Source organism: Gossypium hirsutum, chromosome D12 (assembly GCF_007990345.1).
Source record: "Gossypium hirsutum isolate 1008001.06 chromosome D12, Gossypium_hirsutum_v2.1, whole genome shotgun sequence".
Classification (NCBI taxonomy): Eukaryota; Viridiplantae; Streptophyta; class Magnoliopsida; order Malvales; family Malvaceae; genus Gossypium; species Gossypium hirsutum.
Window position 1 is genome coordinate 25,379,320 of NC_053448.1, and position 72,089 is coordinate 25,451,408.

A 72,089-nucleotide genomic window follows, 5' to 3' on the forward strand; every position below is an offset into this window, starting at 1 on the left:
CGTTTGGGTAAATTATGTAACTAGTCGTCCAACTATTAGCGTGTTTCTATTTTTGTTACCAAACTATAATTTTTTTTGTCACTAGCATTATTATTTGTTTTTGTTTTGGTCACCTTTTGTTCAATCATTAACGGAGATAATGCCATGACCTTTTTAAAATGGTATAATTACACACTTAGTCCTCAACTTACACATATTATCAATTTAATCCTAATTCTAAATAATTCAAATGTAACCATCTATATTTTCTACTGTTGATGATGATCAGCTTTCTTTTTGTTTTATGCACGATTGTTATACCTTGTTTAGCGAGCCTCATAGACCTTACAATGTACCTCACGGACCTCACAATGTCCTCATAGAGAGCTTGACATTTGTCTCTCAATGGAACCAACAACACCGCGAACATAGAGTTAGTTTGCAAAGCTTAGTGTTAGTTTGCAAAGCTTAGTGTTAGTTTGTGAACCTTAACTCGACAAATTTCAGAATTAAGCATCTCAATTAAGACCACGTGGAGGCTTGGAGTAATTAATTGCTATCACCCTAAAATGTCTCGTCCTAGGACATAGCATCACCGTCACTGCCTAAACTATCAAATCAGATTCCCATGTCAATAACTTTAGGACACGTATCCAAGGTTGTGCCCCACTATAAAAAGGCCATGCAAATAGCTCATACACATTCACGTAGACACTCCTTCATGACTTCCCGAACTCTCTTAAAACTGAAATCTCTCCCCAACCTTCATTCCAGTCTAATCCATTCAACCACCAACTTCCTCCCTTGTTCACCTTACTAGTTAACAACAACTCACATATTTCCACCCAATGCAAACTCCTCTGATGACAATGAAAGGTGTTGCTACCGCAAAAGCTATTGTTTTATATTTGCTTTGATCTGTGTTTATCTTCTTGGTTGAGTTCCCCATAATTTAAAATGAAGGGTTTTTATTACTTCAAATTTAAAATGCAAGCCAAAATTCAGTCTGGTATTAATTAAACATGAATTTTATGTATATATATCTATATCTATTTCAAATTTAATTTATTTTTACTTCAAACTTAATTTCATTTAACATTTTAACATTTTTTCTTAATCTTAATAAGGAATATCTTTCTTACCTAAACTAGTCTAGTATGAACATTTCACATGATGCTTTATATTATATTACATTTACAAGATTAAACTAAATATATGTTATAAAAAATCAAATTTTAATTGAAATGTAACAAAATAATTATACGATTGAAAGGGGTATTCTAGTAAATATTTCATCATCATCAGCGGCAGCAAATATGGAGGACTCAATTTGTTGAATTATATAGAATTAAGATTAAATTAATAGAATGTGTAAGTGTTGAAGGCTAAATTTATAACTATACTACTTAAAAAAAGGTCAAATCATTATTTTTATTAATAATTTAATAAAGAGCGACCAAAACAGAAATAAATATTAACGTTAGTGAATGAAAACTTTTATAATTCATTAACCAAAACAAGAGTTTCCATCGTAGACAAATTTAAAAAATAATATTTGGAAGTTTCTTCATGGCACCCAAGATTTATCTAAATCCAAAGAAAGCCCCATATTGAAGCGTCAATAGCTTAGTAAGTCGCACATATTTGGGCTTGGAACAATAAGGATGCAAAGAACAACAGTCTAACTTGTCTTTAATGTTTCTATACCTTTCGCTCTTGTCACTTCCACAGGGTACAAATACAACTGTTCAGCTCTGAAGTGACATCCATTAGCAAATGCAGGACATCTTTAGACTTTATAATAAGGTGTCGGTTGACAAGCACAGATTTCCAACAGTTGGAAAGAAGATTCTCAGCTGATTAGCTAAATATGAAACGTATGCCACTAACCATGAAACAAAAATTCATCAGTTCTCGGGATTCAAGTCTTGGACGCTAAAAGATGAGCTTGTGAGTGGTTTTTGACCCTTCATACAGAAAGGACAAGCATGCCTTTCTGTTAATGACATATCATTATCTGTTGAAAGGGAAAGTTGTCTGAATGTGTCGAATTCCATTATGTAAATCTAGGAAGAAACCAGACATAGGAGTGGGTATTTAAGTTTTAACTCGTAAAAGGAGCAAAAGGTAACAAAACAAGGAACGGTGGCGACAATACATCACCACAAAAGAGCAACAGCTAAAATACAATTCTGCTAAAACAATATTTGTCTTTCTCATTGTCCATTTCATACAACATCAATGGCATTTGCCTACGTTTTAGATAAACAACAGAAAGAATTCAGTCCTCACGGTTGAAGCTCAATGCTGCTGGAATATGAACTACATAAACCCTCATTTTCTTCCACTTCTTTAATCGCTTCCAATTCCATTTTGAAGCCTTTCTTATCACATTATTAGGCAGTAAAAAGGGTCAGGTTTTATAGGAAGGAAACACGTTCAACTAAAATGTATTACCAATATCTCGAGTTCCATGGTTTTTAAATTCTTCTAATATTTTTTCAATGTACCCATTGTGCATTTGTTGATTTTTACCAAATTAGCCGATTAAACTAAACTAGTTCAGTTAAAGGTTTTTGAAAATTTTAATTATCAATTAATACAATTTGAAATCGGATAATTAATTGATCACCCAAAATTATTAATAATAATATATTATAGGCCCAATATATTATATAAGCTCAATATATAAAAATTAGTGTACTTATAATTATTCTTATAATGAGTTTAAAAGAATTACGAAAACTAAAAAATATTTGAAAAAAATTAAAATTAAAATTAGAAGTTAGCGAAAAATTAAAAATTTAAACAAAGAAATGTCTAATGTCTGCCTTCTCTGGCACGTCTCTGTCTACTCTCTCTGGCAGGTTTTAGGTTTTCTTGTTTTTATGTCTATTGGTTTAGCGCCGACAGTAAGTCCTTTTGTTTTCTCTTTTAGTTTGTGATTTGGCTTTTAAATCGCATCTGTTTTCAATCATGGAGTCAGAGTTTGCTGGGTTAACGATCAATGAGGAGGAAGAAGAAATTTTACAGTTTCAATTTGAACCAAAAACATTAACAGAGGTTGGGACTTTTCAATTAGTGGGATGTTTTTTAACTGCCAACATTATCCATTTTCCAGCGATGAAAACTACAATGGCAAATCTCTGGCATCCGGTTCAGGGGTACAAATTTGAGATCTAGGAGGGAAAAGGTATTTATTTCAATTTTTATGATGTTATGAATATGGAGAGGGTGCTAAAGGGATCCCTGTGGACTTTCAATAATCATCTGTTGCTATTATACAAGTTGCAGTTGACGTAGGATCCATTAATAGTTCCTTTAACCTATACTCTATTTTGGGTACAGATTCATGATATTCCTGCAGGTTTTTTCTCTGAAAGGCTGGCAATACAATTAGGGGTACTTTTATGGAATATGATGGTTCAAATATGGGAAAGAAAATCGAAATTTTATGAGAATAAGAGTCCAAATTGACATAAGACGCCCACTAAAAAGGAAGAAGCAGATTTTATTTTTTGGTAATTGTTCATATGTCAGATTTAAATAATACCGGTGACTGCCAAGAGGCAAGCCGACCGGTCACAATGAAAATCTTAAGTTGAAACGTCCGGGGTCAATGGAACCCACGAACAGTTCATAGACTTCGACATTGGCTGAGGTTATATAATCCACATATGGTCTTTTTTATGGAGACAAAAATAAATAGGAGGAGAATGGGACGGGTTCGAAGATGTGGTGATCTCGAGTGGATTATGTTTGGCTTGGGCGTGGGGATACTAATGTCAGGATCCAAAGCTATTCAAAAAGTCATATTGATGTGGAAATTGAGGATACAGAGGAAGGTAAAAAATGGAGATTTACTGGTTTTTGTGGTTCTCCCTATTCGAATAAAGAAGAATCATGAAATCTGATGATTTGTGGTGATTTCAATGAAATTTTGTATGGCTTCAAAAAACAAGGAGGCTTACCTCGAGAGGAGGGGAGAATGGAAGCATTTAGAACGGTCTTAGAGGATTGCAACCTAAGGGACATGAGATTTTCTGGAAGATGGTTTACTTGGGAAATCTGCCAGAAACAAATATTCAAGAACGTTTAGATAGGGGAGTGGCTATGGAAGAATGGTTATCTTTATTCCCGGAATTTCAAATTCAACACATATCTCATTCTTTTTCAGATCATTGCCCGTTGTTAATCACCACCAAACAGGAGGATAAGAGAAGAATTAATGGAAGTTTTAAATTTGAAGCATTGTGGGTTTTGGAGGAGAGTTTTACTTCTGAGGTTAAAAGTATCTGAGAGAATGCTGTTGGTGATTTATTGAGTAAGATGGAAAGTCTCAAGAGAGGTCTTAAGAAATGGGTTGACAAGATTCAACATAATAAGAAAGGGAGGAAAGTGGCGCTAACTTCAAACAGGAAAGGGAGGAAAGTATCTGGGGAAATTATGATAATATTTTGGCAAGAATTGAGCAACGCATTTCGATGAGAATAATTCAAAACTGAAGGCTAGATACACCAAAGAAGAGATCCGTGAGGCACTAGAAGAATTAGGCCCAACAAAAGCACTAGTGAAGGATGGATTTCCGGAATTATTCTACAAAAAATGTTGGCCAACTATCAAAGAAGAAGTTACATAATTCTGTCTTAATCTACTGAATGGAGGTATGAATATCAGTTCAATAAACAAAACTAATATAGTGTTAATTCCAAAAATCCCTGATCCTTTGAATATTACCCATTTTAGGCCAATCAGTTTATGTAATGTGCTTTATAAATTGTTGGCTAAAGTTATTGCCAATAGTCTTTGTCTTGTGATAAATAGATGTATTGATTTAGCTCAAAGTGCTTTTGTACCAGGGAGACTGATTAGTGACAATATTTTATTAGCTTGTGAAATTCTTCACACTCTGAAGAATAAAAGGGTAGGGAAAAGAGGACTTATGGCGGTGAAGTTAGATATGAGTAAAGCATATGACAAGGTTGAATGGAGTTTTGTTGAAAAAATAATGAAAAAATTAGGGTTTGATTCAGAGTGGGTTGACATGCTAATGAAATGCGTTACTACAGATCATATTCAGTAGTTTTTAATGGTGTTATTGGAGAAAAAATTTTCCCGTCTAGAGGCCTCAGACAAGGAGACCCTTTGAGCCCATTTCTATTTCTATTCTGTGGAGAGGAACTATCTAGTCTTTTAAGGCTAGCAACAGAAGGAAATTTAATCCGAGGAGCGAAGGCTAGTAGAAGTGGACAGCATATTTCACACTTTTTATTTGCGGATGATTGTATTCTGTTTGGAGAAGCCACTGAAAGAGGAGCAGTATCTTTGAAGAGGATCTTAAAGGAATATGAGCTTTGCTCGGGTCAATGCGTCAATTACAATAAGGACCCGTTCTCCTCTGCTTTTTAAACGGGCTTTTGCAACAAAAAGTGCTTTTCTCTTAAAAGCAAAGAAGAACGGCCATCGTTTCAAAATTTTTTCCACCATCTGAGAAGTGCTTTTTGGCTGATGGAGAAGTTAAAAATTTCTCCATTTCTTCAGCCAAAAGTCCGTTTGGCTGATAATTTCCCATTTTAACCTGCCCTCTCCCCCAAAAAGTTTCTTTTCTCTGGTTCTTTGGAGGAGCTCTATACCTTTTTTTCACATTTTCACTTTCAAAATTTTGGCTTACTGCTTTCGATTAGAATTTTCCCTGAAAATTCTGGATTACTGCTTTGCTTTACTCTACTCAGCGGCTGTGGTTTGGGGATTGGAATCGAGATAAAAGAAATGGAGAAGGGAAACAGGCAAGTAGTTGTTTCAGCATTGCAATTCGCTTGCACCGACGATGTGCCCACCAATCTCGCCACTGCCGAAAGGTTTCTTTTTTTTTACTCCTCCTATTACTTTCCATTTGATTAGATTTTCTGGGTCTTTCATTAATTTCGAATTGTATTATCTGATCAAACCTATATTCTGGATTTGCTTTGCTACTCTTCCACTTTCATCTGTTAAAAAGTCTCTTCATATTGGTTTTGTGGTTTCTTTTAGTTAATTCTTCCTTTAGTCTCTATTTGATTGAGATTTGGAACTGTGGTGTAAATTGTTTGTTTGATTCTTATATGAGAGTGAGCCTATTTACTATGCGGTGAAGAACCGATAAAAGAAAAACAAAGGATATAGAGACTGTTCATGGTTATAAATTGTTTTCAAAATTAATTTGGTTTCATTGGAACTGTTCAAGTTCAAACTTTTGGGCATTTTCTGCAGTTGTTCATTGGAGACACTAAGTACATTGAAGTTTGCACAGCGGGCTAAATTTATTAAGAACAATGTATGAGATCTTTGCTTAGCTACTTTTAATTCAATGCATGGCTTACTCGTCATTCATGTGATTTCCTGAAATCCTCTGTTTCATTTTCTGTTCCCAACGGGAACCGATGCTAGCCTTTGAGCTTGTTTAGACTACATAATCTATACTTGTATACTAATAATAAGAGTTTTGTGTTGTGGAACCCATTTAGTTAAAAAGGTAGAGTGATACCAAGTTTTTTTCATGTATATATATTTAAAAATACAACTTTTTGTTAAAAGAATTTTATTTCTTTTAACCTCTTAATCAGTTAGTCAAATTCTAGTTAATGTATATAGTTTTTAAATTTTGGATGTCATATTTATTGAAAGATTTGAACTAATGTATTGTAGGCAGTGGTAAATGAAGATGCATCTGGAGATGTTGTTGCTATGAGACTGCAAATTCAACAGCTGAAGGTATAATATTGTTAAACTTACGATCATATTTGAAAGTACCTTTAAAGTTATTGTAATACTGTAATAGTAGGCGGTTTGCTTAGTTTCTATTTATCAATATGAGTTTCACTATACTTCTCTGCTGAATCTCCTTTCTATTGAGCAAGCAGTAATTGTATTATGTTTTGCTTTATCTTAACTGAAAAATAAAGGTAGAAATAATAAATGTTAATTTACAAAATTTCAAGCAGCAAGCAGAATCTTCTGTTTTTGTGAGCTGAAGTCATGCCAAAGTTTAAATGATTCATTTTATTTATTTCATTTGCATGGTTCTCATATTCTTTCAGGTTTCTAGTTATCCTTATTATCCAATATTCTGTTTTTCAGAAAGAAGTATCTCATCTACGAGCTTTTGTTAATGGCAAAAGTGAAAATCTGGATAATGATAACTTGGCATCAAGCATTCCAGCATCACCTGGGCCCTTTAAATGGGAATGCCCTCCTGGATCATTCAGTCCACTTTCATCTGATAAAAGGATGTCTCAGGTATGCAGAAATCTTGCTTTGTTGAGGAAACACACAACCTAGAGCTGTTGTTAAACTATTTTCTTTTTCTGCCTATTATGATTTTGTAATCCAGAAAAAAGATTATGAAGTTGCTCTTGTTGGGGCCTTCAAGAGGGAAAGGGAGAAAGAAGCCGCTTTACAAGCACTGACTGCTGAAAACCAGGCAGCTATGCAGTTGGTATGTCCTATGCCTTGAAAGAAGTACCTTTTCTTTATTTTATATGTTTCAGTCTTTGGGGCCGCAAAGTTTAAGTTAACAATAATTTTTGAAAGTTTGGGAGTTAACTTAAGGAATAGGACATGCTTAAAATTTTAATAATATAAATTACAAATGAATTCTGTGAGATTTGTTCTTGGCATCTAACTCTGGAGTATTGCGTAATGTGATAAGTTATTAGAAGTAAAATTTGTCACTTTGTGTTGGACTTTTGATAGGCAAAATAAAGAGAAGAGATCCAAAGTTAATATTTTTTGAGGTTTGGTTCTTAAATCTTAAGGAATATGGCATGCTTAAAATTTTAGTATGTAAAGGGCTTTCGTGAGATTTGAACTCTAAGTATTACGTAAAACTAGAAGTAAATTTTGTTTACTTTGTGCTGTCTTTGTTGGGTTTTTTAAGCTAATGTTATTACCTTGGTGTTTTTTCGTGCATAGTCACTCTCATGATTCATTTTGAGCAACAGTAATGCCTCAATTTATTGTTTATTAGCTTATTGGTTTAAAGGTAATCAATTTATTGTCTTTGCTGGACATTGTTATGATATATGTAATGCTATTTTAGTATAGTTGACTTGTAGGTGTCATTCTTTGAAGAATTTTTTCCGATTTGTACACTTCTTTTAGGAACTGATCTAGAAAACAAGAAGCTTGACCTTGAAATCCGATTTTTTAATGGTACAATTTGTAGATGAAGATATAGAAAATTGTCTTTCCCCTCTGTCTTGATGATTCAGTTTTTGCTGATATTATTGGTTATATTCTTATTTCTTTTAATGCTTGCATGCTCTTGATTACCACTGCTTGCCCGTAGAGTGTTGTATTCTTTGCTTTATATGGTGATGGGGCTGCTAATCAAAGGGCAGTTGTTTGAGGATTTGAACATCTCTGCACTTTGGGATCTGCCTGCAATTTTGGTCTGCGAGAATAATCATTGTGAGCAATTTGAATTGGAATGAAATTTTATTGGTCTATTAAATTTTTGTGGACTTTATTTATTTCATGTAACAAATGGTATGGGGACGGCTGAGTGGAGAGCCGCAAAGAGTCCTGCTTACTACAAACGTGAGGATTATGCTCCTGGTTTGAATGGTAAATTTAGTGCTTGTAGATGCAACTTGGTTTTTAAGTGGATGATTTTGGGTTGCATTTTTCACTTGTTTCCTCATTTAATTAAAGCCTGAATCGCACTGTACCGTATTGGGACATCCTTTTTCATGCGGAGAAAACATTTAAATTACCATTGGTCCTATATTTAGCCTAAAGAAGGGACGAAAGACCTACTCTACCAAGCGATCAAGGCCTTAATTCAAGTTTTCATTTTGCAGATACACCGAAGTTGTAACCGGAATTAGTGGTCTGGTTCAAAATGGAGATGCTTGCTAGTATGGTTGCAGACATTGCTTATACATTTTCAAAATATGTTCAACATCTGAGTGAACTGAAATTTGCTCTTGTACTTTTTTACATCATGGTATGTACTAGTTTTATTACTATAGGTCTGATTTTATTTAAAGATTTTAGCTAAACTTTTAAATAAAATGCAATACACGCTAAACTGTTCAATTAAAACTATATTTGCTTTTATAATTCCAAGTATTTTGTTTTATATTCTCAAACATTTAATCTAAGCGGTGATGAAATAGTTAGTTCGATCCATTGTTATTTGAACTATAATTAACTAAACAATTAGTTAAATTCAACTTTTTTCTGTTAAAATAATTAACCAAATTGAACCAACTTCAATTAATTTTGTTGGCTTTCTATTGAATTGTTGTTTATATAACTTTTTTTTTCATTTGGTCCAAAGTTCATACCATTTTGAAACAATTATTGACAAACATTGCACTAAAATAGTAGTGTGCATTAAATCGGAACAAAAATATGACAAATAATGTGCATTATCATATATTAGAACAAAAACATTATAATATTACAATACATTGACAGAAATTGATAAGTGTTTAATTAATTAAAAATAAAAAAATAATTTTTATAATAATACAATCGTGTCCATATCTAATTACAAATTTTTAATTTTTATATTTAAATATAATTTATATATTCTAATTAAATTTTATAAATAATTAATATTAATTACTTAGAAATATTTAAAATTAATATTATATATTAAAATATTAACTATAAGTTATAATAAATTAATTTTTATATTATTGATAAAATATCATAATATTAACTAATTTAAACATTATTTAAATACATATTTGTTACTTTATAATCTCATATCTAAAATAAACATTTTATTCTTCAAAAATATTTTTTAACAACAATGCCAAACACTCAAATTTTTCAAAAACACTTCTAAAAAACACTTCTCAACAACACTTTTGAAAAACACTTCCCAAAAACAATGAAAAACTAACTCTAAACCCACAATCTTTTTCAGTACCAATACGCAGGAGGAAGAGAAAAGGGTAATTGTTAGGGTGCTTGGTGTTCATAGCTCAAATAACCCAGAAAGGTATTTAGGATTACCGAATTTGGTGGGGAGAGGCAAGAAAGCCGCCTTCTAAAGTCTGAAGGATAGATTAAAGAAAAGCATTGACAATTGGAGTGTTAAGTACCTTTCTCAAGGAGGAGACGTCATTTTTATTAAGGTAGTTTTACAATCCATTCCAACTTATTCCATGTAGTGTTTTTTGCTTTTTTTGCTTCCTAAGTCTCTATGTAACAAGTTGGAAGGTATAATAGCCAAATTCTGGTGGAGGAAAAATCAGGGAAAAAATGGGATTCATTGGTGTGCTTGGAAGGATATTTGCGTTTTAAAAGAAGCAGGAGGTCTTGGATTTAGAAAACTTGATAAATTTAATATCACATTATTAGCTAAACAGGGTTGCCGTCTTATTAATTATCCAGATTCTTTGTTAGCCTGAGTTTTGAAAGCTAAATATTATCCAAATGAAAGTTTTCTAACTGCTCAACTAGGAAATTTACCTTCGCTTACCTGGAAGAGCATCTGGTCGGCAAAAGGAATTCTGGAAGGAGGACTTTGTTGGAGAGTTGGCAAAGGGGACCGTATTTCTGTTTGGAAGGACCTTTGGATTTCGGAAAATGAATAAGACAGATTGCAAAACCAGCATAGAGGTGATAATATTACATTAGTATCAAATTTGATAGATGCAGATAGTAGAACGTGGAAAGAAGATTTAATTATCAATACCTTCAATGCAGATGTCGCTCGAAAAATTTTACAGATTCGTTTGGCAACTTCAGCAAATGAGGACTTCCAAGTTTGGAGAGGAGAACCTTCTGGTAATTTTTCTGTTCGAAGTGCCTACAAAATATTACAGGAGGCCTCTCTAAATCCTATTAATTTACAAACCGAAACTAAAGCTTTCTACAAAAAATTGTGGAATTTACAGATTCCTCCGAAAATAAAAATTATAATATGAGGGATTTCTTGGAATTACATTCCAACTTTTGTTAATCTAAAGATAAAACAAGCAATTGCTGATGCTCGTTGTCCTCGATGCTACCAGGAGGAGGAGGATAGTAATCATGTCTTCCGTGGATGTCCTACAACAACAGAAGTTTGGAGGCTTTTAAAATTCTCTTGGATACTTAACAGTAATCTGGATAGTGTTTGGAACTGGCTAACCTGGGTTTTTAGCCAAGGGACAAATGAACAGTGCTGACTCTTCTGCTGCGGGTTATGGATAATCTAGACAAGCAGAAACAAGTTCATATATGAAAAAAAAATACACAAGCAGGGACATCTCTTTCAAAATTTTAGATTTCATTTCAGAGTTAAGAGGAGTTGAGGAGAAAAAACTTAACTTGGCAGCAAACGGTGGCCCCAAGTTCGAAGAGAGGAGGACGAGTGTGGAGGTCTACTTTGATGCAGCTTTTGACCAACAACTCATAAAATCTGCCTCGGGGTTGGTTGTCCGAAACGAGGGAGGAGAAATATTGGCATCCAAGTCAGTAATCCACACCAGTATAGCAACCTCATTCGCGGCAGAGGCACATGCAGGATTACAAGCCTTAAAGTTAGGAATTTCTATGGGACTTAACGTTCTACAAATAATAGGAGATTCGAGAACGATTATCAAAAACTGTCAAAGTTAAGAATACAACAGATCGACTATCGGAGCAATCATCAGAGACATTCAAGAGACAAAAACTCATTTTCATAATATCGGCTTTTGTTTTATCCCCAGATCAGAAAATATACATGCCCATTCGGTTGCAGCAGAAGCATTAAAAAAGGGAGCAGGCCATTACCTGGTTGGAGATGTTCCTAATATCGTCCGACGAGCAGTGGAGAGGAAACGCCCAAGACATCCAGATTGGGAGAAAAGAGATGACTGTTTGAAGAAGTAGCAGAAGGATAAAAGATTTGTGGAGATCTGCTACCATTAAAGCTGTGTCGGTGAGGGGAAATGAAAAGACTTATGGAGGCCAGCTGTTTCCTGTTCAACTGAGAATTCTAGAAACAGTTCCTTTTATGTTGTTACTATTCTTGAATTTTTCCGGGCCAATTTTTCTGTTATCTTTTTGATTTATGCTGGGCCAACATGTTAATGGCCTGGTTTGTTTTTGTTTCTTTAGTTTAGTTTTAGGCCTGCCAAATTGGACCTTTAAGCCTATTTGGCTCAATTTTAATATACCTCAGTTGAATTTTCAAAAAAAAAAAAACAAAGAAAAATAAAAAAATATTATTAATGTAACGTTTGTTATTATGTTTTTTTTTGTTATTTGTTTTTTCTGATTTCTTTAAAAAATAATTAAAAATAATAATACTTTTTTAATTTTTTTAACTTAATTTTAGAAAAACATATACAAATTTTAATTGATCTAAAAAAAATTAATTCGATTAATGGATTCAACCAAATCAATACTCTTATTTGTCAAATACTTAAAAAAAATTCCTGACAAATAGGTTTGTTGAATAAAGAATAGTGTGTGGATTATTGTTTCCAATGTTAAAGACTGCAAAAACTGACTTTCTTTAAAGGGTGTGAAGATAGTTGATAATAGTTGATGAGTGTCACTCAATGGAGATGCAGCTTTTTGAGTATAAAGAATAAGAAATGGTAATAATAGCTTTGTAAACTGGGATTAAAGTCTAAGGTTCCCCACCTATTTCAAATGAAATCTGCACATACAACAAAATAATTTACAGTATATTATTCGTTATTATGCCCAAATTACAGTATGACAAATCAATTATTAATGTTCTCGACGTGCAAGTTACAATTATGAAGAATTTATGGTCCACGTTAAATATTGGAAATCAAGATAAACACAATTTAAATTATTTGAGTTCATTGATTTTATTTAAGTTGATTTATTTTGTAACTTAATAATACTAAAAATCTCATCGCACACATACATGTGAAAATCATAAATTTAAAGTACATATGCGTGTTTAAATATAACATACAATAAATAATGAAAATTGGAAAATATTGATTTAGAACACATATGTGTAGATAATAAAATTGGTGGAAATAACAAATTGTGCATAGTAAATATTAAAATGTATAAGTAAATCAAAATAAAACATTGGTTGAGTTGTAGATTTAATGTTTTTTCAATGTAATTGACATAGGATTCAAATTTCATAATATACATATTTTTATTTTTTTCTTTAAATAAAAAAGATTTAAGTGTACATAAATAATATAATTTATTTTAAATACAAAAGATCATTTTTTTATAATTTTCAAACTAAGTTGATATCCAGTTAACTCGTGACACAAACTCAATCAAATATTTTATTAACAGTATTGTATTAATTAAAAAACTTTCAATTATTCGACAATAATTAGTTAACATAATTAACTCTAGCAATAATTAAGTTATAATTAAGATGCTTAAAATTTTATTTAAGTAATAACTCAATTTTACATCAATAAAATTAGCACAAACTTTTTAAAAATTAATAAATAAAATTATGACAATTTTTTTATATCAAAATTTTTATTAATAGTTGTAATTTAAATTATAATTATCACATTTTTTCATATATTTTATGTTTATAGTTCTATTCAAGTAATTTCACTATTTTAAAATTAGCATAATTTTTTTAACTAATAATTGTAAATTCAATCATAATTATTTGGATAAGTTTTTGGTACAGTGACAATGCACTTTTTTTTATTCCATAACCAGTTTAAAAAATGACATATGTTTATTTTTCTAATATTTTACTATACTTCTATAGGACATTTCTCTGAAGTCTAACAACTCCACTGATAGTGTACCAAATATTTTTTTTATTTTTAAATGTGCAATTATCACGACTTTTACTAAATTATAACTTAAAATGTACAATTATCACACTTTCTATTTTATTTCAATTTTTTATTTTTAAATGTAAATTTAGTAATATGATAAAATATAAAAGTATTCTCGTTAGTTCAAAAGTTTTTCCAAACTTGTGTCATTTCATACTAATATAATATAATATAATATTAATTAATATGCTTTTATTATTATCACATAATAACACTAATGAATTATTATTCTAATGTTAATATAGTAATATAATTAACAACAAAGGGAATTCTATCGGTTTAAAATTTTTTCAAACTCGTTCTTTTAATTAAGTTATAATTAAGAAGACGCTTAAAATTCTATTTAATTAATAACTCAATTTTACATACATAAAATTAGCACAATTTTTTAAAAATAAATAATTAAAATTAACCCAACTCCTTTTTTATATCAAAATTTTTATTAATAATTGTAATTTAAATTATAATTATCACAGTTTTCCTATATTTTATGTTTAAAGTTCTATTTAAGTAATAACTCTATTTAAAAATTAGCACAATTTTTTTAACTAATAATTGTAAATTAAATTATAATTAGTTTTACATTTGTAATTGTCACAACTTCTATTAAATTATAATTTAAAATGTATAATTATCAAAATTTTTATTTTATTTCAACTTTGTTTAAAATAAAATTAACACAACACAACTTTTTTACGTCAATTTTTTTAACTAATAATAATAAATTATAATTATAATTATAGGAATTACAATTTTTTTTCTTAGAATTTATACTTAGAGTTTTATTTAAGTAATAACATCTTCATGCATTTAATATTTAATCATTTTTTTAATATTGTATTTTTAATTGCAGTAATTATCGTAAAAAAATATTTTAATTATTGAATATAATTAAAAATATATTAATTTATCAATTCAAATTTGTAAACATAATTAACTCTAATATTAAATGATAATCAATATGCTTAGAATTCTATTCAAATAATATATCTATTTCACATTAATAAAATTAACACAACTTTTGTTAAAATAAAATTAACACAATACAATCTATGGTTAGGTCACATTTTTAATTGATATAATAGCAAATTATAATTATTACAATATTTTCTCCTATATTTTATACTTAGAGTTTTATTCAAGTAATAACTATGTTCTAAAATTAGCATAAAATTTTTAATTATTTTTAAATGTGTAATTATCATAACTTCTATAAATTATAATATTTTTAAAAGTTAATTTAATATACAATTAATAATAAAAGTTATTTCCATTATAAATTATAAATAAAATCCAAGTATAGGTTGTTTAATTTATTATAGCGTCCAAAATCCGATTGCTGGTTCATGTAACCCTAAAACCATTATCCATATTTTCTTTGTTTATATAATTAAAAATGCACATTTTTTAAAGAAAATTTTGCAGAATGCATAAGAATCAAGAGGAAAAAAAACGTTATCCAATTTTGCTTTGTTCATATAATTACAAATGCAGAAAATTAAATTAATTGTTGGAGATTCAACACATTCCTATAAACAGGAAGAAAACTGAAGTAGGGTTTGTTGCTCAAGACCACATAATTTTGGAGGGTAAAGATATCATGTTAAATTAATATATGCTAATTAGTAAAAGTAATGAATAACATCCATGAACAGGGAAGTGTTGGGAAAGGGTGAGGGCAGTGGGGGACAAAAAGAACACCGTGCAACTGCAAGGCCAACAACGCATTTAAATTCAAAGATACTAACGTGTTGTGTGGGCTGGAAGATCTTCGGGCTCAGTGAATTATGTTTCATAATTAACAAAAACTGCTAAGCTTCATTTTTACTGGAAACTGCGGTGGCAGTCTTCTATCTTTTTTCTTTTCCATTTTTCATTCTTTGATCAACAAATTAAAAGGTAGCTGTAATATGAAAAATACTGAAACGGGGTTTGAATCACGTGGGTATTGGGCACTTGGTTGTTAAAGTCACTGAGATCCACGAGAGATAAGTGAAGGTGGCCATTGCCCGTCATGTCCCTTTCCCTCCGCGTGTGAGGATTGTTCGGCTATAATAATTTAAAAAGTTATTTTAGATTTTTATTTGGTTAAATTAGTTTAAAAGGCTAGGTTTTTTAACAAATTAACGGAAAAGGTCGATTTCTGTGATATTTATCGGAATAGGTTGATTTTGGGGAAAAAATGTGAAAACACATCCAATGGGGTGCGCTTTCCTGCACAGTCAGCAAAACACGTGAGGTGAAACTTGAACCCGTGACCGTATAACCACCATCAAGTGAGTTCTCGAGTCATGCTCCAACCTGTAATGACACATTAACATCCATCAACTAGGACCTGTAGTTAGACTACAACCCGTGACCATATATAAGCACATCGAACTCGGAACTTGAGTTGCAATGTGATGGACTTCTAATGCAATGGTTCTATCCCGACACGGTAGATGAAATATGTGTTGGATCTGGTGCCCTAAATGTTGTATATTCATTTGTAAACATGTAATGTTTTCGAACAAATTGGTTTATAAAACAAATTCATTGATTACATTAATATACTTTGTATGATTGTCCCCATATGATTTTTGCACACAAAGCAAAATGAAGCAAATATTGCTCATTGGTTGTATAATGTTTAAATTAATACTAAGTGGTGTTATGTAGTCGGATCATAATACGAAAAGACAACTTATATTAGTAGATGAACCTAAACATGCTCTTAGTCTAATCGGAAATGAGTAAACCGATTGAAAGACTAATATATCAAGTCCAATTGAGGGAATGCTTTGTCTTAAGATCGGAGCGGATAACTCTTAGAAGATAGAGACATAAATGTGACTGACTGGACAGACAACACATCGGATTGGACCTAAGAAGAATAGATCCTGAATCTATTTATAGATTTATTCACTTGTGACATTCATAGTATGACATATCTAAATCCTGAGTGGATGATGAACTATGTATGCGTCACTCATACACTTTGATGTAAGTAAAAGCCCGAGTTCATATAGATAAGGAACCGAAAGTTGGTATGTTAAGTGTACAACTTCTGCAGTATGTAGCGTCATTCACAATAGTAGAATTCATAGCCCGAGACATGGGTAAATGACATTCTATCATTGGCATTATATGGTTGATGAAAAGTAAATATGGTCACGGGTCGTTCATCTTTGTGATGAATAACTTGATTACTATTTGATAGGAATTGACTTTTCATAAAAGAATATGTAATGGTTACCATAAGATAAAATAGGATCATATTGGGAGAACTGATATTATCCTAAAGAGATTAGGGATATCTTATAAGGGTAACACACTTATGACAAGGTCATTGGACGAGCACTAATCGAGTTGTATTTATAATGGTATTCCTTTGAGGAGAGCTTAGTCATGATACTATAATGGAATGACTTCGTGACTAAACGAGTTTATAATTAATAAGCGAAAATTTGGAACTTACTTATAAATCATTTGAGCCTCAATTGCATATGTTCAATTGATCCCTCCACAAGCTCGTTGAAACCAGAAATGAATTGCGTGTTGAATTAAATGAACAGAAATGAATAGATATGGTGAAATGGAGAAATAGGAAACATTTGGAAATGATTATATTTTCTCTAAAATAAAAATGAACTGAAAAGTGAATTTATATTTTTCGAATTAAATGAAGTTCAAAAATAGAAATAAATCATTTGGTCATACTGAATCGTTGAATGCAAAAATATTAAATATATTTTTTTCATAGATTCTTTTACGGTAAAGTCGTCATGATTTTAATAGAATTAGAATTGGGTTGAAAAATTATTTAATTGGAAATATATTGAAGTTTATTTCTGGGAAATAGAAAAACAAATATTAGGTTGGATCAAATTATAAAGTATTGGGTTAAAATTTTTGAAAAACTTGTAATTGGACCCGATATGTAATAGGCCCAAAATCCCTTTATGTTATAAGGTGGGACGACAAACCCTAGTATTATTATCTAGGGTTGCCGCCCCTACATCCGAGTTGAACTGGGATTTCATTTTTCTAGTTGAAATAAACTTTTACAATTCAACAAGGGTTCTACCTTCTCTCCCTATAAATAAATGGCACCGATATGGCTATTTACACAACTTTAAGTTATTGTTACTCTGTTGAAAAATAGAGAGAATTTATTCTCAACTATTAAATATATTTTTTCGGAATAATAATTTTGTTGGTTTCAATTTTGAGAAGAGAATTTTTGTTTTTACCCAAAAGAAAATAAAACTATTTCTAGTTTTATGTTTTGATTCATTTTGATTGAGCCTACAATCGAAGCAATTAGTGGTACGAGAATAGTAGAGAAGATCATTTGGTTGAAAGCTAGGAACGACAAGGATCCGTCTATTCGAAAATACATGTACAAGTTCAGTCTAGGATTTATTGCTATAAATATCACAAATTTGGTCAGTTTTCAAAATTTTAATTTTTCATTGTATAAGAAAATCGTTTTCAAATTGGACTTTTTACAATAATATGTGGGACTTGGAGTGCCACTGCATCATCGTGAACTCAAACAAACCTTAAAACTAGCACACTATCTCCCTCAAATAAAAATAAATATTTTTGTTGAAAAAGTTAAACACTTGAAAGTAAAATATAAACAATGGTCTAGGGATGTTTTGAGGGGTGAGGGGAGGTGCTCGAGAGAGTTGATGGAGTAGGAGGAGCGAAACCCCCATTTATATAGGCAACCGGGTGGGCAACAAAAAAGAAAATAAAAATGTACCTTAGTTAATCTAAAAATATCCCGGGATTCCCAAGATATCTGAAAATAAGGATCGGGGTTCTTAGGTTTTGGAAACTTTTTAGGGTGTTAAAAATAGGAGAGGGAAAATGCTTTGTCTAGGGTTCGTTTTCATTGATGTGGTAGAAAGATGCACTAAAAGCGTACCCTGTTGGACGTGTTTTCACCTAACATGTCTGCGAGTTCAGGGCATACTCACATTTGACTGACATGCATAATTTGGACCTCTCAGCTGAAGGTAGGTTAGAGTTTCCAAAACTCCCTCACAGAAGACCGGGCTATGCGAATTCATTGTTAGATGTGGGCAATTTACAAGTGGGGATGGAGTTTTCTTCGAAATATGCTTATGTCACTACAGTGAAGAGATACAATATAAAACACGGGGTAAACTTCTATGTTATTAAATCCTGATCGAAGAAATTCAAGGCCAAGTGTGCAATACGTGACAGTAGATGTCCATGAAAAATCATGACATATTTTTTTACAGATATGGGCCCGAATGCCACTACCTTAATTAAAATGAATTAAGAATTACAAAATTATGGATATCGCTAGGATACTCCATACCAAAAAAAAAACAAGTTACAATGGTTATTCAAAGCAAAATTACAAAGGTTATCTGCTACTTTGTTTCTAACGCGACCTATCCACTTAACATCAACTTCATACTTGTGTGGTCACAGGTACGTGATAAGACTGTCCAATATGAACATATAGTGGCCTCATTTATGATACTGAATTCCTTATTTCGAAATACTCATGTTGTTGCAAGTATGACAGAGGATCATTCCAAGTTGGATTCAGACATGATCTCGAACATTATATTACCTATGGTGAAAGCGAGTCCCAAGATTTTTGTGTCAGTTATAATTGCCAATATTCGTAGTCAGTTTGATTACACACCACCGTACCACAAGGTTTGGATCGCAAAACAGAAGGCCATAGAGAATATGCATAACGGGTGAGACAAATCGTATAATGATTTGTGGCAATGGTGTCAGGGCATATTCGAGAGATGACAAACCAATCGAGGTTATGCAGTTATTATAGGAACCCAGGGCTACTAGGCCAACATGTCCACACTTGGAGGATACATTAAGGACAAGACCTCGTTAACAAATATATTCATTGTTTATAGACAATTTGTTATTTTTTATAAACCTTGTTAACTCAGGGCATACCAATAAGAGGTATCGATACTTGGGTAAAGGACATAATATTTTCTAAGTGCTTGAAAGATAGATTTAAAAGTTTATCTCTTACAACTATTTCAAACAATTTATCACTTAAAATTTATCAATTTTGATTCAAAAAAAATATTTATTTAAAAACATTACATTTATAATATCAATTAAATTTATCCAATAGAGTTTAGCTTAACAATTATGATCTACATGAGAAGACCGAAAAGAAATTATCAGCGTCGTTGAGCTGAATATGTGCCACAACCTGGTGGGTGTTAGTTGTGGGATGAATTTATTCTTCATACAAGTTGGGGTTCTGGATCCTCCTCTTTTTCGTCTTCATCTTTACCTTGACCGTCATGTTCATCTTTATCTCCTTCCTCTGTGGTTAAGGGTTGTGTCATCCTAGGTTGCCATTGTGTGTCCTCCATTCTACGAACATGTGGTTGTAAAGATGAGTCAACTTGGTAGAACAATGGTGTCAGGGAAGTTTGCGACATTATCGGCGTATAAGTGTATAGTGTTGCATACACTAGTTATGGATAATATGATGGAATTGTCGAAGATGGTGGATATGTTAGTGGAGGATACATTAATGTTGTTGTCGGCATTGGCGTATTACTGGGAAAGGAGGTGGTGTAAGAAAATACCTATATAAGGTGTTAAAGGAGGGTACAGTGGTGCATAGTATAGTGCTTGTGTAAAAAATATGGGGTTAGTGAAAACACCAAAATAAGTAGAGTCATTCTGACCAGGAGGTGGTGCAACAATCAGTGCCTCTTGTTGGGTTAAAGTCAATGATGAACCCATCTCGCCACTTGCTCCAGACCTTGGATTCTGGTGCGATCGTCGTGGCCTCTTCGTATAATGTTGTCTACCCATTTCACCTCATCCGGCAATAGATATGTTTTGTCGTGGTGTCTAAACTATAGAATGTACTCTGGAGTAGTGGCTAATTCCCAAGCGATAATTGGTTTGCGAATAGGTATGAAATCATACCTATGCTCTCAAATGTTGATATATTCCTCGTGGAATTTAGGTCAATCTTCGTCAGTTCTCCCCCACAAGTCGCCCTTGTGCAGTGCTCCGATGTATTGGGGTGGCAGAAGAATAGCTTGCTAAAACCCAAACTGCCGCATCACTCGATCAGATTCGTGCTTCTCCACTGTGGCGTAAACTACAAATGACACATTCATGTTCCAAATATTGGGATTGACCAAGAATTCGAACAAGATGCATTGTTGAATTATTAGATCTAAGTATGACATTCATTCAAACTATAATACGAAATAATAAAGTTTATTATCTACTTAATATTAATTTTGAAATCCTTACATGAAAATGATATAATTAAAAATTTTAAAAAACAAACATCAGCTTTCGATCATTGATCTAACAGTAGCCGGATATCTTCGAGCTCCTCGGGTAGCTCCATATAACTCGGACTATAGTTCCACCTATTCAAGTAATATGTTTTTTTAAATATAATAATGAAATAATATTATGATAACTATATTATCAAATTAATTTTACCTTATTACGAGTGAGAAAGTATAAGGGTAGTCGGCTCAATAACGTAGAAATGGTAGCCAAAACCATGCCCATGAATGCAAAAGGAGTACGCAACCATCGATTTTAATTTTTTATGGTTGCATCTCCCAAAATATCTCTCGGTACAACATCACCAACACGACTAATCCCCAACTGAGTTTGCCCACTTCCTTTAAGTCAATGAGTTGTAGTAGTCACCTTAAAAGTACAAGAGTTTGAGATTTATTTGGCATTAGAACACCTCCAATTAACCTCAAGATGTACCTTCCCTAACAGTTTCTCGTAGAGATATTAGAAATTTTCTTGCAACCATTTCATCTTTATTCGGCTACCGAAAAACTTGTCTGGCACATTGCCTAGCAGTTGCTTACAAATGCTGCTCCAATGTCACGACCACTAATCTCGTAACGACTGGCTCATTCACTGGTAAACTGAGTTGTAATTAAACATCCTCGAGTGTGATTGTGCATTCACCACATGAATATGGAATGTGTGTGTCTTGAGTCTCCATCTTTTGACTAATGCACTTATAAGTGTGGGGTCCAATTTACACTCCCCGAGCATACGAAACACGTGCAAGAATCCCACATCTTCCAAGTAGGGTTCAATCATAGGCGATGGCCTCGAAGATAGATTGTCTATATATGTCTTCAAAATATGATCTTCGGCCTGATTATAAAAAAATAAAAAATAAAAAATTTAATCTTTTTAACAACTTAATAATGAGCTTATATATATTTGGAAATATAATGTGGAACAAAATTTTATCTAATTTTTTGTAGTATAATTAACATACATAATATATGTTATAGAAAAAAAAAATTTATGTAGCACATCTAATTTTAACTTGGCCCTCTCAAGGTTAAAATCCTGGCTTTGCCACTGTGCATGGAGATGATAGTCTAAAATCTAAATTGTACATGCCCAAGAAATTAATAAAATTATATTTAATTTTCTAGGAATCACATAAAGCAGAGAGAATTTCACTTTCGATTTATACTATAAACATAGCTTAGCCTGACTTTGATACCAATTATTGGAAAAAATCTGGTTCAAAAATGATTTTCTTGCACAACAAAAAATATATTTTTTAAAACAGAGCCTATTTGTGATATTTATAGCAATAAACCCTTTATCAAAATAGCATATGTGTTTTCGGCTAAATGGATCCTTGTCGTTCCTAGCTTTCAACCGAACGACCTTCTTCGCTATTCTCGTACCACAAACTGCTTCGAGCGTGGGCTTGAATGGTTCGAATCAAATATAGAACCAAAAATAGTTTTTTTTTTAGATTCAGTGTGAAAGTAAAATCTCTCTCAATAGTAATTGGTAGTATTGTTATTTTGGAAAATAAAATTTATACTTAGAAAATAAATTCTCACTATCATCAGGTAGAGTAACAATATCTCCAAGTCCGTGTTTAGCTCCACTAGTGCCATCTATTTATAGGGGAAGAGGTGAAACCTTAATTGAATTGTAGAAATCTATTCAAATAAAAAAACAAACTCCTAATCTAATTAGGAGTAGGTGGGGTGACAATCCTATTTAAACAAACTAGGGTTGTCGTCCTTTTATTTAAACATGAGAGCTTTTGGGCCTCTCCCATATTGGGTCTAAATTACAAGTACTTTCCTGAACTTTTAACCTAGTACTTTATAATTCGATCTAACATGATATTTGTTTTTCTATTTTTTAAAATAAATATCTTTAATTAATTTAAATTAATTAATTTCTCAATTAAATAATTTCTCAGCCCAATTCTAATTCTGTTAAAATCATAACGACTTTACCGTAAAACAATCTATGAGAAAATATATTTAACATTTCTACATTCAACGGATTCACTATGACCAAATGATTTATTTTCATAGTCAAACTTTATTTAATTAAAAAACCATAAATTCATTTCCAAGTCATTTTCATTTGGAGAAAACTACATATATTTCTAAATCTTTTCCATTTATTCATTTTCACAAATTTTATCTAATTTTTTCATTTGATTCAACATGCAATTCATTTTTGGTTTCAACTAGCTAGTGGAAGGACTGATTGGACATATACGATTAGGGCTCAAATTATTTATTAGTAAGTTCTAGCTCTTCACCTATTAATTATAAACTCATTTAGTCACGAAGTCATTCCACTCTAGTATCGTGACTGAGCTTTCCCCAACAACATACCATTATGAAAGCAACTTGATTAGTGCTCATCCAATGATCTTGTCATAAGTGTGTTACCTTCATAGGATATCCTTAAATCTCTTTAGGATAAATATGTTCCCCCAATATGACCATATTTCATCTCATGGTAACCATTACATATTCCTTTACAAAAAGTCAATTACTATCATATAATAATCAAGTCATTCATCACAAAGATGAACGACTAGTGGCCACATTTATTTTTCATCAACCATGTAATGCCAATGAGAGGGTATCATTTACCCATATCTCGGGCTATGAATCCCGCTACTGTGAATGACGCTACATAGCAGAAGTCGTATACCCAACGCACTAGCTTTCGGTTCCTTATTTATTTAAACTCGGGCTTTTACTTACATAAAAGTATACGAGTCACGCATACATAGTCCATCATCCACTCAAGATTAAGGTATGCCACACTTTGTGTAACACCTCTAACCCGTATCCGTCGCCGAATTAGGGTAATGAGGCATTACTGAACATAACACAACTATCTCAAAATCAATACATATACATTGTATATATTATTTATATATAATAAACTTAGTCTAATATTAAATATGTAAAATGTTAAACTTCTCTTCTAACCATTTTTAATAAACAAAGACATTATAATCCAACTAATAAGACATTACAAACTAGCAAATCCATAAGGAAATAAATCATTTTATTATGGCTATTATATTTATATACAATATAACAAAGTACTACCTTCAAAACATTTATCTAGTCTGTACATGCCATAGTTAGAATTTAAATATTTTAAATACCGAGACAATAGATAGGGTGTTGAACTTGCTAATGATCCCTGAGCTTGAAGCTTGATTTTTGATCTATAAAATAGATAGACGTAAACAAACAAAGTAAGCTTACATAGCTTAGTAAGTCTATAACATAATTAAAATATATATAAAAAGAAGAATCATATAAATTCATAATTAAACTTATTGAAATCGCAAATACCACATATGTTACCATTTGAATATTTGCTACTCATAATCATCTTATTTATAATCAAATATATGTACTCGTAGAATTCTTACCAATGAATATATAAATATGTATATACAATATGCATACCACCAATTGTATATTTAAATACTCATCAAAAACTTACATCCGAATACTTTTATATATCATTTACATCTAAACGAATGCATACATCATTATTAAATACCTGAAACCGAATGCATATATACTTCATATGTGTATAACCGAACGCATATATATATTTAACAAATTTTATAACCGAATATATATATACACATCAAACAAATATAACCGAATACATTTATACTTACCAAGATGCATATATAGGTTTCTCACATACATCTATCCGAATGCGAATATACCTAACAATTTCATAGAATTGAATATATATAAATACATACTCATCAAATACATATATACGAATGTTTATATGCTCATCAAACACAATGACCAAATGTATATATATATTCTTTAAATCAATAGGACTAAATCATATACATATCCAATACATGCAAACACATAATTTGAACAGATTCACTGGCACAAAACCTGCTAGGCCTAACGCCTGATTCAATACACTGGCACTTAGCCTGCTAGACATAAAGTCTGAAATGTTTCACTGGCATCAAGCCTGCTAGACTTAAAGTCTGAAATGTTTTACCGGCATCAAGCCTGCTAGACGTCTCTGGCATCAAGCCTACTAGACTTAAAGTCTGAAATGTTTCACTGGCAATAAACCTGATAGGAACTGAGCCTAAAATCTCAATTTCATTCAAGAACTTTTACATGAATATACATACATAATTGAACCTCCCTTATATATAAATTTCATACTTAAACTCATTACAGAACATATACATGCATATTTGCATAATCGAACCTCATATAAACTTGTATAAATGGCATATCTAAATTCAATACACGAACATATACATGTATATTTGCATATTATAGATCCAATACAAAGTTTTATACCAATATAAACCTATGTTTATTTTCGAATCTTAAGTACACACGCACATATATATATACCTTTTTATTAAACTAATACTTTATACTTGTATATACATGTATAAATTCGAAACTTGTACATATAAAAATATAAAACTTTTATACTCCAACTAAATTCGATAAATTTTATAATTGTATATCCTTATAAACCTTCATACTTTAATTAAACTCAAATGACTCTATAAGTATGTACCTATGATTCGAACATGTAATAATAATATATATAATTCACTCATACTTTTAATTATTTCAACCAACATATTTTAAATTATAATTCATCAAAATACAGCACATATACATACCTATATACTGATTTTATGACATTAAACAGCTAATAGACTTACCTCGGACGGTGAAAAGTCGAAACCAGACGATTAATCGACAACTTTAGTTTTTCCCCGATCCAACTCCGATTTCTTCGGTTCTTGATCTTAATCTAACTCAACAATGGCCAAACCTTAGACAAGCTTTTATCTTTTATTTTTTCTCTAGTTTCGACAATGGAAGAAGATGATATGATAATGGCTTTGTTTTTCTTTTATTTGATTATAAAATATATTATAATATTATTATTTTAACTTTTATTTTTAATGTATAAAAACCATATAATAAAACAATATGCCGTCCACTATGCTATAATATTGGCTAAATTTCAACATAAGGCCTCCAAATTATAAAGACAACAACAATTAGACACTTTCTTATTTTAACCATCAAATTTTTATTTTACGCGATTAAGCCATTTACTCAAATTAAGCACACAAATAATAAAATTAATTCACGAAACTTTCACACAAGAAAATTCACACATAATAAAAAAACAAAATAATATTAAAATATTTTTCTGACTCAAATTTGTGGTCTCGAAACCACTTTGTCCAATTAGAGTCAAAATCGGGTTGTTACAACTCTCCCCCCTTTAGAAATTTTCGTCCCCGAAAATCTTACCGGTGAATAGGTTTGGATAACGTTCTTTCATTGTGTCATCTGGTACCCAAGTTGCTTCTTCAACTCCATGTTTATTCCACAATACTTTAACTAACGGAATTTTTTATTTCGTAATTCTTTAACCTCACGAGCCAGAATGCGAATCGGTTCTTCTTCATATGTCATATCTAACTTAATCTCAACCTCTGTCAGACTAATCACATGTGAATGATTGGATCGGTATCTACAAAGCACCGAAACATGGAATACATTGTGATCTTTTCTAGTTCAGGTGGCAATAACAATCTATAAGCAACCGCTCCGACCCGCTCCATAATCTCATACGGTCCAATGAATCTCGGACTCAATTTGCCTTTACGACTGGATCTGAGTATTATTTTCCACGGTGAAACTTTCAGAAAGACTTTATCTCCAATCTGAAACTCTATATCTTTTCTCTTCAAGTCTGCATATGATTTATATCGATCCGATGCTGTTTTCAAGCTATCCTGAATCACCTTCACTTTCTGCTCAGCTTTTTTAATCAAATTGACCCCGTGTATCTTATTTTCACTAAGCTCCGTCCAATACAATGGTGTACGACATTTACGACCGTACAAAGCCTCGTAAGGTTGCATTTTGATACTAGATTGAAAACTATTATTATACGCAAATTCAATCAAGGGCAAGTATCGTTCCCGTATACCTTCAAACTCAAGAATGCAACATCTCAACATATCCTCAAGTATCTGAATGATTCATTCGGGCTGACCATCTGTCTGGGGATGAAAAGCAGTGCTAAAATGTAGTTTAGTACCTAGTGCATCTTGCAGTTTCTTCCAAAACTGCAATGTAAACCTTGGATCTCTATCCGAAATAATAGAAATAGGTACCCCGTGCAATCTCACAATCAGAGAAATATATAATTCATCAAGTTTATCAAGTGAATAATCAGTACGAACCGGAACAAAGTGAGCCGATTTTGTCAATCTATTAATAATAACCCAGATTACATCTTTCTTACTCGGTGTCAACGGTAAACCGGATACAAAATCCATCGTGACTCGGTCCCATTTCCATTCAGGTATCATGATCGGCTGAAGTAATCCAGAAGGTACCTGATGCTCGGCTTTTACTTGCTGACATATTAAACATTTTGAAACAAAGTCAGAAATGTCTCGTTTCATACCGTGCCACCAATAGTGTTGTTTCAGATCGTTATACATTTTCGTGCTACCCGGATGAATAGATAATCGCTATTATGAGCTTCATTCAACATCATCTGAATTAACTCTGAATTTTTCAGAACACATAATCGATTTCTGAATCTCAAACAATCTTCAGCATCAACTAGAACCTCGGAATCAACATTCAAGTCACACTGAGCTCGTTTTGCAATGAAATCATCATCAGCTTTCTGAGCTTCACAAATTTGTTGAACAAATAACGGTTTTGCTTTTAACTCAGCTATTATCGCACCATCATCAGACATAGCTATATGCACATTTATTGCACGCAAAGCAAACAGTGATTTCCAACTTAAAGCATTAGCAACAACATTAGCCTTTCCCGGATGATAATCAATCACAAGCTCGTAACCTTTTAACAACTCTAACCATCATCGCTGTCTCAAATTCAGATCCTTCTGAGTCATCAAATATGTCAGGATTTTGTGATTAGAATAAACATGACATTTTTCACTGAAAAAATAGTGGCGCCATATTTTTAAAGCAAACACAATAGCGGTCAATTTGAGATCATGCGTCGGATAGTTCTTTTCATGTGGCTTTAACTGTCTTAAGGCATAAGCTATAACTTTTCCTTCCTGCATCAAAACACATCCCAAACCGTTCAAAGATGCATCGCTAAAAATAACAAATTCTTTACCCGTCTCTGGTTGAACTAGTATTGGAGCTTCGGTCAAAAGGGCTTTCAACTGATCAAAGCTTTTCTGACACTTTTCTGACCACTTGAACTTAACATCTTTCTATAATAACTTTGTCATCGAGGTTGCAATCATAGAGAATCCTTTCACAAACCGCCTATAATAACCAGCGAACCCCAGAAAGCTTCGAACTTCAAAAACATTCCTCGGAGGTTTCCAATCAAGTATAGCTGAAATTTTACTTGGATCAACCCGAATACCTAATGCTGATACAACATGGCCCAGAAAACTGAAATTTTACTTGGATCAACCCGAATACCTAATGCTGATACAACATGGCCCAGAAAACTGACTTCACGTAGCCAGAACTCACATTTACTAAACTTTGCATACAACTGTTTATCTCGCAAAGTTTGTAACACAAGTCTCAAATGTTCAGCATGCTCGGTTTCATCATGAGAGTAGATCAGAATATATCTATGAATACTACTACAAACCAATTCAGATACTGTCTAAAGATCCGATTCATCAAATCCATGAAAACAGCAGGTGCATTAGTAAGTCTGAAAGGTATCACCAGGAACTCGTAATGTCCGTACCTTGTTCGGAAAGCTGTCTTAGGCACATCAGAGTCTTTAGCTCGCAACTGATAGTAACCTGATCTCAAATCTATCTTTGAAAATTCTAAACCCCCTTTTAACTGATCGAATAAGTCGTCAATACGTGGCAATAGATATTTATTCTTTATAGTCACCTTATTGAGCTGCCGGTAATCAATGCACATTCTCATCTTTCCATATTTCTTTTTCACAAATAGAACTGGCGCACCCTAGGTAGAGAAACTTGATCGTGCGAAACCTCTATCTGTAACTCTTGCAACTGTGCTTTCAACTCATTTAATTCAGTTGGTGCCATACGGTATGGAGCTATCAAAATTGGAGTCGTCCCCGGTACTAACTCAATACCAAATTCTACCTCTCGAATAGGTGGCAAACCTGACAATTCTTCAGGAAACACATCTGAATGCTCACACACAACTGGTATGGATTCAATCTTCTTTTCAGTCACTTTACTATCAAGAACATACGAAAGTAAGCTTCACAACCTTTTCTTACATACTTCTGAGCCAACATCGAGGATATCACTGCTGATAAACCATTCAGATCATTAGATTCAATCCGAATAATCTCGTCATTTTGGCATCTTAAATCAATAGTCTTTTTTTTGCAGTTAACCACAGCATCGTGCAAAGTCAACTAGTTCATACCCAGAATTATATCGAACTCGTCAAATGGCAACAACATCAAATCAGCCAGAAAACACAAATCTCGAATCATCAACAGACAATTCTTACATACTTTGTTAACCAAAACACACCAGCTCAAGGGGTTTGATACTCTAATCACAAACTCAGTAGACTCAACAGGCAAAGTCTTACTGAATAATAAAGTCTCACATACATATGCATGAGTCGAACCAGGATCAATCAATGCAATAACATTAGTATCATAGAGAGTGAAAGTATCGGTAATGACATATGGGGAAGAAGCCTCCTCACGAGCTCGGATAGCATATGCTCTGGCAGGTGCACGAGCCTCAGATCGAACTACTGTGTCTCTTGTCCCTCTCTGACTGCCACTTATATTGCCTGCATGTCTGGGTGGTCTACCCCGCACTGATACATTACTCGGTCTGGTACTCTGAACAATGATTTGCTCAGCCATCATCGGACACTCTCGAATAAAATGATCCTTTGATCCACACTTAAAACAAGACCAATCATGCAATCTGCAATCTCCAGGATGCCATTTACCACAATGCTTGCACTCTGATCTATTTTGTCGAACATTACCAACACTAGCAACTGAAGTAGCTCGTGAACTCACAGGAGGTCGATTTGGATCCCGTCTAGAAAACCCAGCAGTAGCTTTAGATCGGCTGTGATCTTCTCTGAATTTCTTTGAAGTCGACTGAAATGATTTATTGAATGTTCTTTTACGAGAATCTCTAGCTTCAAATTCAGCCTTCCTCTTCTCTTTCCCGAGTTCTTCGGCTTTGCAAGCTCGTTCAACAAGTACCACAAACTCTTTTATCTCAAGTATACCAACTAACAATTTAATATCTTAATTCAGTCCGTCTTCAAATCTCTTACACATAGCAGCTTCAATCGACACACACTCTAGGGTATATCTCCTAAGTAGCACAAATTCCCACTCATATTCAGTAACAGTCATACGACACTGTTTAAGTTCAAGAAATTCTTTACGTTTCTGATCAATGAATCTCTGACTGATATATTTCTTGCGAAACTCTGTCTGAAAGAATTCCCAGGTAACACGATCTCTCAGTACTACAGACACTAGAGTATTCCACCAATGATAAGTAGAGTCACGTAACAAAGATATAGCACATTTCAAACATTCTTCGGGTGTACATTTCAGTTCTTCAAATACAGGGATAGTGTTATCAAGCCAAATTCATCCCGCTCAGCATCATCATTAACTGTAGCCCTGAACTCTTCAACCCCGTATTTTTTAATTTTATCAACAGGGGGTCTGCTTAACCTCATTGGATTAACCATCGGAGGTATCACTGGTATCAGGGACGGATTATTTTGAGATGGAGGTTGTTGCACACCTGGATTATATATTGCATAAACTAATCATTCATCATTTGGTAGAAGGCTTACTTTGCCTCCCCCTCTTGGGTACTCGAGGTAGGCCGAGAATCAACTGGCATCGCCCCATGCATAGGAGCAGGTGCTATACTTTCAACGTCATCAGCTACAGCTCAAACGAGATCCATTACTATACGAAAACATATTTCAGATATCAGAAGTTATCACACTGTGAGAATATAAAATATGGCATGTACAACTAGACTCACACACGCTACGTTAGTCCTAGAACCGACTAAACCGTAGCTCTGATACCAATAAAATGAACACCCCTAACCCGTATTCATCGTCGAATGAGGGTTACGAGGCATTACTGAAAAAAACACAACTATCTCAAAATCAATACATATACATTGTATATATTATTTATATATAATAAACTTAGTCTAATATTAAATATGTAAAATGTTAAACTTCTCTTCTAACCATTTTTAATAAACAAAGACATTATAATCCAACTAATAAAGACATTACAAACTAGCAAATCCATAAGGAAATAAACCATTTTAGTATGGCTATTATATTTATATACAATATAACAAAGTACTACCTTCAAAACATTTATCTAGTCTGTACATGCCATAGTTAGAATTTAAATATTTTAAATACCGAGACAATAGATAGGGTGATGAACTTGCTAACGATCCCTGAGCTTGAAGCTTGATTTTTGATCTATAAAATAGATAGACGTAAACCAACAAAGTAAGCTTACATAGCTTAGTAAGTCTATAACATAATTAAAATATATATAAAAAGAAGAATCATATAAATTCATAATTAAACTTATTGAAATCGCAAATACCACATATGTTACCATTTGAATATTTGCTACTCATAATCATCTTATTTATAATCAAATATATGTACTCGTAGAATGCTTACCAATGAATATATAAATATGTATATACAATATGCATACCACCAATTGTATATTTAAATACTCATCAAAAACTTACATCCGAATACTATTATATATCATTTACATCTAAAGGAATGCATACATCATTATTAAATACCTGAAACCGAATGCATATATACTTCATATGTGCATAACCGAACGCATATGTATATACTTAACAAATTTTATAACCGAATATATATGCACATCAAACGAATATAACCGAATACATTTATACTTACCAAGATGCATATATAGGTTTCTCACATACATCTATCCGAATGCGAATATACCTAACAATTTCATAGAATTGAATATATATATATAAATACATACTCATGAAATACATATAAACGAATGTTTATATGCTTATCAAACACAATGAACAAATGTATATATATATATTCTTTAAATCCATATGACTAAATCATATACATATCCAATACATGTAAACACATAATTTGAACAGATTCACCGGCACAAAACCTGCTAGGCTTAAAGCCTGATTCAATACACTAGCACTTAGCCAGTTAGACATAAAGTCTAAAATGTTTCACCGGCGTCAAGCCTGCTAGACTTAAAGTCTGAAATGTTTCACCGGCATCAAGCCTGCTAGACGTAAAGTCTGAAATGTTTCACTGGCATCAAGCCTGCTAGACTTAAAGTCTGAAATGTTTCACTGGCAATACACCTAATAGGAACTGAGCCTAAAATATCAATTCCATTCAAGAACTTTTACATGAATATACATACATAATCGAACCTCCCTTATACATATATAAGTTTTATACTTAAACTCATTACAGAACATATACATGCATATTTGCATAATCGAACCTCATATAAGCTTGTATAAATGGCATACCTAAATTCAATACAAGAACATATACATGTATATTTGCATATTATAGATCCAATACAAAGTTTTATTCCAATATAAACCTATGTTTATTTCCAAATCTTAAGTACATACACATATATATATACCTTTTATTAAACCAATACTTTATACTTGTATATACATGTATAAATTCGAAACTTGTACATATAAAAATATAAAAATTTTATACTCCAACTAAATTCAATAACTTTTATAATTGTATATCCTTATAAACCTTCATACTTTAACTAAAATCAAATGACTATATAAGTATATACCTATGATTCGAACATGTAATAATAATATATATAATTCACTCATACTTTTAATTATTTCAACCAACATATTTTAAATTATAATTCATCAAAATACAACACATATACATACCTATATATTGATTTTATGACATTAAACAGCTAATAGATTTACCTCAGACGGTGAAAAGTCGAAACCATACGATTTATTGACAACTTTAGTTTTTCCCCAATCCAACTCTGATTTCTTCGGTTCTTGATCTTAATCTAACTCAACAATGGCCAAACCCTAGACAAGCTTTTATCTTTTATTTTTTCTCTAGTTTCGACAATGGAAGAAGATGATATGATAATGACTTTGTTTTTCTTTTTTCTTTTGATTATAACATATATTATAATATTATTATTTTAACTTTTATTTTTAATGTATAAAAACCATATAATAAAAAAAATATGTCGTCCACTACGTTATAATATTGGCTAAATTTCAACATAAGGCCTCCAAATTATAAAGACAACAACAATTAGACACTTTCTTATTTTAACCATCAAATTTTTATTTTACGCGATTAAGTCATTTACTCAAATTAAGCACACAAATAATAAAATTAATTCACGAAACTTTCACACAAGCAAAGTCACACATAATAAACACACAAAATAATATTAAAATAATTTTTTGACTCGGATTTGTGATCCCGAAACCACTTTATCCAATTAGAGTCAAAATCGGGTTGTTACATTTTGAATACCATAAGTGAATAAATCCATAAATGGATGCAGGATCTATTCTTCTTATGTCCAATTCGATGTATTGTTAGTCTAGTCAGTCACATCTATGTCTCTATCTTCTAGGAGTCATGCATTCCGATGCCCAAGACAAAGTATCTCCCAATTGGATTTGATTGGCGACATATTAGTCTTTCAATTGGTTTGCTCATTTTCAATTAGACTAATGATATGTTTTGGTTCGTCTAGTAATACAAGTTGTCTTTGTATGTTATGATCTGACCATATAGTACCGCTTAGTATTAGTTTAAGCATTAGATAACCAGTGAGCGAATATTTGCTTCTATTTTTCTTTTCATGCAAAAGCCACATGAGAATATTATACAAAATATATTAATGTAATCCCTGAAATATTTTATTAGCCAATCTGTTCGAGAAATTACAAATGTATATAAATGAAAATACTAAACTTAAGGTACTAGACCCAACACATCAAAGCTTGTGATATGAGATGCTTTCTAATACTTAAGTTAGATAAAATGTGATGATAAACTTTGGATAAAGCTTTTATATTGAAGGTGCCTTGAGGCCTTAGGTTGCATGAGACTACATTGGTTTGAGGCTAAATATTTTTTGCTAGTGATTAGTGATTTTGCCATGTCAGCACAAAACGCGCTCACGTGGACGCGCTTTGCTGATATGGCAAAATCGCTCCCCCAGGGACGCGTTTTAGCCCGTATTTTTCTAGGGTTAGGGCTTTTTGCATGTTTAGTCCCTAGGGTTTTTTGGTTTAGGGTCCAACGGTAAACAAAAACCTATAAAACCCCCTCCTATTTTTTCACACATTATTTCTTCAAAATTCTCTCGAATTTCTCAAAGTTCTCTTTAATTTTGGCAAAAAAGCTCTTTTTAATTTTTTTCTAAATTAGTATTTTTTTATAATTTCAAAAATATTTGATCGTGTTAGCAATGACCAGGGAATTAATTCGTCTCGATCATAAACATATCTCTGTTGAAAAAATGAGAATGGTAAGAGTGATTTTTAATTTTTCAATATTATTTAATATTTTTTTCATTTATCTAATTTTAATTAATTTTTATTTTATAATTTTTTATAATAGTCTGTAGATAAGGTGTTACAATGCTATATTCGTAATATGTCTAGTCCTCCATCACCGTTGATAGAGAATTACTTGCGGGAAGCGGATTTTTGGCACGTGGCCACTATAGGCGGAGGGTGCAAGTTAGACCCGAAACTAATCAGCGTGTTGATAGAGAGGTGGAGACCCAAGACGCACACATTCCATCTTCCATGCAGAGAGTGTACCATCACTTTAGAGAATGTGCAATTACAATTGGGATTACCGGTGGATGGGTCTGCTCTCACCGGGTCCGTTCAATCTACTGATTGGGGATCCGTATGCTACGATCTTTTGGGTGCGATTCTGGATAATATTTATGGAGGTCGGATCGAGATGGGCTGGTTACGAGACACATTCCCGGAGCTGGGGAATTATCTGACTGAAGTAGAAAGAATACGATATACTTGGGCATACATTCTTGAGATGATTGGAGGTTATCTGATGCCAAACTCGTCATAAAACCTGGTACATCTGAAATCGTTGCTGAAACTCATTGATTTTAGAGCAGCTAGCGAATTTAGTTGGGGGTTTGTCGTGTTGGCAACATTGTACCGGGAGATGTGCGGGGCGACACCACCAACTAAAGCTAAAATGGAAGGTTGGCTATCACTGCTACAATCATGGGCTCGGTTTCGCTTTCCATTTTTACGTCCTCGAGTAGACCACCCATATACATTCCCACTCATAACGAGCTAAAATTTATATTAGATTTTACAATTATTACAGAGATTTAAATTATAATTGTATGCTAAAAATTTATTTAATTAGGTGGAACCATTTAGTGAGTTATGTTAGAATACCTACCGCTCTTGAAGATATATAGCTTCTATTAGACCATCGGTCGGAAGCACAAGTAAGTATTAAATAAAATATATATAAAATAGTCATTTCATATTTAGTATTTAGTATTATGTATATAACTAATATTTTTATCATGTTCATAGTTTTAATGGACACCATATGAGGATCTAGAAATTCGGGCAGTAATTCCGGGTGAATTCTTTCAAAATCTGAACATTTGGCATGTGAAGGTCCCATTAGTCAACTATGCTACCGTGGAGATGCACTAGACGGATAGAGTGTTGCGGCAATTTAGATTTCAACAACTAGTTCCCGTGGCACCTGAGGTGCTCGATGATGAGCACAAAATCAACTTACGGCAATAGAATACGAATTGAAAGGTATTCTGGTCAGAATATATCGAAATGTGGGAAAATTAGTATGATCATATACATATTCGGGAACCGATCATCGTTCTAAAATTAGCGTGTGTGTTGGATTACATGTCATGATTTAGGATCCATGGCAAGCCATATTTACTGTTGAAAGAGCAAAGGCGTTGGCAAATTTGTGTTGAAAGGGAACGACGGGGCCCTTTAAATCCAAGGAGAAGGGATGACAGCACAGGCCCATCAGCAGCGCCCACACAATCACTGGGCCCAACGTCTCAACCGACGACACCCACATTATAGCCTCTTTCAGATTATGCCAGGTGCGTATCCTAACCCTTATATGTTTCCTTTTCCTAGTTCGTATGCCAGGTTGGGAATGCATGGCGCGATGCATCTCCTTTCCCGATGACTTCAACTTAACCGACGATATATAGGCAGCCGTCACAGGAGGGATCGCACGAGGCGCTGTCAGGGAGCTCTTCTCATTACCAATCCCCATCGCCTTACGGGAATCAAACACCTCCGCCTTGGGTGATGCAAACACCTCCACATTCTTTATTCTAAACCCAAAAAACCTTAGGGACTAAACATGCAAAAAGCCCTAACCCTAGAAAAACATGGGCTAAAACACATCCATAGGGGAGCGATTTTTCCACGTCAGCAAAGCGCATCCACGTGGGCGTGTTTTGTGCTAACATGGCAAAATTGCTCCCCCAGAGATGCGTTTTGCTAAAATTTCCCCAAAAAACGCTCCTACGTGGATGCGTTTTGCTAAAATTGGCCCTTTCTGATAAATAATAAAAAAACTGGTCTATTTCCGTAAATAAAGTTGAAAATGGGCCGGTAAAATTGTAAAAAAAAAGGGACAATATAATTTGCAAGATAACATATTATAGGAGGAGAACAAAGTTCAGCAGGTCAACAACACCCGCAGCTAATATGCGATTGCCTCTACTAAAAGTACAAAAACCGGTCTACGATCTACGAGTAATGCCAAATTCTTCATACTCTGCATTAATGCTACAACTGCAATATCATTATGTTTGAAGAAAATACCTACAAAAATAACAAATATGTACAATCCATCCTTTACACCTTACTGGTTGGGGTCCCTCCATTTTTAATTACATAAGAGATATCCATCTCTTCCAAATTGAATATTTGTATTATTTTTTATTTTTTTTAGTTTTAAGTAAAAATATAGGTGTAAGTTGAATCATAACTATAATTAATACAATCTAACCATAATATATAATATATTTGGTCAAATGATTGGAATTAATTAAGCGATTTTGAAATAAAGACAACATAATTTACTTGGATTGAGTAGGTTGATCACTTGAATTCAAGTCACTTCTCCCGACTCAAAATTTTTTCCCTTTAATCATTATTTCAACTTTTACTTTGTCCCTCCCAAGTGCAACAAATAATCACAAAAGCATTTCTTTTCTTTGTAAAAACAGAAATAAATAAATAAAATTACCCAAGAACAAAAATCCAAATTTAAAATAAATGAAAACCTTTTGGCAATTATGAAAATTCTTTCTTTCTTTTTTTCAAAAAATAATAAAAAAATCAAGTATTAGCCGTAACCAAACAAATAAAATCACACATCTTCTCATCTTCTTCTTCACCCGTCTTCTTTCCCTTCCCTCCATTTCCTCCCAAATCCATTACTGGGAGAGAAAAGAAAAGAGAAACAATGAGCTGGCTCCTCTGCCTACTACTGTTTCTTCTCCTCCACATTTCCCACTGCTCTGCCGCACGAACCGTGTCGGAGTTTCAGGCTCTTTTGGCTGTTAAATCCTCCATTACCGACGACCCTCAATCATATCTCTCCAATTGGAATGCAACCACTCCGCTTTGCTCATTTACTGGCGTCACCTGCGACTACACCGGTCGTCACGTGACATCCCTCAACTTAAGTTACTTCAACCTCTCCGGAACTCTTTCTCCTTCGTTTTCCCACCTCCGATTCCTCCAAAACTTTTCCCTCGCTGCCAACCAACTTTACGGTCCGATTCCGACGGAACTTGCGGCCCTCTCCGCTCTCCGTTACTTCAACCTTTCCAACAATGTTTTCAACGGTTCTTTCCCCACCCAACTTTCCCAACTCAAAAATCTCCAAGTCCTCGATTTGTACAACAACAACATGACGGGAGACTTGCCGATTTCCGTCACCGACCTTCCTAACTTACGCCACTTGCATTTGGGAGGGAACTTTTTCACCGGTCAGATCCCGGCAAGTTACGGTCGTTGGGAGCATCTTGAGTATTTGGCCGTTTCAGGTAACGAACTCGGCGGTAGAATCCCACCGGAAATCGGTAACTTGAAAAAGCTGAAGGAGTTGTACATTGGTTATTACAATAGTTTTGAAGGTGGTTTGCCACCCGAGATCGGGAACTTGTCGGAACTCGTCCGTTTCGACGCTGCGAACTGCATGCTATCAGGCGAAATACCACCGGAAATCGGCAAGTTGCAGAAGCTTGATACATTGTTTCTCCAAGTCAATGCACTCTCTGGTTCATTAACTCCCGAGCTGGGAACCTTGGAAAGCTTGAAATCCATGGATTTATCGAACAATATGCTAGCCGGAGAGATTCCAGAGAGTTTCGCGGACCTCAAAAACTTGACTCTTCTTAATCTTTTCAGAAACAAGCTTCACGGGCAGATTCCTGAGTTCATAGGTGAGTTGCCCGAGTTGGAGGTTCTACAATTATGGGAAAATAACTTCACCGGAAATATTCCTCAGACGTTGGGAAGTAATAGAAAGCTTCAGCTTCTCGACCTTTCGTCGAATAAGTTAACGGGGACTTTGCCGCCGGATATGTGTTCCGGCAACACGTTGCATACGTTGATTACTTTGGGGAATTTCTTGTTCGGTTCAATTCCAGAATCGTTGGGGAAATGTGAATCGCTCAGTCGGATTCGAATGGGGGAAAATTTTCTCAACGGATCAATCCCAAAAGGCCTTTTCGGGTTACCTAAGCTTACTCAAGTTGAGCTGCAAGATAACTATTTAACTGGGGAGTTTCCAGTTACTGATTCTTCCATTTCACTGAACCTTGGGCAAATTAGTTTATCAAACAATCGCCTTTCGGGGCCTTTACCAGCAACTGTCGGTAACTTCTCAGGCGTTCAGAAGCTGCTTCTTGATGGGAATAAGTTTTCAGGACCAATCCCAGCTGAGATTGGCAACTTGCAACAACTTTCAAAGATGGATTTTAGCCATAACAAGTTTTCAGGCCGTGTTGCTCCGGGAATTAGTAAATGCAAGCTGTTAACCTTTGTTGATCTTAGTCGAAACGAGCTTTCGGGTGAGATTCCTACTGAGATCACAGGTATGAGGATATTAAACTACCTGAATCTGTCAAGAAATCATCTTATTGGTAGCATTCCTTCATCAATATCTACCATGCAAAGTTTAACTTCAGTTGATTTCTCGTATAATAATCTTTCGGGTTTGGTTCCGAGCACTGGTCAGTTTAGCTACTTCAACTACACCTCATTTTTGGGGAACCCTCAACTTTGTGGCCCTTATTTAGGGCCTTGCAAAGATTGGGTTACTAATGGAACTCATCAAAGTCATGTTAAAGGTGGACTCTCTGCTTCTTTGAAGCTTTTGCTTGTCATTGGGTTGCTTGTCTGCTCGATCTTGCTTGCAGTCGCGGCTATAATCAAGGCAAGATCCTTGAAAAAGGCAAGTGATTCTCGGGCTTGGAAGTTAACTGCTTTCCAGCGCTTGGATTTTACTTGTGATGATGTTTTGGATTGTCTGAAGGAGGGTAATATAATCGGCAAAGGAGGTGCCGGGATTGTTTACAAGGGAATTGTGCCTAATGGTAATCAGGTTGCAGTTAAAAGGTTACCAGCAATGAGCCTAGGGTCTTCTCATGATCATGGATTCAATGCTGAGATACAAACGTTGGGCAAGATTAGGCACAGGCACATTGTGAGATTGTTGGGTTTTTGCTCAAATCATGAGACAAATCTTTTGGTTTATGAGTATATGCCCAATGGTAGTTTGGGAGAGGTTCTTCATGGGAAGAAAGGGGGTCATTTGCACTGGGATACCAGATATAAGATTGCAGTTGAAGCTGCTAAGGGGCTTTGCTACCTTCATCATGATTGTTCCCCTTTGATAGTCCATCGAGATGTGAAATCGAACAACATCCTCCTGGACTCGGATTTTGAAGCACATGTTGCTGATTTTGGCCTTGCCAAATTTCTGCAAGATTCCGGCACTTCTGAATGCATGTCTGCTATAGCTGGTTCATATGGATACATCGCTCCAGGTATATTCAACCTCAAAACTTGGTGAATCTTGTTAGTTAAAACTTTCTTCATTTCAATTAGTATATACAGCTTTCAAAGTACATTAATCTTAGTTAAATTCGACTAAAATGATCATAAGAAACCATAATTTGTTAGTTCAAACTTCTTGTTTCAAATCATCTACAAAAAGTTGAAATATCAACAGTCAATTTACTAATGATTCATTAAAGTTCACATATAGACCGGTTGTTCCTATAATTTGACTGAGAATTCATTGCCCTGTTTTTTTTTTGCAGAATATGCCTACACGCTTAAGGTGGATGAGAAGAGTGATGTGTATAGCTTTGGTGTAGTCCTCTTAGAACTTGTTAGTGGCAGAAAACCAGTAGGTGAATTTGGTGATGGTGTGGACATTGTTCAATGGGTCCGAAAAATGACGAATTCAAAGAAAGGAGTTCTGAAAATCCTCGACCCAAGACTCCCGTCAGTACCCCTCCACGAAGTAATGCATGTATTCTATGTAGCAATGCTGTGTGTTGAAGAACAGGCTGTGGAGAGGCCAACAATGAGGGAAGTTGTTCAAATTCTAACAGAACTCCCGAATGCATCAGACTCAAAGCAAGGAGATCCCACAGTAACAGAGTCCTCACATTCACCAACCTCAACTTTAGAGTCTCCTAATAATGCCACAACAAAGGACCCAATGCCTCAATCACCAACGCCCGATCTTCTTAGCATTTAAAGCCCTGTTTGTTTTTCTTCTTGGAGGAATTGGCTTGTGCTCTAAGTTTCATGAACTACGCTAGTTTGTTGCTTTGATTTCTTTTATTAATCTTGGGCGGGAGTTTGCTCTAACTTTAAGGTGTTTGTTTTAAGGTTTTTCTTCCTTATTTTGTACAGTAGGAGGATTGGTGGGGGGTAATTTCTTTATTTTTTTTTTTCATATAAAAGTTTGTCTTCATCAAGATGTACTGCTACTTCTACTGGCTGCTTCACCCTTTTGCTTTATTACACAGTTGTTAAACTTGTCCAACCCATGCAAGAAAAACTCAAGCTGCAGTGGTTTAAAAGAGTGTTCATGAGAAATGAGAGTGAAATTTGAGAGGTGTGACTAGGGTTCATAAATAGTAATGATAATTGAATTGGATAAGCAGTGTAGGCACAAAAACACAAATGAAGAAGTGGGTTTGAATTACAAAGAGCAGGGGCCAGTAGGCTAACCACTGAGGGGGGGGGGGACCAGGACCATGAGGGTTAGGTTTTTCATTTGGTCTTTGGTTTTGGGGGCAAAGGCAAATGGTTGCCTTTCAAGTTGGACCCCATTTGTGGCTTCTGCCACACCCCTACTTTTTTCCAGTTTGTTGATCGCTATCTAGATAGCAAGATTGTCGTTTTGATTATTTTTCTTCTAATTTTGGAGGGACTATGAGTCTATTCGCCTAGCATTGTTACATCTTACAGTTGTGCTAAACGCTGGAAAAAACGTATCTCTTTTATCAAAATTTCTAATTTATATTAAAATTTTAATTTACATCAATATCAAAATTTCTAACAAAAACATTAGAAATTTTTGGTCTACATTTAAAGGGCACAGTAGATTTTTCTACAATCTTGAATTGTGTAATATTATTTGGAATTTATGCGGTTTCTAATTAGATAATTGTACAATTATAATAAAAATTGTTGCAAAGTCCCAAAGGAAAAAAAAGAAGCCTCTATGGTAAAACTAGTATCAACCTAGTTTTTAACAGGGTAAGTCTCATTAAAAATACGTTAAAATATCTCTGTTTTTTTCCCTAAATTTGGAATTTAATTTTTGTACTTTTACTTTTAAGAATTTAGTCTATTTTTTTTAGATTTTAAAATTCAAGTCTAACTATTAATATATTAATATTATTTCATTAAATTTAGATTCATTTCAACATCAGTTTTTTAGTTACATTGTTACTAAGTGAATATTTTTTTTATTTCAAAATGTTACACAAATAAATTTAACAAAAAAAATTAATAATATTAATAATTAGACTTGAATTTTGAAATATAAAAATAAAAAATTAAATCTCTAAAATTAAAAGCATAGAAACTAAATTTTAAATCTATAAAGAATATTAGCACATATTTTGATCTTAAAAATATGGTCATAGTAGTTTTGTTAAGAATTAATGTACGGATAATTTCTTAAATTTTCATTTTCTATAAAATATATAACTGCCTCTAAGTTTATTTTTTTTATGTTGATTATTTAATTAATTTGGTGTCATTTAGTAAATTATTTTATATAATAAATTATGGCACATAAAAATAAGACAACTTAATTAAAAATTAAATAATGATTGGATTAAAATATTAAAACTAAAGCTTTAAAAATCATGATGTCTTGGATTTAATTCTAATAATATATATGAATATTTCTATAGATTTATTTTGGTTAATTTGATTTTTATAAATTTTATATCAAAATATAAAAGGATAAAAATACTCTTATAGTAACATTGGCTAATTGCCAATGAAACTTTGGCTCTGTTGGTGAAGACGGAGGCCTTGGGTTTTGAGGTCAAGTTCGAGATTCATCATGCACAATTATATATGTGGGTCTTCGAGTTCCACCATGTAGGGTTGCGTGTGTGGGTTTTGGTTCAGTTCAGTTAGTTTAATTTTTTGGCTTTAGTATGGATTGTATCAGTTCCTAGTTTGTTTGTGCTTGTAATTGTTTGATTCTACTTTGTGATTACTCGAACAATTCGTGTTGTAATAATTTGATACTTGTTGCTACTTGAACACGTATTTGTATTGTACTTGTAACACTTTAAAAATGTTAGAGTTAAATTTGTTAGTTTACTGGTTTGAATAAAGTGATTGATTCAGTCAAAACTTATTGTTGCTAGACTTTAGGAGTATCATATTAGTTGGTATTTTCTAGTGATTTACGCATTATGTTTGTTCCTATTTTTTAGTGATTTTTCAGTTGTAATTCAGCCTATATAAAGGTTTCATTATTCATTCAATAAAGTACATCAGAATTCATATTATCAAAGTATTTCAAACTTCCATTTCCTCCTTTTATCCATCTGCTTAGTTTAACAGTGGTATCAGAGCTTAGTTCAAATTCATGTGAGTGAGAAACGAAAATTGCAGCAGCAGCAACGTGAGAACAACAATGGCTTCAGAAAATTTTGTGCAGCTGGCCATTCCTCGTTTTGATGGTCACTATGATCATTGGAACATGTTGATGGAGAATTTTTTGAGATTGAAAGAATACTGGCAAGTGGTTTCGGATGGCATACCAAAAACAGTTAGAGGAATAGCAGTGTTAGATGCAAAAAGGGCAGAAATAGAAGCGCTGGAGTTGAAGGATCTCAAAGCAAAGAGCTATTTGTTCCAAGCCATTGATCGTTCAATCTTGGAAACCATTCTCTGCAAAGACACTTTCAAGCAGATTTGGGATTCCATGAAGAAGAAGTATCAAGGAACAACGAAGGCGAAACGAGCACAGCTCCAAGCTCTTTGTGCAGAGTTCGAAACGTTACACATGAATGCCGAAGAATCAGTTACGGATTACTTCGTAAGAATGATGGCCATTGTAAATAAGATACGGATTCATGGAGAAAGACTGGAAGATGTTACCATTATTGAGAAGAATTTTCGCTCTATGACAGCAAAATTCAATTATATTGCTTGCTCAATTGAGGAATCTAATGATACTGATGAACTTTCTATTGATGAATTGCAAGGATCATTGTTGATTCATGAGCAGAAACTGAACCGACAAGACAAAGAGGAGCAAGTTTTGCAAGTCTCATTCAACAGTCATTCTTTCTTTTCAAAAGGTGGTGGTCGTGGCAGAGGAAGGGGCAAAGGCAACAACACAGGCAACGGTAGGCACTCTCACCGTAAATATGAAGAAAATCAGTTTTCATATTTTCAAGGAAGAGGAAAAGGCCATGACAACAATAATTCAACTCCTTTCAAGTCAAAGTCTATAGACAAGTCAAAGGTTGAGTGCTATAGATGCCACAGGTTTGGTCATTATAAATCAGAATGTCAAACTAACTTAAATAGAGATGGTGGAAAGCAATCTAATTTTACAGAAAGAGAAGAAGAAGAAGAAGTCTCATTGTTATTGGCCTGCCAAGTAAAAGAGTAAGTGAAGGAGGAAACAAATCAAAATTTGTGGTACTTAGATACTGGGTGCAGTAACCATATGTGTGGCAATGAGGCAGCTTTCTCCACTCTAGATGAGTCTTATCGTGATTTAGTGAAATTTGGAGACAACTCTAAAGCTCTGTTATGGGAAAAGGATAGGTGATTATCCAAGCCAAAAAAGAGTCTATTCAAACAATTTCCAATGACCTTTATGTTCTAGATTTGAAGACCAATCTTTTAAGTCTTGGCCAATTGCAAGAGAAGGGTTATGAGATTGTGATAAAGAATGGAGAGTGCCGCATTCAAGATGATAAATTGGGATTAATTGCCCAAGTTAAGATGACTGCAAATAGGATGTTTCCTCTCTATCTCAATATTATTCAATAATCATGCTTCTTAATAAAACAAGGAAATGATGCTTGGCTGTGGCATTTTCGTTATGGGTATCTCAGTTTCGGTGGATTAAAGACTCTACAACAAAAGAATATGGTGACAGGTTTTCTTCAAATTACACCTCCTTCTCAAATTTGTGAAGAATGTGTGGTTAGCAAACAACACCGTAATCCATTTCCAAAAGGAAAAACATGGATAGCAAAGAAGGCGTTGGAGCTTGTTCATTCCGACATTTGTAGACCAATAACTCCAACTTCAATAGAGGTAACAGATACATAATTTCTTCCATTGATGATTATAGTCGGAAAAGTTGGGTTTCTTTTTTACTGGAGAAAGGAGAAGCTTTTGAAGCTTTTAAGAGCTTTAAAGCACTTGTTGAGAAAGAAGTTCATAGCCCAATAAAAGCTCTCCGATCTGATCGTGGGGGAGAATATAACTCACACGAATTTGCAGATATTTGTGAGTTTCATGGCATAAAAAGATAGCTTACAATCGCCTATTCACCCTAGCAAAATGGCATTTGTGAGAGGAAAAATTGCACTATAATGAATATGGTGCGAAGTCTATTGATAAGTAGCGGTGTTTCAAAGAGTTTTTTGCCTGAAGTAGTGAATTGGTGTATTCACGTTCTAAACAGGAGTCCCACATTTCTAGTTCAAAACATGACCCCGAAGGAAGCATGGAGTGGACGACGACCGACCTTGGATTATTTCAGAATCTTTGGATGTGTAGCATTTGCCCATGTTCTAGATCAAAAGAGAAAGTGTAACAGCCCAATTTTTACCCTAATCGGATATAGTGGTTTCGAAACCACGAATTCGAGTCAAAAAAATATTTTTATATTATTTTTAGCATTTATTATATGTTAAGTTATAGGTGTGAAAAATTCGTGTGGAAATTTTATCGTTTGAAGGTTCAATTTGATAAAAAAATGATTTAATCGCGTAAAATAAAAATTTAGAGGTTAAATTTTAAAAGCACTTATTTGTTGTTGTCTTTTTAAGTGGGAGGTCTAAAGATGTAATTAGACCAAAATATAGTTAGTGGATGACATATGACAACATTGTCCTTTACATATATGTTTTATATATTTATTATAATAAGGTTAATTAAGTAATTTAATAATTATAATGTATATATGTTAAAATAAACTAAGAAAAGATGATTTTTATCATCTTTGAAAGCCGAATGTGTAAGAGAACTCATGCATGGTTTCTTTTTGAATGTCCGACACTTCTAAGGATAAATTAAGGTATGGGTTGGTTTCGGTTTTTGATAATTTTTATGTTTTTGAGATCGTTGTTTCGAATACTATCCGACCCATGTTTGAAATTTTAATTTTGATGAATATTTTGAGTTGTGCCATTGATGAACATTTGTGTTATGTGATGTTTGATGATGAATAATGAAAGATACATTTTAGATTAATATGTTTTGTATTGGAAGTTTTGGTGAAATTGAGTAATTAGAGTTAAATTGTGAAATTAATTTTTTGAGGGATTAAAATGTGAAATAAATGAAATGTGAGGATTTGTATGAACAATAGGTGCATTCGGCCCTTAAGGAGTGTAGTCAAAATTTGTGTATTTTGTGTTTTGAGCAAAAAGGATTAAATTGTAAAAAGTGTGAAATGTTAGGGGCAAAATTGTAATTTGCCCATTTATATGTTCTTAGACTAAATTGAATAAAAATATGTTTAAATGAGATTTATTTGAATATGTTTAGATCAAGAAACCAAGAAATCGGATTTAGATTGGGGGAAATCGAAAGTAGTTGAGTAGTTGATCTATTAGTCGACGACATCCGAGGTAAGTTATTAAGCATATATATAATTGTATCGTTTTAAAATCAGTTTAGTATCTAAGTAATTATGTTGAATTGAATGATATATATATACATGAAGTGATAAAATTATTGAAATAAGATGTATTGAGTTGTTGACTTTCGACACTAAGTGTGCGAATTTAATTGTAAAGCACTAAGTGTGCGAATTTAATTGTAAAGCACTAAGTGTGCGAGTTTAATGGCAAAGCACTAAGTGTGCGAGTTTGATTATTGAACACTAAGTGTGCGAACTTATTAAATATTTTCGAATAACTATTAGTATTGAGTACTTGTCTTATTGAGAAATCATGATTATTAAAATGAGTAAATACTTGTAATTCTTGAGTAATAACCATTATGGTTGTATTTTAAGGTTAAGATTTGTAGGTATTAAACCTATGTGGTGATTGTATTTGGAATCATATATATATAATATGATTCTTTATATTACATGATGAGGAAATGCATAATGTATTTGGTCTTGTGATTAAATTTGAAGAAATGTTTATGGTTATGTAATTATATTGATTTTAGTTAAATCATAGTAATAAGTGAATAATTATCTTATGATATGGTAAGCTAAAGGTAAGATGATTTAGTATTATGAATTGGTTGAATATTGTTTGAGATATCGGTATAAATAGTAGAGTTTATTTGCTTATAACTTACTAAGCTAAATTAGCTTACAATGTGTTGGATTATTGTTTTGATGTATAGATTTTGGTGATCGCTACGTATCGGGGATCGTCAACTAAGCTCGTCGCACTATCGATATTTTCTTTTGGTATTTTGCTAAATCGTTCCCAAATATATGGCATGTATAGCATAGTTAAAATATTGATTTTGGAACCAATGTGTTTATGTATTTAAAAGCCATGCGAAAATGGCTTATCTCTTTTGGTTTGAATTCGGTAGTAATGCATATGCTTTAATGGTCTAAAATTGGTATATATATATATGCTGCCCAATTTTGGTGAATAAATGCTGTCCAATTTTGTATATACATGCTGTCAAATTTTGTGTATAAGTGTTGTCCAAATTGGTATATATATGCTTCCCAATTTTGGTGAATAAATGCTGTCCAATTTTGTATATATATGCTGTCAAATTTTGTATATACATGCTGTCCAATTTTGTGTATAAGTGCTATCCAAATTGCTTCATATATGCTGCCCAATTTTGGTGAATAAATGCTGTCCAATTTTGTATATACATGCTGTCAAATTTTGTGTTTAAGTGCTGTCCAAATTGGTATATATATGCTGCCCAATTTTGGTGAATAAATGCTGTCCAATTTTGTATATACATGCTGTCAAATTTTGTGTATAAGTGCTGTCTAAAGTGCTACATATATGCTGCCCAATTTTGGTGAATAAATGCTGTCCAATTTTGTATATACATGCTGTCCAATTTTGTGTATAAGTGCTGCCCAAATTGGTATATATATGCTGCCCAATGTTGGTAAATAGATGCTGTCCAATTTTGTATATACATTCTGTCAAATTCTGTGTATAAGTGCTGTCCAAATTGGTATATATATGCTGCCCAATTTTGGTGAATAAATGCTGTCCAATTTTGTATATACATGCTGTCAAATTTTGTGTATAAGTGCTGTCCAAATTGGTATATATATATGCTGCCCAATTTTGGTGAATAAATGTTGTCCAATTTTGTATATACATGTTGTCAAATTTTGTGTATAATTGCTGTCCAAATTGGTATATACATGCTGCTCAATTTCTGATGTATAAGAGCTGTCCAAACAGGGTAGATTACCTAAGTTTGTAATATGTAGTATAGTTAGAAAATCGAAATGAAATAAATGCTTGGATAAATGTTTGATTTATGATGTTAAATTTTGATTAGGTAAATGATAATGATATGGATGAACTGTTGAAACATGGTTAGTATTTGAAATTTAATTAAAGATGCATGTTTGATTTTAAATGGTTATGTGATAATAAATATATATATAGAATGGAATTTCGTGGTTGAGTGAAATTTTTTTTTGAGTAAGGTTTTGATCGGTAATGACTCGTAACTCTAATCTGGCGACGGACATGGATCGGGGTGTTACAGAAAGGAATTAGATGACAAGGGAGAGAAATGTATTTTTCTTGGTGTTAGTGATCAATCAAAAGCTTATAAGCTTTATAATCTTAACACTAAGAAAATTTTGATTAGTCGAGATGTGGTTTTTGATGAAAATAAGTTCTAGTCATGGAACACAAGTACCACTAGAGAACAAATACCAACAAGCTTTGATGAAGAAAATGGTGAAGAAGAAAATCAGCCCCAACAGCAACATGTTCCAGTAGATGATGCCACTTCTGAAATTACATCAAAATGTTTAATATGTCAGCAAGTAAAAGTCGAGCATCAAGTACCATCTGGATTGCTTCAGCCGATCATGATACCTGAATGGAAATGGGACAGAGTCACTATGGATTTTGTATCCGGTTTACCATTGACACTGAGCAAGAAAGATGCAATCTGGGTTATTGTTGATAGGTTGACAAAATCGACACACTTTATTCTGATTCGCACAGATTTCCCACTCGATAAACTTGCTGAATTCTATGTTTCTCAAATTGTGAGATTGCATGGTGTGCCTACTTCTATTGTTTCGGACAGAGACCCGAGATTCACATCGCAGTTTTGGAAGAAACTACAAGATGCTTTAAGTACGAAATTACATTTTAGCACAGCTTTCCATCCGCAAACAGATGGTCAATCCGAACGAATCATTCAGATACTTGAGGATATGTTGAGAAGTTGCATTCTCGAGTTTGAAGGTACGTGGGAACGATACTTGCCTTTGATTGAATTTGCTTATAATAATAGCTTTCAATCCAATATCAAAATGGCACCTTACGAGGCTTTGTACGGTCGTAAATGTCGTACACCATTGTATTGGACCGAGCTCAGTGAAAATAAGATACACGAGGTTGATTTAATTAAAGAGACTGAACAGAAAGTGAAAGTGATTCAGGATAGTCTGAAATCAGCATCGGATCGTCAGAAATCTTACGCGGACTTGAAAGAAAGGATATAGAATTTCAGATCGGGGACAAAGTGTTTCTGAAAGTTTCACCATGGAAGAAAATACTCAGATTTGGTCGTAAAGGCAAATTGAGTCCGAGATTTATTGGGTTGTATGAGATTATAGAGCTTGTCGGACCGGTTGCTTATAGATTGATGTTACCACCTGAGTTAGAAAAGATTCACAATGTATTCCATGTTTCGATGCTTCGTAGATACCGATCCGATCCTACACATGTGATTAGTCCGTCAGAGATTGAGATTAGATCTGATATTTCATATGAAGAAGAACCGATTTACATTCTAGCTCGTGAGGTTAAAGAGTTACGAAATAAGAAAATTCCGTTAGTTAAAGTATTGTGGAATAAACATGGAGTTGAGGAAGCAACTTAGGAGCCAGAGGATACAATGAAAGAACATTACCCACACCTATTCACCGGTAAGATTTTCGGGGACGAAAATCCCTAAGGGGGGAGAGTTGTAACAGCCCAATTTTGACCCTAATCGGATATAGTGGTTTCAAAACAACGAATTCGAGTCAGAAAAATATTTTTATATTATTTTTAGCGTTTATTATATGTTAAGTTATAGGTGTGAAAAATTCGTGTGGAAATTTTATCGTTTGAAGGTTCAATTTGATAAAAAAATGATTTAATCGCGTAAAATAAAAATTTAGAGGTTAAATTTTAAAAGCACTTATTTGTTGTTGTCTTTTTAAGTGGGAGGTCTAAAGATATAATTAGACCAAAATATAGTTAGTGGATGACATATGACAACATTGTCCTTTACATATATGTTTTATATATTTATTATAATAAGGTTAATTAAGTAATTTAATAATTATAATGTATATATGTTAAAATAAACTAAGAAAAGATGATTTTTATCATCTTTGAAAGCCGAATGTGTAAGAGAACTCATGCATGGTTTCTTTTTGAATGTCCAACACTTCTAAGGATAAATTAAGGTATGGGTTGGTTTCGGTTTTTGATAATTTTTATGTTTTTGAGATCGTTGTTTCGAATACTATCCGACCCATGTTTGAAATTTTAATTTTGATGAATATTTTGAGTTGTGCCATTGATGAACATTTGTGTTATGTGATGTTTGATGATGAATAATGAAAGATACATTTTAGATTAATATGTTTTGTATTGGAAGTTTTGGTGAAATTGAGTAATTAGAGTTAAATTGTGAAATTAATTTTCTAAGGGATTAAAATGTGAAATAAATGAAATGTGAGGATTTGTATGAACAAGAGGTGCATTCGGCCCTTAAGGAGTGTAGTCAAAATTTGTGTATTTTGTGTTTTGAGCAAAAAGGATTAAATTGTAAAAAGTGTGAAATGTTAGGGGCAAAATTGTAATTTGCCCATTTATATGTTCTTAGACTAAATTGAATAAAAATATGTTTAAATGAGATTTATTTGAATATGTTTAGATCAAGAAACCAAGAAATCGGATTTAGATTGGGGGAAATCGAAAGTAGTTGAGTAGCTGATCTATTAGTCGACGACATCCGAGGTAAGTTATTAAGCATATATATAATTGTATCGTTTTAAAATCAGTTTAGTATCTAAGTAATTATGTTGAATTGAATGATATATATATACATGAAGTGATAAAATTATTGAAATAAGATGTATTGAGTTGTTGACTTTCGACACTAAGTGTGCGAATTTAATTGTAATGCACTAAGTGTGCGAATTTAATTGTAAAGCACTAAGTGTGCGAGTTTAATGGAAAACCACTAAGTGTGCGAGTTTGATTATTGAACACTAAGTGTGCGAACTTATTAAATATTTTCGAATAACTATTAGTATTGAGTACTTGTCTTATTGAGAAATCATGATTATTAAAATGAGTAAATACTTGTAATTCTTGAGTAATAACCATTATGGTTGTATTTTAAGGTTAAGATTTGTAGGTATTAAACCTATGTGGTGATTGTATTTGGAATCATATATATATAATATGATTCTTTATATTACATGATGAGGAAATGCATAATGTATTTGGTCTTGTGATTAAATTTGAAGAAATGTTTATGGTTATGTAATTATATTGATTTTAGTTAAATCATAGTAATAAGTGAATAATTATCTTATGATATGGTAAGCTAAAGGTAAGATGATTTAGTATTATGAATTGGTTGAATATTGTTTGAGATATCGGTTTAAATAGTAGAGTTTATTTGCTTATAACTTACTAAGCTAAATTAGCTTACAATGTGTTGGATTATTGTTTTGATGTATAGATTTTGGTGATCGCTACGTATTGGGGATCGTCAACTAAGCTCGTCGCACTATCGATATTTTCTTTTGGTATTTTGCTAAATCGTTCCCAAATATATGGCATGTATAGCATAGTTAAATATTGATTTGGAACCAATGTGTTTATGTATTTAAAAGCCATGCGAAAATGGCTTATCTCTTTTGGTTTGAATTCAGTAGTAATGCATATGCTTTAATGGTCTAAAATTGGTATATATATATATGCTGCCCAATTTTGGTGAATAAATGCTGTCCAATTTGTATATACATGCTGTCAAATTTTGTGTATAAGTGTTGTCCAAATTGGTATATATATGCTTCCCAATTTTGGTGAATAAATGCTGTCCAATTTGTATATATATGCTGTCAAATTTTGTATATACATGCTGTCCAATTTTGTGTATAAGTGCTATCCAAATTGCTTCATATATGCTGCCCAATTTTGGTGAATAAATGCTGTCCAATTTTGTATATACATGCTGTCAAATTTTGTGTTTAAGTGCTGTCCAAATTGGTATATATATGCTGCCCAATTTTGGTGAATAAATGCTGTCCAATTTTGTATATACATGCTGTCAAATTTTGTGTATAAGTGCTGTCCAAAGTGCTACATATATGCTGCCCAATTTTGGTGAATAAATGCTGTCCAATTTTGTATATACATGCTGTCCAATTTTGTGTATAAGTGCTGCCCAAATTGGTATATATATGCTGCCCAATGTTGGTAAATAGATGCTGTCCAATTTTGTATATACATTCTGTCAAATTCTGTGTATAAGTGCTGTCCAAATTGGTATATATATGCTGCCCAATTTTGGTGAATAAATGCTGTCCAATTTTGTATATACATGCTGTCAAATTTTGTGTATAAGTGCTGTCCAAATTGGTATATATATATGCTGCCCAATTTTGGTGAATAAATGCTGTCCAATTTTGTATATACATGTTGTCAAATTTTGTGTATAATTGCTGTCCAAATTGGTATATACATGCTGCTCAATTTCTGATGTATAAGAGCTGTCCAAACAGGGTAGATTACCTAAGTTTGTAATATGTAGTATAGTTAGAAAATCGAAATGAAATAAATGCTTGGATAAATGTTTGATTTATGATATTAAATTTTGATTAGGTAAATGATAATGATATGGATGAACTGTTGAAACATGGTTAGTATTTGAAATTTAATTAAAGATGCATGTTTGATTTTAAATGGTTATGTGATAATAAATATATATATAGAATGGAATTTCGTGGTTGAGTGAAATTTTTTTTTTGAGTAAGGTTTTGATCGGTAATGACTCGTAACTCTAATCCGGCGACGGACACGGATCGGGGTGTTACAGAAAGGAATTAGATGACAAGGGAGAGAAATGTATTTTTCTTCGTGTTAGTGATCAATCAAAAGCTTATAAGCTTTATAATCTTAACACTAAGAAAATTTTGATTAGTCGAGATGTGGTTTTTGATGAAAATAAGTTCTGGTCATGGAACACAAGTACCACTAGAGAACAAATACCAACAAGCTTTGATGAAGAAAATGGTGAAGAAGAAAATCAGCCCCAACAGTAACATGTTCCAGTAGATGATGCCACTTCTAAAATTACATCGGCAGCGGACGAAAAGTCGGAAATAATAGCTGATTCACGTTCCCGCCGTACTCGAAGAAGGCTAGCATGGATGTCAGATTACAAGGTAACCGAAATTGATCAATCTGAAGATGTTCTCACTCATTTTGCTCTATTTTCAAATTGTGATTCGACAACTTTTGAAAATGCTGTCAAAGAAGAAAAATGGCGAAAGGCGAAGGATGTCGAAGTTGCTGCAATTAAAAAAAATAATACATGGGAACTTTCTAATCTTCCTGAAGGGCACAAAAAGATCACTGTAAAATGGGTCTATAAAATGAAATTGAAGGAGAATGGGGACATCAAAAAGTATAAAGCACGGTTGGTGGCGAAGTGTTACAAACAAGAATTTGGTGTAGATTACAAAGAAGTCTTTGCTCCTGTTGCAAGGCTTGATACAATTAGAATGGTGATTTCACTGGCTGATCAAAACTCATGGCCCATGTACCAATTAGATGTGAAGTCGGCCTTTCTTCATGGAGACTTATAAGAATAGGTATTTATTGAACAACCTCATGGATATGTTAAATTTGGTGATGAGCACAAAGTTTATAAATTGAAAAAGGCTCTATACGGACTAAAACAAGCACCTAAAACTTGGTATAGTTGTATTGATGCTTACTTTCAAAGGGAAGGTTTTCAAAAAATGTCCATATGAGCATACTCTATATACAAAGTGTGCAGATGGGGGGAAAATGCTTATAGTATGCTTATATGTTGATAATTTAATTTATACGGGAAATGATAGGGCCATGTTTGAAGATTTTAAAAGGTCAATGATGACTGAGTTTGATATGTCTGATCTCTGAAAGCTGCATTATTTTCTTGGCATAGAAATAGTGCAATCTCTTGATGGAATATTTATTTCTTAAAAGAAGTATGTTCGAGAAATTTTAGACAGGTTTCAGATGAGTAATTGCAATCAAGTCAACACACCTTCAGATGTTGGATTGAAGCTTACAAAGAATCTTGAAGGAAAAAAGATTGATGGTACTCTCTTCAACAAATTGTAGGGAGTTTGATGTATGTGACAGCAACAAGGCCAGATATCATGTATGCAGTTAGCATTATTAGCAGATTCATGGAGAACTCAAAAGAATTACATCTTCTAGCTGCGAAAAGGATCTTTCGATACTAGAAAGGTACTTCTGATTTTGGGTTGTTCTACAAAAAGGGAGAAAAGTCAGGTTTGATTGGGTTTATTGACAGCGATTATGCTGGAGATTTAGATGACTGGAAGAGTACTTCGGGTTATGTCTTTATGATGGGTTCAGATGTAGTCTCATGGTCATAAAAAAGCTACCAATTGTCACCTTATCAATAACTGAAGCTGAATTTGTAGTTGCTACTTCATGTGCTTCTCAAGCCATTTGGCTAAGAAATATTCTTGTTGGATTGCAGTTCAAACAACAAGGAGCAACAACAATTTATTGTGACAACAATTCAGCCATAAAGTTGTCCAAAAATCTAGTACTACATGGCAGAAGTAAACACATTGACGTGAAGTTTCATTTCCTAAGAGACCTCACAAAAGATGGGGTAATTGACTTTATTTATTGCATAAGTGAAGATCAGGTTGTTGATGTATTTACCAAGTCCTTCAAATTGGCATCATTTGTAAAGTTCAAAAAAATGCTTGGTGTTTGTACTTTAATCAAGAATTAAACTGATCACTTACAGTATCAGTTTAAGAGAATGCATGTTAGAGTTAAATTTGTTAGTTTACTGGTTTGAATAAAGTTATTGATTCAGTCAAAACTTATTGTTGCTAGACTTTAGGAGTATCATATTAGTTGATATTTTCTAGCGATTTATGTATCAGGTTTGTTCCTATTTTTTAGTGATTTTTCAGTTGTAATTCAGCCTATATAAAGGTTTCATTATTCATTTAATAAAGTGCATCATAATGCATATTATCAGAGTATTTCAAACTTCTATTTCCTCCTTTTATCCATATGCTTAGTTTAACAAAAAAAAAAAAGCATTGGCTAATTGGTGAAAGTACCTACAAAGTACCTCTATTATAGTGACTAGATTAAATTAGTCCCTTTAATATTAAATGGATCAATTTAGACCTTATACTATTGAAGAGACCAAACTGAAACAACGTTAAAATTTATTATTTAAAAAACCACATGAAAATTATCTTTTTCATTTACAGTTAAACTCCAAACGCAAAATCATAAAAAAACTTTCAAAAAATAACTCTGTTTTAAAATAAATGTTATATCTATTAAAATTTGGACTTATTTAATTTTTTAATAGTATAGTGGCTAAATTGACCAATTTAATAGTAGATGGATTAATTTGATCTATCCCTATAATAGAACGATTTACTAAGTACATTCACCTTTGTTAATTTGTAAATTTTTTTTGTCATTTCCTAGTTCAATTGATATTTAGTTGACTTGTGAGACCATCTTAATTAAAAATTCAAATAATACTTATATAGATAACAAGTTGTATAGACTCATTATGCGAGTTTTTTAAAGTAGAATATATTATTGTTTCAAGGGTTAATATGTAATCTACCCTTTGAAAATTTTCAAAACTACCTAATTGGTACCTGAACTTTTTTTGTACATAGTTGATACATGAACTTGTATTCTATCACACACATTGCCCCAATTTGTTAACAACCTTAATTTTTTAAGGCTTATCATGTAGTTTGCCTTCTAAACTTGTCCAAAAGTATTTAGTTGGTACTAACTTGTCCAAACAATTATACTTTTTAAAATTAATTTAGATTTTCTAAAAGACTTTTAATTTATATTCGCCACGTCACGTCAGCACAAACTAACAGTGTTAATGCAATGTATCAACTTAAGTGACGAAATACAAATTCAGGTACCAACTAGATAAAAAAAATTTCAAATATCAACAGAATACTTTTTAACGAATTCAAACAACAAACTAGATATTAACCCTTACTTCAAATTGCGATCACAAAAGCAAATGTCCCATTTATAGTGGCGGTTGTTCTATTTAGGTGTGAACAAAATTTGATTCGACTCAAAAAAAAGTTTAAATTATTTGAATCGAATTAATCAAATCAATCGAATCAAATCGATTTTTTTTCAAATTTCGAGTTTGAATCGAATTAAATTTTCGAATTCGAATAAACTAAATGCCAAACCATTTTATTTCCCTCTCCTCTCCTCAAACCTTTTTATTTTCCCCCCCAAAATTTTACTTCCCCCAAACCTTTAAAACATTTTTCCTTTTATTTTCTCCACAAAACTTTTACTTCCCCCTCAAAAATTTTACTTCTCCCCAAACCCTCAAAACTTTTTTCCTTTTACTTTCTACCCAAAACTTTTACCTTCCCCAAACACCCAAATTCTTTTCCTTTTATTTTCCCCCAAAACTTTTACTTCCCCCAAAAAAATTTATTTACCCACAAACCCCCAAAACCTTTTTCCTTTTACTTTCTCCCTAAAACTTATATTTCCCCCAAATCCCCAAAACCTTTTTCCTTTTGCTTTTCCATAAAACTTTTACTTCCCTCCAAACCCTAAAAACTTTTTTTTTGAATTTACATCTACTGTTTATATTATTGAATTAAATTTCACATTTTGTACTATTTATATTATTGAATTGTTTAATCATACTGAATCTTTATCAATTTTGTTAAAATTGAATGATTGACGATGTCATAAAATATTCGTGTTAAAATTTTCTGTTGGGATCAATTTCACATTTTATTTTTAAAATAAATTTTATTAAAAAAATCATATTTTTTTTACATTTAATATATTTTTAATTTCAAAATACATGGTGAAAAGAATCAAAAGATAATTGAGCAACTAAGCAAGCAAATAAGCTACCCCTTATATAAAAGATTAATAAATAAATTTGAGGGGATGAAAGTTAATAACAAATTTGATTACGGTTGGTGGAAGTGGCTACAAGGACCTAAAGTCATTTTCTTAATTTAATTCGAACAAATATATTCGATTTGAATTCCATCTCACTTGACTCGATTCGAGAAAATTTCAAATCAATTTAAGATGATAAAATAAGATTCGTCAACTCAATTAACTCATAATTTTTTCATTTGATTTGATACGATTTGATCGAACGCTCACCCCTAGTTCTAACTGCTTGTGTTTGGCCATGATTTGTAGAAATGGCCAAAGATGTGGCCATGTTTTTGTAACGCCCCAAAATTTCTAATTTTTTTATTGTGAAAATATGACACAAATATCTGTTAGCTTTAGTGGTTATGTGTTCTGAGAGTGTTTGGGAGGTCCCAAGGTCAAGCCTTCGCTTGGGAAAATTTTGGTATTTTGGATGAATTAGGCCTTACTCTTGTTTAGTAGGCTTTTATTTGATTGTTGGGTAAATTACATTAGAATGGGCCTGCTGGTTTGGTGGTTAAATGGTGTGCTATTATGGTGGAGGTCTTGTGTTTAAATCCTTATGCAGGCAAGGGTATTATTTTTTTTGCTCAGATTTCGGGATAGAGTTGTGTAATAGGAGGATTCTGAGTAGTAGATGTGTACTGGGAATTAGGGGAGAAGATTAAGGGGTTTTAGGGTTATCGAGATTTTATTTTATTTTTTTCCCATAATCGAATTTTGACTCTTTTTTCCAAAAAAAGTTCTGCCGTCTATTCTTCTCCCTCTCTTCTTGTTGAAATTCTTTGAGTTTTTCCATGTTTCTTTTCTTTTTCTTCTTCTTGATTTTTCCCTAATCCATTTATTTTCCTTCATTTTCACACGCGATTAGTGCTCGCTTAGTTTCGGTAAGTGTTTCTCTTCGTTTCTGTCATGAATCTCTTAACGACTGAAGTGGTAATGTTTTTTTCTCTTCGATCTGGGCGTAGTGGGAGGCTCATCAGACTGGTGAATTCAGTGTTCTCGTCTTAACAATAGTTAAACGGAGGGTTATCGTTGGTGGTAAGTTGGGTTTTAGTTCGTTCTTGATTGTCAATTCGCTTGTAAATCCATTAAATTGATGTAGTGCATATTGATTATAGGCTTTGGAGTCCTCAGGGACTGTTTTAGTATCAAACAAAACCAGGTGTGTTCCCGAAACACAAAAAAAAAGGGATTCGGCAAAAAGCTGAAATTGCTTGCTATTTGGACAGAGACAGTAGGCTAATTTTGAAAATCACCATAAATTGTGGAAATCGAATTAGAGGATGAAAAAAATATTAAATTAAAGCTTATTGAGTCTCATTTCTCATAGAAGAAACGGTGTAAGTATTGGAATTGTAAATTGTGAGGTATAATAAACTTTGTGAGACAAGGTCTGATTGAATTCGAGTTCCCTTGTTGTGACTTTGAAAAATCATAAAAAATTGGAGAAAAATAATTAGGGGTTAAAATTTACATGTTTAAATTATTAATGAGTGTATTTTATATAGAAACAAATGGAAACATCATCCAAATTTTTTACTAAGAGATAATTAATTTTTAGCAAAGAAGGGACGAAGCTGTTAGACAGTAGAATAGGGGTAAGTTTGAAGATTTTACTGTACTTATTGGCTAAACCAAAAATTTTGAGAATTTTATGGTAGAAAGGTATCTAAGTCTAGTCTCAAAGAAATCAAATGGATCTTAATTTGGAATTCTGTAGCTTTGATATAAATATTTTAGTAACAATGACTCAAGTAGACAGCTTTGAAGGAACATATAAGTAAATAGTGAAAACATATATGAATAATTAACTAGCACGGGTTAAGTTAAAAATGGATCACGTGGCCAAGGCCAATTTGGGCCGAGTGGGCCATATGGGTGTGTAAGTCCAATTTTTTGAAAAGTTCTGTAAGGTTGCACGGGTCGACCAAGTTGACTGTGGACCTACTGTAGGGTCGGTAAGCTTTACTTAGACCCCTATATGTGTGATATGTCATCTAATTTCTATACCGAGCATGACTTATGATATCTGAATGTATGTACTATTAATTGCATAATGACATGACATATTTTGTATGCTGCATTGCATCGGGGAGGGTTGATGATATTTGGTGGAAGTGTTTGAAAGGCTATTAAGCCTGTTATCTGGTAGCTTAGCTGCAACCTTCTAATTATGTACCACATTTCGGTACAACATGGTGTGTAGGGATGGGTGGGTTGATTTAATCCCCACATGGTGTGTAAGGTTGGACGGAGATGGTGTGTAGAGGCTGGAAGGTAGGATTTTGATTTACTGTATCTGCATTCTGTATCTAATATAGGCCAAGTCCCTAATGTATTTCTGAGACTGTATCTGAATGGGCTAAAGCCCAAACTGATTCTGTGATGGGCACGGGCCCCAGTCTGTATCTAACTGAATTCTGTTGTTTATCTTTATGCATGTTTTCTGTGGAGATTACACACTGAGTTTGCGAAAACTCACCCTTTCTCTGTTTAATGTGTATATGTATTCCCCAAACTTGACGGGTCAGTACAACGGAGGACTCGACGGTGGCCACACATAAATTTTAGACTATTTTCTGTTAATGCCTAGAATTTATTACTTATTTGGGGTTTTTGATGTATCTTCTGGATTATGGACTAATTGGCTTTAAATTTGGGACTTTATACTGGTTTTTATGGATTTTTTAAAAACTGCAACTCCACAAAACACGGTTTCTTTTCTAAAAACTAAGGTTTTTCGTAAATAGAAATGATTTTTCCTAAATTAATTGGTTACAAAAGCTTTCACTAAGAGACAATTTTTAAATCAAATCAACTAGTTTTTTTTCGAATTAAATAAAAGCTAACTTACTGTAACGGTTTTTAAACTCGACAATCTTGTCTTTAAATCCCTTTCCATGTGACATCGCCAGATTCGGCTATAACGTCTAGGCCGGGTTTGGACAGATGAATCATGTCAAATCATGGTATCATACATGCTTTTAGTACAATTTTAACAACATGCTCAATATACAGCCATATATACATATATATATCGTACATGAATATAACAGTCATTTAGTCAATTAGGGGTCTAGGTAAGCTTACCGACCCTACAGTAGGTTCACAGTGGTCTCAGGCGACCCGTGCAACCTTAACATCAAAACAGTGAAAAATGAGCCCACATGCCCATGTTGTTGGCCCGTGTGGTCCCACACGCCCGTGTGGTCCACTCGGCCCAAAATGGCATTAGTCGTGTGGATCTCACGGCCTAGCCCAATATTCCCACATGCCCATGTGGTTCACCCATGTGAGGCCCATGCGCCTGCGTGGTGCACACGGCCCAATTTGTCCGGGCCCATGAACAGTACATGGCCAGCATCGACGATCACATGCCCATGTTTGATCACACGGCCTACCACACGGGAGGCCGCACGCCTGTGTGGCGTCGACAAACACATTGTTTGGCATTTTGCCACTTTCTGTTTTCAGAGTTGTGTTTACACACCTGTTACGGATTCACAGCAAAACACTTTCGAGCTTGGTAATACCTAAAAGCAATTGATCAACACTGTAATAGCCCGATTTTGACCCTAATCGGAAAAAATGGTTTCGGGACCATAAATCAGAGTCAAAAAAACTTTTTAAAATTATTTTTGAAATTTGCAGTATGTGAATTACTATGTGTGAAAATTTCGAATGAAAATTTGATCATTTGAGTGCTCAATTTGATAAAAAGGCCTTAATCGCGTAAAATAAAAATTTGGGGGTCAAATTTAAAAGCACCCAATTGTTGTTGTCTTTTAAAATGGGAGTAGTTAAGAAGAAATTATCCCATAAATTAGATAGTGGGTGGCATATTACATTAGTGACCTTAGTATATGTGTTTTATAAATTATTATTAATAAGGTTAATTTGGTCATTTGTTAAATTAAACTTTATAATTAAAATTAAACAAAAAAAATTCTTGTTCATTCATCTTCTCCAAGCCAAATATTAGTTAGAAAAGAACTCAACCATGGCTTCTTAGGTTTTGACAATGGTTTAGATTGATTAAGGTATGTTTTGGTGTCGGTTTTTTTTATGATTTTTACATTTTTGTAATCGTTGCTTCGTGTTCTATCTAGCCCATGCTTTAATTTTAGAATTTGATGTTGATTTTGAGATATACCATTAATGAATGCTTGAGCTTTGTGATAGTTGATGATGAAATATGAAAAATATGTGAAAGATTAACATGTTTTGTCTTTGAATTTTTGGTGAAATTGAGTAATTAGGGCTAAATTGTGAAATTAAATTTTTGGGGGACTAAAATATGAAATAAATGAAATGTGTGGACTTGTATGAGTACTAGTAATATTCGACCCTTATATAGTGTGGGAAAATTTTGTGTATTTTGTGTTTTATGCAATAGGGACTAAATTGCAAAAAGTGTAAATGTTAGGGGCAAAATGGTAATTTGCCTATTTATGTGTTTTTGGACTAAATTGAATGTAATAATATTTAAACTAGCTCATTTTGAATATATTTAGATCAAGAACCAAAGAAATCGGAGTTGGATTGGGAAAAAGCTAAAGTCGTTGACTAATTGTCCGGTTTCGATTTTTCACCGTCCGAGGTAAGTCTATTAGCAACTAAAAGTTATTAAGTTAATATTTATACATGTATACTAATTTTATTTTATGTTGAGCTATAATTTAAAGTATATTAGTTGAATAAATTTTGAAGTGTGGATAATATATATAACATGTTCGAATATACAAGTATGATCTTGTATAAATTCATGGTTTGAAATGAAGATATGAAATGTAATCAAGAATAGGTGATGTTCGAATAAGCATGAATATATATATGTAAATTTCTTTTCTTGAAATTAGGTAAGAAAGTTATATATATACATTCGATAGATCAAATATATATGTGAATACATGAACAAGTCTTGAATTTAGACAAAGATATGAATATATATATGTATATATATGTATATATAATACTCGAATATATATATATGTATATATATATAAGTTTCTGAGTTTAGTTAAAGTACAAATGTTGTATATGTATAAATTCTTGGTATAAATCAAAGGTATGTATAACATTTATATATTAGGTTCGAATACATGTATATATATACATAAGTATATACAGGTATAAACTCTTGGATTGGATTAAAAATATGTAACTTATAATTGTATATATATAGTTTCAAATAGGTATATATATATATGTGAGTTATAATTTATATGTATATGTTGTATTCGAATGAGGATGCTTACATATATGTATATGTTCTTTTATTGAATTTAGGTAGGACATTTATATAAGTTTATATGAGGTTTGATTATGCAAGATTATGTGTATATGTCTTGTAATGAATTTAAGTATGAAATTTATATATGTATGTGAAAGTTTGATTATGTATGTATATTCATGTAAAAGTTCTTGAATGGAAGTGAAGATATGAAATTATTAGTTTGGATCATTATAAAGTGATCGAATGTAATACAGACTTTATGTCTAGTAGGCTTGATGCCGGTGAAATAATTTAGACTTTACGTCTAGCAAGCTTAATGCCGATGATACATTTGGGGCTATAGGTCTAGCAGGCTAAAAGCTGGTGTACTGAATCAGGTTTTAAAACCTAGCAAGCTAAGTGCAGTGAATCTGTTTAAATTATGTGAGAATATGCAATCGATATATCTATGATTTTGATTATATGAAATCGATGAAGATATAAACATTTAGTTTTTACATGCTTGGTGAGTATACACCTACATTCGGGTTTTGCATTGGTTAAACATAATTGTATGCATCCGGTATATACAATTAATAAAGGCATATGTACATTAGGTATATGCGGTTGTTGAATTTATAAATGCATATGGTGATATGCGGTTGTTGAATATATATATGTTGAGCCTATGTGTTTGATAATTATTTATGTATGCATTTGAGATATATATATAAATGTACTCATTTATATGTATATGAAGAATATGTATATATATTCGAATGTATGTATTAGCTATGTATTCAGGTATAATTTCATAACGAGTATATATATATACAAATGAATATAAAATGTGATTGGTATATATGTGTATGATCAATTATATGCACATGATAAGTACATATGTGAATTCAGATGTATGCAGGTAATAAAGATGTATACTCATTCGGTTATAAAATTTGTTAAACATATGTATATATATGTAATCAGCTATTTACATTAAAGTGTATATACATTCGGTTTTAATTGTTGATAATTATGTATGCATTTGTCTATAAGTATTTGTTAATATATACGGTGTTTGCGAATTCATTAAGTGTACTTGGAAATTTTATAATTATATATATTTTTTGTTATGCTATAGACTTACTAAGCTATAAAAGCTTACTTTGTTTACTTATGTCTTTCTGTTTTATAGACTTAAAGATCAAGCTCAAAGCTCAGGGATCATTAGCAAGTTCATCACCCAATCTATTGTCTCGGTATTTAAAATGTTTAAATTTTAACTATGGCATTTACAAATTAGATAAATGTTTTGAAGGTCGTACTTTGTTATATTGTATATGAATTTAATAAGCATATGAAAATGGTTTATTTCCTTATGGATTTGCTGGATTGTCATGTCTTTATTTTGTTTTGAATGATCTAAGTGAAGTTTATAATCATATTTAATATTAAATTAAGTTTATTAAATTTTAAATATTTATATACAATGTATATGTTTTGATTTTGCAATGGTTGTATTTTATTCAGTAATGCCTTGTAACCCTAATTCGGAGACTAATACGGGTTAGGAGTGTAACAAACACACTCCCCATTAATCACCTCAATAGCCGAATTAACCAACCCAACCACTTACTTAATTTAAGAGCGATCATTAACTTACCCCTAACTCAACTCGGTTTGCTTACGAAGAAGTATGGGAAGGGTCTCGATCCACACGATTTGCTGCAAAAAACCAAGTGTAATCACTAACAGAAACACAAGGAATAAAAAGAACCGGTTTTTCACCAAGCAATGACTACCCCAAATCATCATAACCTGCCCCTTACTTTCTGACGTATAACCAGCGGAGGAGGAACGCACACCTTATCTTGATCGATAAAAAAGGATGCACAAAGATGAGACAGATTCAAGGGTCAATTCGGTTGCACTGGGGAAAAAGGAGGAAAGAACAGTAGGGATAAAGAAAAGCGTTAGAAAGGGAGACCATAAAGCCGAAATTCGACTAAGTGAGTAAAGAAAGTGCGTGCGGTAGCAAAAATTGAAAAAGAAAGAAAGAATTTATGCCAAAGTACTGAATTTAGGAGAGTGAGAGGAACGGCAACACAAGTGGGAAAAATGCAGTATTCGATAGAGAAAGACCAAGAGCAGAAAAAAAGAAAACTGAGAGAATGAGTTGAGTAGCTGAATTTGCCACCACCTATTTTAGTTACCTTCAAACTCTTCTATCCTTATTTTTCTCCCCAAATCCCTCAATCCACTCCCCAAAACTGTCCAACCTTCCCCCAACCACCAAATTCAAATTCCACTCCAACTTTTTAGTAGTTCGGTTAGACTAAAACACCCTTACGACACTAGCAGCAACATAAAACACTCCCTAACGCACACTAGGACTTGAACTCAAGACCACCAGCATTTTAATACACCACTTAACCACCAAACCAACAGGTCCATTCTGACATATTTTACTAACATTTATTTAAAAGCCTACTGACTAGCGATAGGGCTTTGTTTAGAAAAGTACAAAAATTTTCCCAAGACAAAGCTTGAACTTGAGACCTCTCAAACACTTCCCAAAACACTTAACCACTAAAGCAAATAAATATTTGTGTCAAGTAATTATAAAAACATAAACAGGTATTTTTGGGGCGTTACACAACTCGATTAACTCAAAATTTTTTCGTTTGATTTAATTCAATCAAACTCTCACCCCTACTTAACACCTGCCCATTCTCTTTTTTCATTTACATGAAAAAATAATGATTAAATTTTAGTTTTAATCCTTCTACTTTTTAAAGATTATATAAGAATGGTTATATTTCAGTTTTGATCCCTATATATCACTCAATTTTAAGATTTAATTTCTATACTTTAATTTGGACATAATTAGACACCTGTCCCTTTTTTTATTATTATTATTCTTATTCTTTTTTTTACATGAGAAAATAATGGTTAAATTTAAATTCTAAGTCATTATTTTTTAAGATTATATAAGAACGGTTAAATTTCAATTTTTAATCCTAAATTTCTGGCAAAATTGATATTTAATCTTTAGACTTTAATTTTGACATAATTTGATGCCTCAACTTTTATAATGTCATCAGTTAGTCTAAATATTTTTATTTTAATTAAAATGTTGAGGTGAATTTTTAAGTGTTGTTAACACTGTTAAAATTCTCTATTAAATTCGAGTCCATTACAATGTCATTTTTTGTTATGTGGATACTAAGGGAGTTTTTTTTTTGAATTTCAAAAGGTCACACTAGTAAATTTAACATAAGAAATTTAACATTGTTAACAAATGAACCTAAATTTTAACATTTGAAAAGTAGAGAGATTAAATTCCTAAAAATTAAAGTATGAACATTAAATTCCAAATATATGAAGAGTACAAGAACTTTGAGCATATTGTAACCTTTAAATTTTACCTTATAATTTTTTAAAAAATAATAATCAACCTAACACGAAGTATGGGTGAGAACCATACTAGTTTCTTTAATAAAATAATTAAGGATTGTATCTTTATGTTTTATTTAATGACGTGAAACGTTGTCCAATCTATTATATCGATGCAAAATAAAGCATGGAGAAGATGAGGATTACATATTTTTCTCTATAATTTGATTGATGGGATGAATTTGGTGTTTTTTATTTTTATCCCATGAAAGTGAAAATTCAAAACTCTATTAAACAATTTCTTCGTATTGCTCGAGATTCCAGTACTAAATTGCCTTTACATGTTGCTCATCATCCCCATCATTTGGTTCATTTGGTTATGGATGCTCTCTTTGAAATTCGTCAATGTGTTTCTAGTTAAAGTACACTCATACTGTACTTGTCAGATGTCCGTCTTCATTGATTGGATCTCTTCTTCTATTCGGTCAAGTTGTTGATCACAGACAATATAGTCATTTACCATGGATCTATCTTGAGATTTTTGTATATGTGGAGGTTGGTAAGGAAGAATTGCTTGATTTTGTAGTTTATTTTTGCCTCCTTGATTTCCTCCCCATTTTAGGTTCAGATGATCCTTCTAACCGGAGTTGTATGTATTAGAATAGGGATTTCCACCCTTATTACCCACGTAGTTAACTTTATCCGATCGATGATCTGAATTTTTCCCGCAGTGTTGGTCTAGCTCCGTAATGGTCGGTTTAGCTGTCGCTTCCAATCAGTTCAACTTATCCAAAATTATTTAATAAGAATCCACTTTTTGCTTGGCTTTGTCACTTGTGGTTTTAGGCTATAAGTGAACCTCTCGTCTGGCCACGTATACGAGTTCATAGCCATGTTGTAAATAATTTGATAGGCTTGCTCATATGTATGGTTCATTAAAGCACCTCCAGATGCACCATGCAAACCGGATCTAAAATTGTTGTCTAAACCGTCATAGAATATTTGCATTTGGAGCCACTCTTGCATTTTGTGATGTGGACACTTCCTCAATAGTGACTTGAATAGATCCTAAGCTTTATATAAAATTTCGCCTTCGAATTGCTTAAAGTTGGCGATCTCTCGGCAAAGCTGAATGGATCTACTAATCGAGAAAAAATTATATAAAAATTCTCCTGCTAATTCATCCCATGTATGATGGAACCTGGTTCCAATGAGTCTAACAAATCAGCAACATGGTCACATAAAGAAAATGGAAATAATCCAAGGCACACTGCGTCAGCGATTACCCCTGTAACACCCTTCACCTGTCATCGACCTCAGATTAGGGTTACAAAGCATTATAGTGCAAAACAGAGCCTTAAACATCAAAACATGGACCAACATGCAATTCACATATTTTTATTCAATAACATAATTTCATTATGATGTAAATACTTTTACGAGCCTTAAATCGAGCTTGATTGACCCTAAAAATAGTTTGGAAACAATCAGGGACCAATTTAAAACAAACCAAAAAGTTCAGGAAAACATAAAAAATTGTGAAACAGGGGTCACACGGCTGTGTGGCCAGGTCGTGTGGGCATTCGAACTATGAGACACACAGTTGTGTCCCAGGCCATGTGTCAAACCGTATAACTCATTGACTTGGGTTACACAACCGCGTCGTAGGCCGTGTGCTCGACCGTGTGAAACCTACACCTATAAATAAAAAGACACACGGCTATGTGGAGCAATCATATGTGGCACACGGCCATGTGACACTCCATGTCTCAAGCTATGTGCTTCAAATTGAGCCCCCTAAAACAAGCCATTTCAAGACCTATGCATGCATACCAAGATACATCTTTCTCCTACACATTTACATGACCAAAACACACCTCAAACATTTGCAAAATATACCGTTTCAATCATCCTATATGTTCTAACCAATATGCCATTCAAAGGCACCATTACTCCGTCATCAATCCAATACATGTCAAACCACTAACATACTTGAAACATTCACCATACAAACATATAAATTATTGATTTTACTCATTGCTATAGGTAGTCATAAGTCACCTAATTTTATGTCACATAATATATCTCACAAGCAAACACTTGCCTATGCATTTACAAATCAAAACATAAGGTTTTAAAACATGCACAAGCTAGGCTCACCTAAAACACTACCAAATCAACAACTAGACTTATACATACCAAATAACCATATCACAACATATCACACAACCATCTTCTTCCTGCTCACATGAGGGCATGCATAATTACTATCATTTCATATGAATACACATCATTTACAAGACATCATCGAAAGGCATGAACATAAATGAACTTGGCACCATTTGAAAACAAACCAATCACCAAGACAACACTTATAACCTTATTACATGCCAATTATAACCATTTGCCAAAATAATGAAAATCTACCAAAATAGATCGATGGATAGTGTGATCATGCTCCAACATTGATTCCAACTATTCGAGCTTTCCAATAACCTACAGAAATAGAGAAAATCAACTATGTAAGCAACTAATGCTTAGTAAGCTCATATAAAGAACTTAAACTTACCAAATGCATTAAATTAAACAAGCATGAATAATTCCATTTAGTCATAAGCCAAATTTCCTTTTCCTATACACAACACCTCACAATGTTAGTAGGTGAAGCAATACATATATATATCCAACCAAACAAGGCATGTAACATATCAAACATTTCAATTTCAAAATTCATTGCTATTACATATATCATGATTCATCTTTTCCTTGCAAATTCACATGTCTTTATAATTCATATCATTAATCCAAATCATGGTTCATTTCATGTATCCATTTACTCATTAAAGCTTTATTTACTCATTTAACTTAATAAAATAACATCGGATACTTGTAATAATGTTTTTAGTACAAGTTACCTGATACAATACACCGGCACAAAGCTTGCTAGGCTCAGGGCCTGATACAATACACCAACGTGAAGCCTGCTAGGATCAAAGCCTGATAATATACACTGGCATGAAGCCTAATGGACGCAAGGCCCGATACACTATCTCCAATATAGCTCAATTTCATTATTAATTTGCATAAACCAACATTCAATAATTACAAACACCATAGTTATTAGAAAAAAAACAATATCAAGGGATTTAATATGAGATATTACATATAATACGAACTTACCTATACCAAAATGATGCCCTAACATGATCCAACGATTAACCCGCTATTTTGGCTTTTCCGTGATTAGTGTCTGTTTAAGTCGTTTCTTGATCTAAATAGTAATTTAATTCAATTAAATAGTTAGAAGTAAATTCAAATATCTAATTCAAACTTATAACCCATATTATTTCTAAATTACAAAATTACCCCTTTATTTTACCTTTTTATGCAATTTAGTCCCTAAACCTAAAACTTGAAATTTAGCATTTTTTTACCATCAACCAAGCTAGACAAATTTATCTTATTCACATATTAGCCCATAATCCTGAAAATATTACATTAAATCCCTTAAATTTTACTTTTTAACAATTTAATCCTTTAACATTAAAATTACTAAAAATCACTTAACAAACTACTTCTATTTAACACCCAAGCTTAATAATCTATCAATTAATTCCATAAACACACTTAAACCATCATGGAAAGTCCTTAAAATTTAAAAATTTTACAATTTGACCCTCAGGTTAGCTAGATTAAGTTAATACGAGCTCAAAAACATAAAAATTACTAAAAACATGACAAAATCACTAACCATGCAAGTCACCCATGCTTGACCGAAAGCTTCCTTCTTCTCCAATGGTTTTCAGTTTTGAAAAACACAATTGGAGATGATGAAAACAACTATTCTATTTTTTTAATTATGTTATAATTTTGTTAATTACCATTTTATCCTTTAATAATTAATTAAATTTAATGAATTTGCCATCAAAATCATCCACTATAATGTTAAATTGTACAATTATCCACTAAGTCCTTTAATTTAAGATATCATAGCCATTTAACCCCTTTAACATATAGAATTCAAAATTTGCATCTTTTACGATTTAGTCCTTTTTGCTTAATTACTATTTAAACGTTAAAATTTTTTTAACCAAATTTTAATATAACCCTAATAACACTCTGTAAATATTTTATTAAATATTTACGAGCTCAGTTTATAGAAATGAGGTCCCAAAACCTCATTTTCCAAAATCACTTGACTTTAATGATTTACCACTTGAACCTAATTATTCGTTCAAATAACATGAATTATCAAATTAAAATTTATTAATACTATATTTGACTCGTAAATATTAAATATAATATTTACAAATTCACTCTTTGGTTTTGTAGGCTAGAAACCAATGTTTTTGACACCATCGAGAAACGGACTATTATAACCCCATTGTATTTGAAATTGTCACATAATTGAAGGAATCACTTCAGGTTTTTGTTTGGATCTCCCATCATGTTCCCTTAGAACTACAAGGTGTTTTGGATAATTTGGATTGTCACCATTTTGATCTTGAAATTATTGGTGTTGATCGTCGCTCGTTGAATGCTGCCTCGTACAACAATGAGTGCTGGTTGTGCATACTAATGAAATTTTTTTGAGCCATCTGTATGGTTCGAGTGGATTTTCAAATAAAGGATTTTCCTAAGGTAAATTAGTTACCACAGGTGGATTATTTGCATGAATTGACGGTTGCGTCTCAATAGTCTCTCTGGATTAGGGTATGACTTGATTGGAGTGCTTCCACTTCGAGCCATAAACTGAAATCAAAGAAATATTTTTGGTATTTTTAGTAAAATTTAAAATTAATAAACAAAATAAAATCATATCTATAATTTTTAATGTTCTTATTTATCTTAGTAACCGCAGAAAAATAAATTTAGATTCAATGTCAAAACCTCATCGGCAACGGTGCCAACAACTTGACTGCCTCCAAATATACAAACGTTTAGAGTATAAATCATGCAAATAAAAATATATCAAATTAGCACAATATGTACAAGTGAACATGTCAAATTGTAATATATTTAGTGTTACAACGAAACACAGGGAAGTATTTTGAGCATCGTACCCAAAGGAGGTTGAATTAAATCTAAAAATGTTACTATCTACAACAACATGTCTAAACAGTAATAACTAAATATCATATTATGAAAATCAATATTAAAGAAAAAGATAAGAAAACAAAATTAAAAATTGAAACTACGGGAAAAAAATTATCAAATGAAAATCTCTCGAATAACAGGTAGAAGATTAACTCGTGTTTGTGGTTGTAATCAACTTTAGAACTAGGGTTTTTATGAGAAGATTATTTATTATGTAGACAGTATTACCTCTTGGCCTCTACTACCTAACTAACCAACCAGTACACGTTTACATATCGACCTTACTTTCTTGACTAGGGTAAATACATGATTTACTCAATAATCGCATCTCTGGATCTGTTTATCTATTTTACTTCCTAGGGTCGTCAAGCCTAGGGTTTGAAAACACATGCATTCACACCAACTAATCATATTGGAAAAATCCTAAATCTTCCGTTCGTTAATCTCCCTAAAGATTTAGTCACTCATCATCTTAAAACCATCTTTTCTACAATTAAATCAATCCTATAAAGAACACAAAGTAATATAAAAGAGAAAAGATAGAAATTGTCTGTATGATATCTTGGAGTGCTCAGTATAGCAAAATCCTTTGATAGTGCTCAAGATCTCGTTGTCTACAAACAAATAAGAAAAGAAAAATACTAAAATATTGAATTACAAAGACGTGGATTCAAATCAAATCCAAGCTGACGAACAAGAAACAAAAACTATTTACAAAGAAAAAGTAAAAACTAAACTAACCTAAATCTACTAAAATAAACCCTAAAACTAATATGGAAAAAATCTCTCAAAGCTTTGCACAACTTAGTTATTTATAAAATAGTTTAGCAATCCTAATTAGGGTAAACACTAGCCTTAATTACATAAAAAGATGTGTTGTGCACACAAAAAAAACCTTGGTTATTTTTAGCCCCATGTTGC

The 72,089-nt window shown here is 32.8% G+C and overlaps 2 protein-coding genes and 1 long non-coding RNA gene across 12 annotated transcripts; 2 read left to right on the forward strand and 1 right to left on the reverse strand.

Moving 5' to 3' along the window:
- Positions 1-2,809: 2,809 nt before the first annotated feature.
- On the forward strand, positions 2,810-9,063 carry LOC107945326 (kinesin-like protein KIN-12E). Of its 8 annotated transcripts, none has more exons than XM_016879283.2 (8): positions 2,810-4,643; positions 5,712-5,837; positions 6,229-6,292; positions 6,664-6,729; positions 7,096-7,254; positions 7,349-7,453; positions 8,503-8,583; positions 8,820-9,063. In XM_016879283.2, exons 2-7 carry the CDS (start codon positions 5,749-5,751, stop codon positions 8,578-8,580), a joined length of 561 nt encoding a protein of 186 aa, XP_016734772.1. In that variant the 5' UTR covers positions 2,810-4,643; positions 5,712-5,748; the 3' UTR covers positions 8,581-8,583; positions 8,820-9,063. The 8 variants fall into 8 exon arrangements, 7 of the variants coding, with proteins under 7 accessions (XP_016734772.1, XP_016734776.1, XP_040962544.1 ...); XM_041106610.1 differs by having other exon boundaries at positions 2,811-3,172; positions 3,328-5,837; XM_016879282.2 differs by having other exon boundaries at positions 2,811-5,837.
- Positions 9,064-9,376: 313 nt separating this feature from the next.
- Positions 9,377-11,934, reverse strand: LOC107945327 (uncharacterized). 3 transcript variants are annotated; one of them, XR_001696497.2, is made up of 4 exons: positions 11,737-11,934; positions 11,111-11,529; positions 10,673-11,028; positions 9,377-10,547 (listed from the first exon to the last, which is right to left on the reverse strand). It is a non-coding gene; the product is annotated as an uncharacterized lncRNA (long non-coding RNA). The 3 variants fall into 3 exon arrangements; XR_001696498.2 differs by having other exon boundaries at positions 11,111-11,173; positions 11,290-11,930; XR_001696496.2 differs by having other exon boundaries at positions 11,111-11,934.
- A 25,634-nt stretch (positions 11,935-37,568) lies between these two features.
- Positions 37,569-41,263, forward strand: LOC107945328 (leucine-rich repeat receptor-like serine/threonine-protein kinase BAM1). Its single transcript, XM_016879290.2, has 2 exons — positions 37,569-40,318; positions 40,595-41,263. The coding sequence occupies exons 1-2, from the start codon at positions 37,726-37,728 to the stop codon at positions 41,038-41,040; spliced, it is 3,039 nt and encodes a 1,012-aa protein (XP_016734779.1). The 5' UTR covers positions 37,569-37,725; the 3' UTR covers positions 41,041-41,263.
- Positions 41,264-72,089: the final 30,826 nt, after the last annotated feature.

Excerpts from the sequence above, each read along its gene's own strand:
- LOC107945326 (XM_016879283.2), top strand. The coding sequence starts at position 5,749 with ATGGAGAAGGGAAACAGGCAAGTAGTTGTTTCAGCATTGCAATTCGCT. Across the intron at positions 6,293-6,663 it reads CTAAATTTATTAAGAACAAT|GCAGTGGTAAATGAAGATGC; the intron begins GTATGAGATCTT and ends AATGTATTGTAG. Across the intron at positions 6,730-7,095 it reads TGCAAATTCAACAGCTGAAG|AAAGAAGTATCTCATCTACG; the intron begins GTATAATATTGT and ends TCTGTTTTTCAG.
- LOC107945328 (XM_016879290.2), top strand. The coding sequence starts at position 37,726 with ATGAGCTGGCTCCTCTGCCTACTACTGTTTCTTCTCCTCCACATTTCC. Across the intron at positions 40,319-40,594 it reads ATATGGATACATCGCTCCAG|AATATGCCTACACGCTTAAG; the intron begins GTATATTCAACC and ends TTTTTTTTGCAG.